The sequence below is a fragment of the Quercus suber genome, unplaced genomic scaffold (assembly GCF_002906115.3).
Source record: "Quercus suber isolate HL8 unplaced genomic scaffold, Cork oak 2.0 scaffold_18, whole genome shotgun sequence".
Taxonomy (NCBI): domain Eukaryota; kingdom Viridiplantae; phylum Streptophyta; class Magnoliopsida; order Fagales; family Fagaceae; genus Quercus; species Quercus suber.
Genome location: NW_027069483.1, coordinates 384,253 through 456,341, shown reverse-complemented (window position 1 = coordinate 456,341; position 72,089 = coordinate 384,253). Strand labels below are relative to the sequence as shown.

General features: G+C 34.7%; 4 protein-coding genes and 1 non-coding gene across 5 annotated transcripts; 3 read left to right on the top strand and 2 right to left on the bottom strand.

Moving 5' to 3' along the window:
- Positions 1 to 28,693: 28,693 nt before the first annotated feature.
- On the top strand, positions 28,694 to 30,770 carry LOC111985061 (uncharacterized). The gene has a single exon (XM_024016689.2). It carries the CDS (start codon positions 28,995 to 28,997, stop codon positions 30,609 to 30,611), a length of 1,617 nt encoding a protein of 538 aa, XP_023872457.1. The 5' UTR covers positions 28,694 to 28,994; the 3' UTR covers positions 30,612 to 30,770.
- Positions 30,771 to 46,620: 15,850 nt separating this feature from the next.
- Positions 46,621 to 48,842, bottom strand: LOC111987766 (beta-adaptin-like protein A). The gene is made up of 4 exons (XM_065760494.1): positions 48,567 to 48,842; positions 47,600 to 48,116; positions 47,315 to 47,438; positions 46,621 to 46,746 (listed from the first exon to the last, which is right to left on the bottom strand). The coding sequence occupies exons 1-3, from the start codon at positions 48,617 to 48,619 to the stop codon at positions 47,319 to 47,321; spliced, it is 690 nt and encodes a 229-aa protein (XP_065616566.1). The 5' UTR covers positions 48,620 to 48,842; the 3' UTR covers positions 46,621 to 46,746; positions 47,315 to 47,318.
- A 3,385-nt stretch (positions 48,843 to 52,227) lies between these two features.
- Positions 52,228 to 55,628, top strand: LOC111987768 (GTP-binding protein At2g22870). Its single transcript, XM_024019509.2, has 4 exons — positions 52,228 to 52,852; positions 53,661 to 53,730; positions 54,236 to 54,398; positions 54,878 to 55,628. The coding sequence occupies exons 1-4, from the start codon at positions 52,345 to 52,347 to the stop codon at positions 55,094 to 55,096; spliced, it is 960 nt and encodes a 319-aa protein (XP_023875277.1). The 5' UTR covers positions 52,228 to 52,344; the 3' UTR covers positions 55,097 to 55,628.
- A 1,672-nt stretch (positions 55,629 to 57,300) lies between these two features.
- LOC111987772 (large ribosomal subunit protein eL37z) lies at positions 57,301 to 59,311 on the bottom strand. Its single transcript, XM_065760484.1, has 4 exons — positions 59,180 to 59,311; positions 58,926 to 59,061; positions 57,612 to 57,713; positions 57,301 to 57,526 (listed from the first exon to the last, which is right to left on the bottom strand). The coding sequence occupies exons 1-4, from the start codon at positions 59,180 to 59,182 to the stop codon at positions 57,477 to 57,479; spliced, it is 291 nt and encodes a 96-aa protein (XP_065616556.1). The 5' UTR covers positions 59,183 to 59,311; the 3' UTR covers positions 57,301 to 57,476.
- Positions 59,312 to 60,525: 1,214 nt separating this feature from the next.
- On the top strand, positions 60,526 to 60,598 carry TRNAF-GAA (transfer RNA phenylalanine (anticodon GAA)). The gene has a single exon. It is a non-coding gene; the product is annotated as a tRNA-Phe (tRNA).
- The last annotated feature ends 11,491 nt before the right edge of the window (positions 60,599 to 72,089 follow it).

The window sequence follows — 72,089 nt, the reverse complement described above, 5'->3', positions numbered from 1 at the left end:
AATTCCAATCCATTTGTGGAGACTACTGCCTTATCTGTCAAGACCCAAAATTCAAGCTATGGAGGAATGTTATAGGTTGGTTGAATTTCCACCTAGTTACAAGCAGAGAGGAAGGCCTACAATGGCAAATCAGGTCTCAACTAATCAAGTTGCTTCTGTGATCAATACTATCCATCTGAAGTTTCCAGTTTTTCCTTCCCTTACAACAACAATATCAATGGTTCCTTCCCTTACAACAACAGTATGAGTGCTTTCCCCTTTACTTAAAAGCAATGTCATTAACTATTGTCTTTGTTGAGCTTTATTTGCCTCTACAAATGGCAAATTCTACTATGAATGCTTCTGCACATTCAAGTACATCTTACGATTCTTTTCAAGATTTAGATTGCCTAAACATGCAACATTTCATATTTGCTAATCCTGTTAAGAGGACCTGTGGTAATGAAACTTCGGTTTTAGACACTAGAGCTACATATCACATTATACGTTCCATCATTTGTTTACCTTAATTACTAGTTCAACTTCTACTTTTATTCAATTGCCAAATGGAAAAAGAGCCACAATTACCCATATAGGCACTATTCAAGTCACAACCACTCTAAAACTTGAAAATGTGCTTTGTATACCTTCCTTTTCTTTCAATCTTATTTCTGTTAGCAAATTGACCAAGACACTCTCTGGATGTTTTATCTTTCTTTCCACTTATTGCTTTATCCAGGACCTTACTTGTTGGGAAACGATTGGAGTGGGTAAATTGCATAATGATCTCTACTTGATGCAAGCTTCAACAAGTTGTAATTCCATTTTATATGTTTCTTCTGTTTTGAAGTCTATTTTTACTTCACTTGTCAATTCTGTATTAAGTACTCCTATTGTCTCTAAGCCATTTCTATGGCATCTTAGGCTAGGATGTGTCTGACAACAAGCTTCAAGCTTTACAATCTATCATTTCAGATGTACATGATTTCCATAGTAATAAAGATTGTGTTGTTTGTCCTATTACTAAAAAAAGAAGGCTTCCTTTTCCTTCCTTTAATAACTAGTCTCAACATGCTTTTAACCTTATCCATTATGATATATGGGAACCTCTTAATTAGTCTAGTCGAGAAGGTTTTAGATAAATTATTACTATTGTTGATGATGCCACTAGATCCACATGGCTATATCTTTTGTAATCTAAAACTGAATCTAAACCATTCCTTCAATCTTTTTATAACATGATTTACACTCAGTTTTATACAAAAATAAAGGCTATTAGAATTCATAATGCTCAAGAATTTTTTATGAAAGATTTCTATTATGCTCATGGTATTACTCATCAGCACTCATGTGCTGCCACTTCACAACAAAATTCTGTTATGGAGAGGAAACATTAGCATATTTTGAGTATAGCAAGAGCTCTTAAATTTCAATCTAATATTCCTTTATATTTGTGCGGTGACAGTGTTCTCACTACTGTGTATATCATAAATAGACTACCTACTTCAGTTTTACAAAACCAAACTCCTTTTGAAATGCTTTACAATCATGTTCCTTCTTATTCTCACCTCAAAGAGTTTGGCTGTTTTTGTTTTGCATCCACTTTGAGTCATGCTAGGTCCAAATTTGCTCCTAGATCCACTCCTTGTGTTTTTATTGGTTACCCTTTTAGAGTGACGAGCTATAAACTTCTAGATCTTGTTGCTAAAAGAACTTTCATTTCCAGTGGTTTTTCATGAAATCACATTTCCTTTAATCTCATCCTATTATACTAATCCTCATTCCACCCTTACTTTTCCTCAAGTTTTCCCTCCTGTTACTTCTAACACTAATCCATTTAATTCCCTTTTTCCTTCCCCATTGTAAACACCGTATTTTGTATCCCTTACGACTCGGGTCCTCGTTTCCCAATGATGCTGAAATTCTAAAACCCAAATTTGGTTTAGGGCCCAATTAGATGTTAAATTGACTTGAGAAATGTTAAAATGAAAAATATAACTTTTAATGAGCAAATTGATAGGCCAAAATCAAATTGACCCCTTGTGATAAATTAACCAATTAATTTAGCCAAGTGAATTAATTAAGCTAATTAACATACAAATGCGTGGTAGCTCAAACAAATCACCAATAAACTAATTATGCAATGAAAAATAAATAATACGGTGATTTGTTTACGAATGGAGAAAACCTAACGGCAAAAACCCCACCGGGTGATTTTCAAGTCACCACTTCCGAAATTTCACTATTATCACAACAAGCGGTTACAAGTAAAGGAATCCTAAGTACCTTACCAACCTACAGTTGAATCCTTACCTCAATACCCAATTGGACTTGTTCTGTAGTGACAATTTCCCCTTTTAATGCACGGCTCCCAAGTACGTGACTACGGATCCCAATACGTGACTTCATCATTAACTAGAGAGAGTTGTTGGCTGTAAAGTTCTTCAGTTCATCTACGATGAAGATCAAGAAGATGCTTGATCACAAAACCCAAAAGTGCACATACACAGCAACTTCTTCTGAAGAGATGAACTAGGGCAAAACTTTGTCTTCAGTCACAAATTGATTGAATAGAGTTTGCTCAATGCTTATGCAACTTGTGTACTCTTTGACGACCCTTAAAACAATTCTTTTATATGTCTAGGGTTAGGTGAAAAGAATGCCTAAATACATAAACACAGATCCCAAGAAATCATATCAGAAATTTTGATTTTATAAATCCCGACAGATAGAAGCTGTCAAGCATCTATCAAGATAGCTGTCGAGCTTTAGTAACTTTGCATTTTCAGCTTGTTTTCTTGGACAGACTTGAAGGCTTCAACACTTGATCTTAAAACATGGTTTCTTAAACTATTTCAACACATCATAGATCTATCCAAATACAAGTAAAGTGCGTTTTGTCAAAAGATTAACTAATTACATAAAATAATAACATATGTTCTTAATATGTGAACCACATATGTCTTAACACAAATAAGTTTATTTTTGGAAAAGTAAAGCCAAGAACGCCCTCGGCCTTTCCTTTCATCTCATCCAATTATACTAATCCTCATTCCACCCTTACTTTTCCTCATCTTTTCCCTCTTGTTACTTCTAACATTGATTCATTTGATTCCCTTTTACCTTCCCCATTGTAGACACCACATTTTGTACCATTTACAACTCGGGGCCCCGTTCCCCAATGATACTGAAATTCTAAAACCCAAAGTTGGTTTAGGGCCCAATCAGATGTTAAATTGACTTGAAAAATGTTAAAATGAAAAATATAACTTTTAATGAGCAAATAAATTTATTTTTGGAAAAGTAAAGCCAAGGAAGCCCTCGGCCTTTCCTTTCATCTCATCCAATTATACTAATCCTCGTTCCACCCTTACTTTTCCTCATCTTTTCCCCCCTATTACTTCGAACATGGATTCATTTGATTCCCTTTTACCTTCCCCATTGTAGACACCATATTTTGTACCCCTTACAACTCGAGGCCCCATTCCCCAATGATACTGAAATTCTAAGACCCAAAGTTGGTTTAAGGCCCAATTAGATGTTAAATTGACTTGAAAAATATTAAAATGAAAAATATAACTTTTAATGCGCAAATAAATCTATTTTTGGAAAAGTAAAGCCAAAGACGCCATTGGCCTGCGCATGCAGGAATCAGCCATGATGCATGCGCATGCATGCCCGATCCTACGCATGCATGTAGGGTTCTAGAAACATAAAAAATACAAGTTTTCTACATTAATGCTGAGGTTTGGAACGAATCCCATATCATTTAGGAGCCATTCCAAACCCCCATTTTTCACAACATAAATACCCATACATGATACATTTTCAAAACATAGAAATCCTAAGGGAAAATGCTAAAAGTCACTAGAAATAGTGAATCAAAGAGGGAGTTTTTCACAAAACATCCTCAAGTTAATTTTCTTTTGATTTGGGCATTTTCTTGCCTTAATCTTTGAGTTTAAGATTACTAATCACTATTGTTTTCAATTGTGAATAGATTTGACTTAGGAGAACGGTCAAAATTAAGTCTAGTAGCTTTTGTTTTGAGGTATTGAAGTCAAAATCAACCTTAGGAAACAATCAAAATCAAGCCTAGGAACTTTTGTTTATTTTTTGTGTTGCTAGGGTTTTTGTGGCCAAACCCACATGCGTATAATCCTGCCTGTGCATGCAGGCTTGTTCATGCGTGCACATGATCTTGCCCAAAAAGCCCTAACCCAAATTCTTCCAATTTTGTTTCTTATTTCACATTTAATGCTTCTGTTTTAAATCTTTTATATATATATATATATATAGTTTGGAGCTTCTGTTTCATATGCTTGTTGTTTGTTTGCTTTCCACATGTTTAACTAGGGTTTATTTTCATTTTCTTGCTTTAATGTTATAAACACGCATTCATGTGTTCATGCATTAATGCCATAGGTGCTGAGATGTAGCGAGTAAAGTGAGGTAAGTCATGCATTCACATGGACATGAATGATGTATGTTTAATGATAGATATGAACATGCTTATTTGGATGAGTTATGCTTAATCACATGTTTGCTTGGATCTTTCTATGCTTAGGTTTTTGCCTTGATTTAATGATTATGTGTTTTTGTTTTGGATGTGATGAGATGCTAGATGAATGTTAGGTTGATGTGAGATGTCATGTATGCTTAGACTTGGATATGAGATGTCGTGCTAGATGAATTCTAGGTTGATATGAGATGCCATGTATGCTTGGTTTGGGTTTTGGTATCCCATGATAGATGTATGCTTAGACTTGGGGTGTGATATGCCATGATAGATGTATGATTAGGTTTTTGGGATGATTGATACCATGCTGTATGCTTAGATTTGTGCTAGTATGTGTGTATGAGTTAGAATGCAGTATTGAGTATACCTTTAATAAGGTTAAGCTATAAGACACAATGAGAGGAAGCCAACGCTAGGGTTAGGCGGTTATGGGTGCCTAACACCTTCCCAAAACCGTACCTAAACTCCGAACTCATATCTCAGGTAGTAAGATAAAAAAGTCCTTCCTCGAGAGAACGCTATATATATGGTTCCTAAACCATTTCAAAAACTAGGTGGCGACTCCTCCCGTTGTGTCCACACCAATCTACTCATCATACCATACCTGTTGTTGATTCTCAGTCCACACCTCAATCTGCCATTTCTGCATAATCATCCACTACACCAATTTCTGCTCTGCAGAATCTGATGTTGTTCATGATGTTTCTATTGAACCTTAGCCTCAAACTACTTTTAAGAGGTCTCAGAGAGTTTCCATCCTCCGTCTTACTTACAATCTTACAAGTGTAGCTCTATAGTTTGTGCCAAATCTACTCATTCCAATTCATCCATCAAGTCAGGTACTCTTTATCCCTTATCTACCAAATGTGAGGAGATTTATAAGACCTTGACTAAATATAGTTCCATATGGGGTGAAATGGATATTGTCTTGAGTGAGTTAGATCCCTCCATCCATAGAAACTTTGTATCTAGGAACTGGGTGTCTTTGTGTGAGGTGTCTGATCCTCCTCCTATAGCTTTGATTAGAGAGTTTTACTCTAACCTCACTGTCTATTATGAGGTTACAGGTGGTCATTACTTGACTTCCTGGATTCTAGGCCAAGAGTTTACGATCACTAAACAAACTGTTTCTAAAGCTTTAGGACTGCCTTTAGTTCGAAAACCCATATACCAATACACTGAGTTTCCTTCTGTTGATGACATTATGTCACTTCTTTGTTGTAGACTTGTTTCTTGGGGTACTGAACCAAGAATCAATTCTTGTGAATTTACTGAGCTTAATTCTTTATATTTGAGGATTTCTTATCATATCATCTATCCTATATCTCATGTTCATATTGTTCCTATAGATAGATGTGTTTTTCTTTATGCTCTTGTTACTAATGGTTCTATGTGTTTTCCCTCTTTGTTTATCCAAACCATTGTTGATATTTCTAGGAGTAAGAGTAAATGTTAGAAATTGTTCTTTCACATGTACATTTATAGAATTTTGAGGTTTTTAGGATTGTCTGAGTTTCCACCCTTAGAGTTAGTTCACATCACTGCTCCTATAGAAGCCACCTTTCTTTGACAGCGATAGGCACAGATGAAGAAGGCTGAACCAAGCACTGGGATGTCAAAGAGATCACGAGGAGAAGCTTCTACTACAGCTCTTGCCTCTAGTATTATGCCTACTGCTGAGGAGACTTTTGTGGATCTGACTACAGCTGTGGATCCTTCAGGTGGTGCTGATGATGTAGACCCTACTATTACCCCTCATTTCTCACTCCGTGCCATGATGGAGTCTTTCAAGACTACTTAGGTAGCTCATGGACAGCTTCTGAATGAGTTGTTGACGGAGGTTACTTCCTTGAGAGCTAATTTTGCCGAGTATAGGAGTGCTTTTCCACCTCCTCCACCCTCTGATGATTGATCACCTAATTTTTTAACCTAATATATTAATCAAGTGATTACTTAGATTAATTATTCAGATCTAGGTTAAACACAAATAAATCATATCATGAAAGTAGTGGAAAATAAATAACACCATGATATGATGACCCAGGAAAACCGATGAAGTGAACCATTTCAAGGTAAAAACCTGAGGAGGATTTGACCTAGCTATTCTCAAGGTAAAGTAAATCCACTATAAGAGGATGGAAGTTTTTACAATCAAATTTAACCCTAAATCTATTGCTACCTCATGTAATAACTTACTGACACAACTACATGCAAGCTCCGAATCTACAGACTCCTTCTCTTCTTAGATTTAAACCAACATAAGCACCCTTGCTTGTGACCTTGAGATACCACTCAAAGGTTTCAGATCACCATCAGTAATGATCTTAATGCAGCAACTATGTTCTACCAACGCTTGATTGTAGATCTTGCTCTGACAAATTCTTGTGTAGTTGAAGGTATAAAACCTCTCAGATCTTACAAAGAGTAACACATAAGTCTTCCAAAATTCTGAAAAACGTATCTAGGGTTTCCCTTTTATATGTGGAGAAGTTGGAATGAAAACCTAAATGTTTTCGCAGGCTTGGGCCTGATTTAAAAATCTACAAAATTTCTGTTCATGTGATTTTCGATAGGTCGAGCAAGGTAGAAATTGTCTTCTTTTTTCTGCAGTCAGCTAGACTTGAACCTTAAAACCAACACTTTTAAGCATTGCCTAACACTTAGACTAGACATGTTTTCTTCTCGGTTTGCCAACACAATAAAAATAAGATTCTAAACATTTAAACCTAAATCTTTAGAACCTAACATGTTTACACGAGCTAAAACCATTTTGGTACAGTTAGTTTGTTTGTTTCTCCGGCATTAGTGTATATAACAAAGCAATTCATTGTAAAGATTAATTAATGAGAATTCCAGATATTTTCCAAACTCCTTCTAGATTTTTCTCTCATTTCTTGTTAAGATTCTGTTAACATGTCCCATCTAATCTAAGTTTTAAATTTCTTGTTAAGAAGTCTAAAATAAATAAACCATAAAAAGCCTAATCATATATCTAACTCTATATGAGGAAGAGAGATTTTGAATGATTTTATATTTATGAACTTTTTTTTTCTATAACTAAAAAAAATTCAAATTTATTAGTCATTTATGTAATATATCATAACTATGTACAGTCCATTACTAATGTAATATATATATATATATATATATATATGCTTTTTAAAACCAGAATTTAGAAAATTCTATAACTATGTACAGTCCATTACTAATGTAATATATATATATATATATATATGCTTTTTAAAACCAGAATTTAGAAAATTCAATTAGAATCAAAATTGGATTTTGCTTTTGTTAGCTTTCCAATTAATTTAAAATGTTTAGATTTTTGTTGTTGTTTTTTTCCTTAACTAATGAGCATATTTTTTATATTGTTTCTAATAAGATATTTTATACACAAAGATATTGAACATAATAAACTATAATTGAGTTGAACGATCTCATGCACGAACTATCGTCATTCAATTTAGGAGATACTATTTGACCAATTTATTATTTTATTTTGTGTTGTGTTTAGTAGATTTTCACATACAATAATTGTGAATTGATATTGTATATATAATATTTGATAGTGATTTTCAAGATTATATACATAATAATAATGTAATGAGAAATTTGGCGTAACTAATATCATGAAAATTGAAAGAAAAAACTATTTTAGTACCTCCATATATCTTAGTCGAACTATGTCCTAATGTTTAATAACCCAAACTAACATCAATAACACCACTACAATTCATCATTTTCGTGCGTAAGCACGAGTTACATACTAATTGCTTTTAAAGAGTAATGCATCACATCCATTAATTTAAATCAATGTAGATTTTTGTAGTCTCTTTTTAAATTTTTTGACTCAATTCTAGTTGTAATGTCTATACATGTATATGTAAAAACTTATTGGATAGTCTATATAAGTCTCACAAAGTGTATGAAATGTGGGAGAAAGAAGAGTTGGATCAATTGTGATGCTTTGTTTGATCGTAGCGATGCTTGTAGAGCAATCCACTGAGCTTAGTTTCAACTCTCAGGCTATTTAGGTTGCATGCTTCTTTGTGTCGATCCAGAAAATGTCACAGGATGTGATTTTAAATTTTAATTGCTTTAAAGAATGCCAGCCCTCTACTACAGACTTCCAATGCTTCTATAAGCTTCGTTGTGATATGATTTCATGCATCAATATTAGCACCAAAGAAAATCTCCATCACAATATCTTTTATTTCCAATAAATTAATCCTATTATAATTTTTTTTTCCTATAATAAAGATTATCATTCCTAATGTAATCTCTATTTAGTATACTAAACATACTCTAAATTAAACAAACATTTAGAGTGAGGGAGATATATCATATGATTTAATGAACTAGTACAATTTATATTTTAAGAACAATAGCTCATTGATTTAATTATTAAAGTCTTAAAGTAAGAAAAGAAACATAGCTCAAAAATTTAATTAGTAAGCTCTATTTATGAAGGAATAAACTTAAATAGAGCTCAAAACTTTTAACCTCTTCTTACATTTCCTTACTATCAAAACATTAGATTACATTATGGGAATTTTTGAAGCCAAAGTTGCTAAGTCATGCGAACTTTTTAATTTAGCTTATTACGAAAATAAATCAAAATATACAGTGCCAAAATTTAGAAATTGAGGTCCTCTATTATTCTGACAAGAATTCTACCGGAGTTTGGAAGTCCTTAGTCCTTACCATCCATGGTTATAAGAATGGTTCAATTTTTTTTAGTCATCTGTCATCAATTTTTAAACCAATATCGTCTAGCATTTTTCCTTTTTATTTTTTTGATTGTCTAAAACTATTGTAGACAAAGTAAAATTTGAACAATTTATTAAAATGAATTTTGAGGATTTTAACATTTCTATGGCCAAGTTACCGTGGGAAAGCTGGAGGCCTAAACCTAATACTAGGCATGCTTCTAAAAATTTAATACAAATACCTTAAGAACATCTATTAATCGAATTATATAAATCAATAGTCTGCAATCCGTGCAATACACAAGAAAGTATAATAGAATATAATTATTTTCTTAAAAAAAAAAAGATTTCCTCTCTCTTTTATTTTGTATCTAAATATGAAATTTGATATTATGATAGTTATTAATAGATATTTATTATATTTTTGTTCATATATGAAATATTATTAAATATGAAATTTGATCATTATGATAGTTATTAATGAGTATTTATGATGCTTGTGTTATTAATGAACATTTATGATATTTATTAATAATTATTTCTTATGGTTTTGTTTGTATATGAAACTATCTATTCTAATATGAGAAGCATTACGTTCATAACATTTTCACAACACTTTCAAAATAAATCATAGGTAGTAAGTTGTTATTAGTTATAATTTGACTCCACAACTTAAATTATTTTTTTGCCTACCAATAATAACCTGTCACTTAAGGTTAATTTGTTGTGAAAATGTTATGGACATAACATTTCTCATTCTAACGAGACCCAACTTATTATATGTTCTTCTATGAATTAAGTTGTTAATGAAGTCTACAAATATTAAGGGTATGTTTGGTAACTGTTTTTTCCCCTAATTTTCTATTTCCAAAAACAATTTTCTATTTTTGAGACTAAAAAACTTGTTTAGCAACCCAAAATGGACAGAAACAAAACTATTTTCAAAACTCAATTTGTGAAGGAAATTGAAAATATGCAAAACACTGTTTTCAATTCCTAATTTTCAATAATCAATGAAAACACGCATTTAATTTAATGAATTTGTCTCATTTAATGAGTTAACATTAGAGTCAAATCCTTAGTAATAACATATTTTAGTATTTTCTATTTTTTTTCTTCAAAAAACTATCTTTTTAATTTCAACCAACCAAACATATTTTTTTTATTTCAAAAATACAAGAAATTTTTTCTTTCTTTATATTCCCAAAAACAAGTTTTTTTTTTTTTAAAATAGAAAACAAAAATGGTTATCAAACAAAACCTAATCTTTTCTTTTCTTTTTTGGACAGATGGAGAGAAAGTAGATAAATCTGTTGATTCATGCTCAAAGGCTCAAAGCCATGTACCAAGAATTAAGTCCAATAAATTGCTTTATTTGCATGTAATTGACGCAAATATAATTTTAAGTAATGGCTGAATAAGTAATGCAGATATTTTTACAAATGAATGGGTTGAGCTATTGATCGTGAATCGTGATTGATAATGTCAATATTTCAGTTTACAGATTAACCCTATGCATGAGAGAGAGAGAGAGAGAGAGAGAGAGAGAGAGAGAGAATAAACCCTAAGCAATGTATGTCCCTTTCACACGCTCTCATGACATTAGTAGGAATGTGGGGAATTGGATTATGTATAATATGAATGCAAATCCTTTATACTACTTTTTGTGTACCACTCTATGTTCTACCAATCGCTACTTATTATGTGTATGATTATTTTCCATTTTAAACTTTAGTTATTTTATAAAGAAAGTAAAATCAAAATATAGCACGTAGTGATTGGTGGAACATAGGATGTTATATAAAAAATGGTACAAAGAATTTGTATTTGTATAATATTGGGTCAAATTATTATTGCATTAATCACCTATATCTATTTTTGAAAAACGTCTACTCAAAAACAAAAACAAAGAATAACCTTTTCTTCCCCCGAAGTATCTCTTATATAACAAACCTACTCTTCGTCCCATTTATCCCAAAACTTATCACCAAATTCATATTTGAATGACGAATAGCACTTAATAGGTAAATTTCAATGATCAATACTGTAGTTTGCCGGAAAAATACTATTACACATAGTACATATTAGAAGTGTGCACGGGTTGGGTTAGGCGGATGGAGGGCAATATTTTTAACCAACCTGCCAATGGTGGGTTGGGAAATTTTCAATCCACCGCTGACCTACCAAATCTATAAATCTAGTGGGTCGGTTGAAAATCTTAACGGTTTCAACTCGGCAACTTGAGAAAGCAGGGTGGGTAGGTAAATTCAATTGACTTGAATTTTATTTGAGATAGACTAATGAAATATTTCAATTAACTTGGATAATTGTTTGCTCCCTCAAATAAAAAAGTAAAGGAAAATTTGTAATTTTTATAAAAAATAATTGCAAATACTACATTATTTTTTATTAGAATGACTGAAATTTAATTACACTGAAAAGAAAAGCATCTCTGAAATTGAAATTAGACATGTGCATAGAGAAGAATAATAACAAAATTTTAAAGAGAGAAGCTAGAGTTTATTAGGGAAGAGAAATGTGAAAATGAAAAAATAAAAAGAAAGAGAAAGAGATGAGAGAAATAAAGTGGAAGCATATGTGAGGAAGTATATATATATATATATATATAGGTGGGTGGGTCGATTGTTGCGGGTTAGAAATATCTCAAACTATTATTCAACCCAACCAGCTAAATTATCTATATACCCAACCCAATCCACCTCACTTAATGGACCCGCATAGATTAAAAGGTTAGGTGATTTTTTTGCAAAGCTCTGGTACACATACTCAAAAAAAAATAAAAAATAAAAAATAAATAAAAAGAAAAGGTGATTACCCTAATTTTTCATTTTCTCTTTGTCATAGTTTTGTTTATTGTATAGAACCGCACCTGACAATAAAACTTTTTTTTCTTTTTTTCCAAAAAATCGTCCTTCAGTTTTCTCATACTGTACTGAGTTCAAAATTGCCAACTCATTCACCAGTCCCAACGTCGCCAACTATTGGTTGTTTCATGAGCATATTTTTACAAATAAATTGAATGTAAAGGTTTACAAAAATATGTGTGTGTATATATATATATATAGAAAACTAAAAAGAGGTACGTTTAGTAGGGCATAGTGGCAAAGCAGATTAGTCTAAGTTGTCTAAGCATAACAGTAGCTTAAAACCTCAGTGACAGTGACAACCACCCTGAATTTCAGCAAGTGGCTTAGAGAGATACAAATGAACCAACATTAGTTAAATCTTGTTGAATATTTATTGGAAGCCAAGATTATTTGTGTTGATTCAGCAGGTTTTTTATGCTCTCCATGAGTGAATGATTTTGCACAGCTTAATTTTTTATGTTCTAGTTGAATCTTCTTGTATAGTTGTATTACTTATAGACAAACAAGATAGTGGGTGCTTAGCGAGGCCGAAACATTTGTAGGCTCTCGTTATGGCCATCTTGTGTGCTGACTTGATCAATCGTATGGGCTTGAATTTGGTGGCATTTTCATTCAATCCCATGAGCTAATTTACATGGGCCTTGTCCATTATCTGGGATCGTCTATACTCTATATATGGGACTTGGGGCATTTCCTCAACAATGATATACAACTGCATCTGACAGATAATTTTGTTTTTCTTTCAAGTTAATAAGTCAAATATAGTGAAACTCAAAACAATGTCTTTTAGCTTTCTGATTCCCAACCCAATTCACCAAGTCCCACGTTGCAGCGACACCAATTATATTTTGTTATAGATGAGCATATTTTTACAAATAAACTGAATTTAACGGTTACAAAAATATGCGTAGAAAACTAAAATAAATAAACAAACTACTAACGAGTACCTTTAAGGGACTTGGTTTAATAAGGGACACTAGACTCAAGCCTGACCCTTTAATAAGATACACTAAGAGCCTATTTGGGATTCGCTTATTTTGCTGAAACTGAAAATTTTTTACTGAAAATACTGTAAATAAAGATAAAAATTAGTTGAAATAGTACAGTAGGACCCATGAATAGTATCAAAAAGTGCAGTGGAACCCATGAATAATAGTAAAAATAAGCTGAATAGTAAAATAAATTGACTTTTTAACCTAGAGCCAAATGCACGCTAAAGTTTACGCGACTTTAAAAAGTGTAATAAATATGAAACAAAATCTAAAAAGTTGTATCTAACAAAGATTTACAAGTTTACAACACAAAATAGTGCAAATCAACATTTATGTAACAAAGTACATATTAAAGCATTTTTCACTTTCCTTGCATGTTCATATTCAATAAATGAGTAGAGATTATAAGTCACATTTTTTTTTTTATTACAATACCCCAATACATAAGTCATTTGGTTAACCCTCTTGAACAATAACCTCCTTTCATGCTATAAGATTTATCATTCTTGTTCTAATCTTGTAACACTAGCAAGGACAACTATCAAACGCTTTATCGTAGCTGTAAAGTTGTGATCTACAACTACATTTTATGTTGGCTTTATTCCATGACAAAAAGTGTTGTAATTGCTTTAATTTTGTTCCTTGTATTTTATGGGATTTTATTGTATTGGGTTTAGTATAAAGTTGGTGAAGACTTAAGTTTAAATGAAGAATCAGTGAATTTTGCGAAAAGCTAACCCGCGAAAGAGCCATGTGAGGAGCACATGACTGGAAGCTGAAGAGTCGTGTCAAGCTGTCGTTTTCGAGAATGTCTCGCGGGTAAGGCCTTCCTGCGAGGTAGTCGCGAAACATTCTGCTTTGAGGATTTTAATGAGTGACTTTCTTACCCTTCACCCATACTATATATACCTTCATTACCCACAAATGTAAGAGAGGCCATTCAAAGAGAAAAACCCTAGATAGGTTTTCAACGACACACACACTCATCTTTTTGAGAGAGAGCTACTCATCCTTAGTGAGAAATCATTGTAGCCTCTTCTCCATCCCTCTCCCATTGTCATACCTTGAGAGGAAATTTGTACCGAAACACAACCCACACCTATTCAGAGTGTAGAGAGTGTTTTGGAGCTGCTGGGAAGTATTGGAAGAAGCCAAGGATGGCAGATGCAACATGGAGCTTGTTACGGGATCCGGAGAACTAAACAAGACATGGTTCCGAGAAGTCTTGTTGGAGTAGGAGCTTGGAGGGTTTAGGTACATCGGGTAGATTAGGCTTGGAGGGTCTCTTGCTAACTCATGTATCTCAACTAATTGTCTAGTAGATCGATTATCGCTTGGAGGGCAAGGGAGAGCTTTTTCCCCGAGTTCTTCGGTTTCCTCTTTGATAACATATCGGCGTGTTATCTTATGTTTGCATCTTTCTTCCCTACTCTTTTAGTTTCCATTTTGCTACTGTGTTGCTTTGATTATGGATTAGAGTTAGGGGTGTCCACGGGTTGGTCCAGGTTGGGTTTGTGCCCAACTTGGAACCAACCCGCTCAGGTCAGGTGAAACAAAAACAGACCCACAACCGACTGCCGGAGACGTCGGGTCGAGTCGGCTGAGCTCAGGGGAGCGAACGGTCGGGTCGGTTGAGTCTGATGATGAGCGATGACGAGCGGAGGAGAAGATCTCTCTTCGTCAATTTGAGTTGAAGGCCGACTGGATCTAATGGATTATCACCGGATTTGAGTAGATTAGAGCCCAATCTAACCAAGAATAGCCAGATTTGTGTAAATCTAAGTCAGATCTAACCCAATACCGCTGGATTTGAGCTAATCTGAGTGAAGGAGGAGAGTAGATCTTGAGTGAGGATAGCTGAATCGGAGCTGAGGAACACCGAATCTGAGCGAAGGAAGACCGAGGATGGCCGAATTGGGGCTGAAGAACACCAGAACGTCACCGGATCTCGAAGGATCTTGCCGGATTTGGTCAAAAATCGTAATATTTCACCGGAGAGGATGACTGTTTCGGTTCGGGTCGGGTGTCACAGGTTTTGAAACGTAAAACCGACAACCGACCCGCGTGGGGTCGGGTTAGAGAGTTCGGACCCCCATCCAATTGCCAAAGACATCAAATCAGGTGGCGGCGAGTCGAGCTCGGGTGAGTTGGGTGGGTGGCCGGGTGGGTTGGACAGCCCTAATTAGAGTAGCTTATTTGTTTATCTGCTTGGTTTTACACTATTCCGCACTTAGTATTAAGTTAGTGTAAAATCAATCGAGCCGTAACTTTAATTTAAGGGTCTAAACAGCTCTTGTGTTTTCAACACATTTTCGAGCTTTCAGTAGCTTTATTCATTGCAATATTCATTTCAAACTTTGATGCCAGCTTAGTAGATAATCATCTTTTAACATCTGCTTAACCCACTATACCAATATTGCTGGTCATCTACATTGCGAACCCGAAATTTTCATCATTGCCTTCTTTACCACCATTGCCAAAGCCCACAATTCCACCTATTCCCAGTATCCCAACTCTACCAAAACCGACATTGCCAAAACCCACAATTCCACCTATTCCCACTATCCCAAATCTCCCAAAGCCCACATTGATCATACCCATTTCGCCAAAGCCAACACTGTGCCACCTTTTCTATCATCGCTAATATTGTGAAAGCCCACTATTACACCTATTCTCACTATCCCAACACTTCCAAAACCAACAAGTTTGATTATACCCACTCTACCAAAGCCAACACTACCACCTTTAGCATTATTGCTATTCACGTAAAATAATCTGCAAGCGCACATAATCGTAACAAGTAGTAAAGTATTTTTAGAAAATGAATGTCGAACTCACAAGAATTAACTATGTTATTGAATACCGAAATTCACTAAATTAATTACTATATGGAAAATCGAAAATAAAAGGAACGTTCTACTATCTGAATTAAGTTAAACTATTTAATAAAAATAAATTTACGAATAAAAAGAATTAACCAAGCATAAAAATCTAAAAATGTAAAAATATGATAAGAATGGATCTAGAGCAGTTGATTTCACCTAACAAATCCCACACAATTTAGTCTTCCTAATTATTAAATTCTAATAATCTCGCATTGATGATTAAAAACTCCTTAGGTATTTAATATCTTCTCTCAAATAATATCAAAAATATCTTCAACTAACAATTCCATATCTATATGTGAATTTAATTAATTGGAGACTCATTATGTACTTTGAATTTTATGAAAAATCACATTAATCGCGGTAAAGCATCTCTACTTTCGCTCAACTAATGGTGTTTAATTCTAGAACTAAAATAACAAATCACCTCTCAGTCTCATTGTAATTCAATTGATCAAACAATAATTCATAAAGAAAAATAGTAAGCATTAAGAATAAGAATTAAACACTCCATCATGGAAATATTAAAAATAAAATAACTCAGAAAATAAATTGTGTGTTCATTGCTAGAATACATCACTGCTCTAGAAAATAAAATTTAGTTCATAATAAAATTGAAAAGAAAACAAATAAAACTTATGTATTTCATTTGAATTGGATGGTCAACATGAATCTCTCGCCTTTGTCCTCAGATCCTCCTCCTCAGAAAGACCCCAAAAAAATATTCTTTAATGCGGTCCCCCTTGAATTTGCCTAAAGAGTCTTTAAATAGGTCAAGGAATCCTATTACAAGTTGAATTCTCGTTTAGAGAAAATCCCAGATTTTTAGGCTTCACTTAACCGACGATTTTGGCCCATTTAACGTCAGAATTCGGGCTCTTGGTAAACTACAAAGTTGTAGCTCTTTAAGTTAACTTTGCAGCCCAACTTGAATCATCTCAATTAGACTTCTGAGCCAAAAGTTATGCCAAAAATACTAATTGATGTGTAGGCTGAAATCCTAATCCACTTTGGACTTAAATTTAATTGGGTCTTCAAGTCAACCGATTTACATCCACAAGATGTGGATAAATCTGAAATCTTCTCAATCCTTCAAAGCACATATGAATAGATAAATGTAAATAAAAAAAATCAAATCAAATCAAAAGAAATAAAGGAAAACTAACAATTTTAATAAATAAGAGGATAATAAAAATCATATAAAAATTACACTTATCAATTGCCAAAGCCCATAATTCCATCTATTCCCCTTATTCCAACATTGCCAAAGCATACCATTCCCTTAATCCCCAAAAGCCCCGCTACAATTCCCTCAATCCCAAATCCGTCAGCCAATTGCTAATCCTTGATTATTTTAGTGTATACTCCACAATAATTTGGTTGAATTACAAGGTTTGCAATACAAAAAATAAAAGAAATGACTATCATGTTGCATTTCAAATTGAGGGCCTTCTATTTTTCTAGGATCTTAGTTATGTGAGGATTTACATTTGGGTTTGATTTGTTGTTTATTATATATCATGTTCCTTGGAGTTTCATGTTTATGTTATCATCCTTAGAAATTTGTTGTTGCAATAAACTTTAAAATGTTATTGTAAGGTCACAATTTGGGTCCCTAGCCCAAAGGATGGATGAACCTAGGCCCAAAAAGCCCAATACTTGGAATTTGTAGAGAGTGGGTTGGAAAACTGGGCTTTAATAAGTTGGACAACAAGTATAGTGGATTCAGATCACAAGAAAATGAAAACAGATTGGTTTTATCTAAAGAAAATCGTCCTTAGCACAATTTGAGGAGATCAGTTCTTATATATTTCTCTCAAGTTTGATTACAAATTCAATTCTTGATTCTTACAATGTTTTTCTCTTAATTTCGATCCCTTTCTCTCAAGGTATCTCTTCCATTTTATACTATCTTCACCTTTTTTCTCCACCTTCCACGTGCAGATCAGATTGTTGGTGTTGATCCTTGTTCCATCAGCACCTTCCCGAAGTCTTTGGATAGTAGCTGTAAGGCTGAAAGTTACTGTTCAAGTATCACTTCCTCATTAATGTGGCCAAAGAAGTAGCTACAGAGTATTTAATGTGGTGGTAGTAGCTTTCCCTTTAGATATTTCTTAGCCTCCCTATATCCTGTTCCTTCTTGATACTAATCCTCATCAGTGGAATTGACCGGAACGTTGCTCTTGATGTCAAACCGTGCCTTCCGACCTCAGCCGAGGAGGCATTCCTTCTCGGATCACTTCCCTAGAACATAATGCCTAAATCCCTTCCTTTATTTATTAATGCTGACTTCTATCACACGTTTATCCATCCTTGGACTTATGAGGTGTCATCAGATTGGGTCCCCGACCCAATACATTCTACTGGGCCTAATATCCCTACAGTTATGATCACAAAACACTATTTCTTCTAATTTGTTATTATTATTCTTATTATCATTGTTTAAGAAATGAGAAAGATGGCTATTTGTCAAGGATGGCTTCAAAATGAGAGCTAGGTATTTTCAATCCAAAACCGCATAAATCTCACAAGATCCTAGAAACCACTAGAACAATCCACAAATTATAAGAAACCTTGTATATAAAGTAAGAAATTTAGAGAACAAAATAAGAGCCTTCATGAGAAAAAAATAAATGGGTCAAAGGGGACAATATTCTTATATTCATAAGCCAATTAAAAACAGTAATAATAGTCAAGAGTCTTGTAGTTCAATTGGTTGACACCTCCTAGTATTTTAAATGGAGATATTCAGAATTCAAATCTTCATTTTCCAACTATCGAACAAAAGAAGTAGGTGAAAGGGGACAATATTCTTATATTCATAAGCCAATTAAAAATAATAATAATAGTCAAGAGTCTTGTAGTTCAATTGGCTGACACCTCCTAGTTAAATTGAGAAATTCAGAATACAAATCTTCCCTTCCCAACTATCTAACAAAAGAAATGGGTCAAAGGGGACAATATTCTTATATTCATTAGCCAATTAAAAACAATAATAATAGTCAAGTGTCTTGTAATTCAATTGGTTGACACCTCCTTCCCAACTAACAAATAAGAAGAAGAAGAAGAACATATGGTTTGCATCCTATTATGATTGTTATAAAGGACAGAGAAAGAAAGAAAATAAAGACGAGAAAGGAATGACAACCCCTATAGTTGTTAGAGCAAAAAATATTTTAGAAAGAAAATTAAAATAAACTTAAACATGTTAAGCAGTGTCACTTCCCGAATGACAAAGTAAACAATTAAAGAAATCAAAATTTTCTTACCATTGAGACCTTCTGACCAATTCATAGAGGGTTACTTTGATTACTTTTGTAATTCATGCGTTTTAATTTATCTCATAAACCACAATATTTTAGAAAGAAAATTAAAATAAACTTAAACATGTTAAGCTGTGTCTCTTCCCGAATGACAAAGTAAACAATTACAGAAATCAAAATTTTCTTACCATTGAGACCTTCTGACCAATTCATTGAGGGTTACTTTGATTACTTTTGTAATTCATGCGTTTAAATTTATCTCATAAAAGACGGACAAAATTGCCCTTTGCCCTTTTCGGGCAAATTATATAACCTTATGTCCCAATTTTCAAACTAATTAAAGAAATACCAATTTTTAAAAATTCTATTTATTACAAATTGAGTTTTTTTTTTTAAAAAAAAAAAAATCTAGAGCCCTATAGTGGCGTTTTAAGGAGTCTATAGTGACATTTTAAGGACCTATAGTGGCTTTTGAGAAAATATTTTTGTTTTTTATTTTTATAAAACCCAAACTTTTGAATATTCATTTTTAAAAATTTTTTTAACGACCTAATTCAAGAAGATAAATTGTAACTAACACTTTTTATTATAAAGGTAAATAATTTTTTGAATAAAATTAAAAAGCAAATTAAGGAAAATATAAAATTACGTCATTTTGATTGGACTATGGCATCCTTTTTCATGAAATGGATGGACATATTAAATTGACAAAAAATGTGAAGTTACAAAATGAAAATAACATTGATCAAATTTTGGTGTAATTTGTATTTTTTTTTCCTTATTTTATATACCAAATATTGTATATATAAAAATCCAATCCAAAGGTTGTATGTATGTATATATGAGCACATGTATTAAGATCAACTTCAATCGCAATGGTCTATTTAAAATCATTATTCATACCTATTTAAGATAAGGTTATGTAGAGCTAGTAAAATTAGACTCAGGCTCAATAACTCGCCCTAAATCCAAACGTAATAAGGTATGGGTAATAGGAATAACACCCAGTTTTATTCCAATAAGCTTTTTACTTGGAGAAATGCTGGTGACACACACTTTTGCACAACTTTGTGCCACAACTCGCCACATGGCGAGTTGTGGTTGGTTAGAGTGTGTTTATGTGGGGACACACTCTAACCAACCACAACTCGCCATGTGACGAGTTGTGGCACAAAATTGTGCAAAAGTGTGTGTTACTAGCATTTCTTTTTTACGTGTACCCAATTTTAACCCGACCTAGTAGGATTAAACTCGTACCCGACCCAATCCACACATCAAGCCTTTATTATTAAAATTTTAATTTAATTTTTTATCAACTCTTTTTCATTATACATATATATGATGAAGTTATATTAAATTTTCTAAATTGTAGATGAAAATAGTAATGACATTACTTGTCAATTATTTACATTTTTCTTTACAAACATATTATATTATTTTGTACTATCAAGCAACTCAAAATTATAGAGCACCTTGGCCCAAACACCGTCCAAACTTGATGAACATGTCCTAACCAAAGGATTCCTGAGTATAGCCATGAAAAATCATAGTATCTACACTTAAGTTTGACCTTGATACTTGGGAAATCTTTCAATTTGTTAAGAATTTAGTGGTTCTTAAAAGAATTGATTGGAAATTAACTTGCGTTGAGGTACTCACCTTCGGAAGAATAAATAGATAGAAAATACATTGACTTTTTTTAAGGTAGTCATCCTCCAAGAGAAATATTAAGAGAGAGAGAGAGAGAGAGAGAGAGAAAAAGCCAAATGCAACAAATTGCTTTATTATTCAAGATATCCCAAATGGTGATTACATGTCACTATTTATTCAATTCAAGCTCGAATCTAATTGGCCACACACCTATGCCAAGAGCTCTAACTAACACTATCCAAATCCCACCATAATAATAACAATGACACTAGAATTACACATTTATTATAAGATTACAAAGATATTCCTACCATGGTTCCATTAAACAATGGGTAGTGTTCCCATCATCCAGAAAAAATTCAAAAATACAAAGGAAAGGATACATCTCCCCTCATGGGAATCTCAAAAAATAAGGAAGTTGCCTAAGTAGGTTGTGGATTTAAGTTCACAGCCTAAGAATTAGTGTGAGTGGATCAAACATAATAATTTNGGGAATACATGAAAAGTCGCAAAGTTTATACTATATTTCACATTACGCAGCAAGTTTTTAATTTTGTCAATTAGAGCCCTATGTTTATTAAATCATTTCAATTTAAATCTTCTACCCATCTTTGTTACTCATTTTCGTTATTTTGGATAACAGTAGAGCAGAGAAAAAAGAAACCCATAAATTAAACTCTACATTTCACTTGGTACTTATTTATAGGAGTAATATTGGGTCGGGTCAAGTTGGGTTTACTATGACCCGAAACTATACCTGATAGAAATCAGGTTTTGCTGCCTGAAACCTGACTTGACCCCAAAAATCAGGTCTGTAATCAGGTTGGTTTTTCGGGTCTCGGGTTGGACCTTTTTAAAAAAAAAAAAAAACGATAATGGCGAAATATCTGTATGCCTCATTTAAGCCATACAGTCTCAATCGTAATAAGCACTCAAATAACTAAAACATTTGAGCTATCATTTACAATAACCCAATAAGAAAGATTTGATTTTAACCAACTAATCAGCCATTATCATACAAAAAAACACACATTTATCAATTGGGTCCTTGAAAAATTGAGTTGATCTTTGTTGGGTAAGTGACTCTCAGCTGATCAGATTGTTTAAAAAGCTTTCCTTTGATGTGACCATATTGGTCCAATGGAAAAAAAAATTTAAGACTAACCCTTTATTTTGCTTGAGCAAATTCTTCTATGGACAAGCTCCACAAGTCACCAAGCAATAAAACAAAGAATAGAAGCTAACCAATTAGTCAAACTAGTTGGCGTGCCACAGAGAGAGAGAGAGAGAGTACCAAAGTATATGAGTTGCCAATCATCCAATATTGTCAAGAAAATCAATACTAAAAACCTGGATTCTAAGAAGCAAAAGAAAAACCCAAATCATTACAAAGTATATAAGTTATGCAGATTTATTTAATAAGATTTCTTCATAATAGTCCAGCAAATCAGGCAAAAATTACCCTTTGCCCTTCTCCAAAAAACAATAATCAGCATGTCATGACCTTCTGCTTAGGACCCAACATCTTTTACCTTCAAAACTGCAACACTAAACAAAGAACAAGCTAAGCTCTCCCTCAAATTTTATGTTTGAAAAAAGTTACGGCTTTTATGCAAAGTCAAGCATTCAACCAACTACCATATCATTCCTAACCAAAATTCAAAGAGCTTATGTACGCATGACAAAGATGCAATGCAAAATAATGATTCCCTTGAAAATGACATTACTAGGATGATTTTGATATCGTTTGTCACAACATGAAGAACATATTACACACTCATCCAATCCAATTTACATAATCTAGGTATCACAATAATCTAATAGTCTTAATTGAAAATTCCAAATTTCTACAAGATACTATTGTATCTTTGTCTGTCCCTTTTATGTTTGGAACGATAGCTTTATCAATATAAGCATGAGATGATGAGAAGAATAATTCTGAGAGCTACTCTCAATCCCAATAGCTAACCATATTCTACATACAATAAAACCACACTAGTCCAGATCTAGATTCTTATTCAAAAGGGAAAAAATCAAAAGCATAAGCATTTTTGAGTAAAACACCAAAGTTGTTTTAGTAAGCAGGTTGCTATCTAATTTTATAGATATTTGAAGGATCGTTTGGGAGGTTTTCCCTTTTAAAATTAAAGAAAACCAAAATGATTTCAGTTACCAAGGAGCTCTAGTTAAAATGGTGTTTCCTCTCCTTGCAAGAACATCGTAGAGTCAGATTGGGGATGCATGACACATTAAGTGTGTACAACTTAAAATTATACAAAATTATATAAACAATTTGTTAAAATGTAAAGCACATGCATAATTTATATAAGGTTGATCTAGTTCCACCACAAGGGAATCATTATTTACTATAGATTACTTTGAAAATGCATATTATACCACGTTCATTGTTCATCAAGCAAATGTAGCTCAGAATTTATTTGAAGCGCATAAATTCTAGCTGAAATCCTAAACTTACATAATCAATTATTTTCATAAAACTACACCTCAATATAGATTCAACCTATCCAACAATCACACAGCATTAATCTCATTTAAAAAATTATTTTGTGACCAGCAAATCCAATTGTTTATGAATGTATACATATGAAGTTAAACATAAGCAAATATGAAAAGTATGTAATAGCATAAATCTAACATAATAAGCCATCTGCTACGTTTGGTTGAGTGATTGTATACCATGAAGAAAACGACCACAAAAAGAAAAAGAGTGGCATGTTCCACGGGAAAGAAGTCCATGGTTGCACAAGGAGACATAATAGTAGAATGGGCTGATAATGAGAATGCACTTATGTCTAACTCCGCATAAGAGTGTATTAAACATATCAAAGAAAAAGATTGAAGAAAACAAAAATAATAAAAGATTCAATCAGTAACAATAACAGCAAGTAGTAAATGACACCCAATCAAAAAAAAAAAAAAAAACTCATCGATGTATGTAGGCAAATCAGTCAAGATTAGTAATAGTGCTTGATGGTGAAGGTGATGCTGCTAAAGGTGAAGCTAACTTCGCATCTAAAAAAACTTCAAAACATTTTAGAACAACAATATATATTAAATTTCATTTAATGCACTAACAAGATATATTAAATTTCAGTTAAAGCACAAGTTAATAAATTTTTAAGAACGTTACATTTTCCATACTTTTCAATTAGCTCAACATCATCCATGGCTTGTCGAAGCGAAATTTGCACTGAAGATTGAAGCCAATTTTGAGTACATATGAGAGATTGTACCATCTCAGGGGCAAGTGAACTACGAAATGAGTCTAACTCTGCATAAGAGTGTATTAAACATATCAAAGAAAAAGATTGAAGAAAACAAAAATAATAAAAAATTCAATCAGTAACAATAGCAGCAAGTAGTAAATGACACCCAATCAAAAAAAAAAAAAAAAACTCATCGATGTATGTAGGCAAATCAGTCAAGATTAGTAATAGTGCTTAATGGTGAAGGTAATGCTGCTAAAGGTGAAGCTAACTTCGCATCCAAAAAAACTTCAAAACATTTTAGAACAACAATATATATTAAATTTCATTTAATGCACTAACAAGATATATTAAATTTCAGTTAAAGCACAAGTTAATAAATTTTTAAGAACGTAACATTTTCCATACTTTTCAAATAGCTCAACATCATCCATGGCTTGTCGAAGCGAAATTTGCATTGAAGATTGAAGCCAATTTTGAGTACATATGAGAGATTATACCATCTCAGGGGCAAGTGAACTACAAAATGAGTCTAGTATACGTCCTCCCATACTAAATGCCGACTCAGAAGCCACAGTAGAAACAGGTACAGCCAACACATTTCATGCCAGTCGAGATAGTATACATATTTATTAGTATTATACTTCCACCAAGCCAGTATATTAAAAGTTTTGTCATTTTCCTCTTCACTATTCTTATCAAGTATTTTGCAACCTCATCTACACACCCAACAGATTGTTTTCCTTACCTAAAAGCCTTGTATTGAGAGGCAATAAATCTGTCTGGATCATTATCATCATCATCATCAACATCAACACCTTCCATTCTTGATATCTCACTCGCACTTTGTATAGACACATATGATGAATGAGTTGAATTATAATGCTCATACAAACGTTCCAATACACCTTTCACAAGGTCAGTGATATCCTTAGCAACATTCTCCCCATACAAATTTGATAAACAATAATTCAAATAATCCAACTTCTTTCGAGGATCAAGCACCACAACAACATACAAAAGCACATTTCTCTCCTTTGATGAATCCTCCCTGCTCCCCAAATACTTGTCAAACTTCTATTTCATTGTTTTTGCCATTGAGTACAAAAAATGGTCCTCGCTCTTAGAAAATAGATCTATCTTTCTTTTAATCATATATATCTCATCACAGAAAGCATTTGATGTCACATACAAGGAACCCGAAAACCTCTCTGTGGCATTATAAAAAAGTTTCAAAAACTTAACAAATTTTCTACAAGTCTCCCCCAATCATCCTCATTTGGAGGTCTCTTATCATAGTCCCCATCTCGAAAGTGTAGAATATAATCAAGATCTTCATATTCCATCCGTTTGAATGTATGTTCAAACTTTTCAGCATTTTCCAACATTTTATAGGTGGAGTCTCATCTAGTAGCCACATCCAAATATAGAATAGCCTTTGACTCTATTTTCACTTTCTCCACACACCTCTTGAAGGTTTGTAACTTATTTGGAGAAGTTTTCACATATCTAACCGTAGAACGCATCCTATCAATTGACTTATTATGATGTCTTAAGCCATCGGGCACAATAAGATTCAGGATGTAAGTACAACACCTCACGTGAACAAATTCATTCCCCAAAACAGTACCTTTCCACATATTAGTAACTTCTTTCAAGTAACTAATGGCTATGTCATTTGAGGAAGCATTATCCACCGTCAAGATGAAAATCCCCTCAATATTCCACTATTCTAAACAAGATTCAACCATTTTTCCAATGGTTTTCCCCTTATGGTTATCAACAATACAAAAATCAAAATTCTTTTATATAGCTTCCAATCATCATCTATAAAATGACAAGTAAGACACATGTAATTAAAATTTTGTATTGAAGTCCATGTGTCAGTGGTAAGGCAAAGCCTACGACCTCTCAAGGCATTTCTCAACTTATCATTCTCTTCAACATAAATTTGACTCACATCTTTAGCTACCGTGAAGTGAGATGGGATATTAAAATTAGATTGGAAGACATTACAAAACCTTTTGAATCCTTAATTCTCTACAAACCTAAATGGAAGCTCATCCAATATGATCATCTCAGCAAGAACTTTTCTACCCACAACATTTGTAAAAGTCTTAGACACTACATTTCCCTCCTCTACATTCTTGGACAATGGGTCTTGTCTATCATGCAATTCATTAAAAAGATATTCAGGACAAATGGGTGTATGGTTTTTTAAATTAGATGTCCCATAAATTTTGCTGTCAGCCATGTACTCCTTGATATAATATATACATCTTGCCTTAGTTTTACCTTCCTCATCTATATACTTCTCAAAGTGGTCCTAACCCGATGATGGTGATTTTCTCTTATTAGGATTAGAAGAAGATATCACCTGTTGTGGACGAGGAGGTCTCATAGCTCGTCTTGCAGTGGCAACATCAAGTTGTGTAGGCTCCATTGAATCTATGACCTAGTACCACACAAAACAAATCAATCATTAAACAATGCATTCACAAAAGAAAAACATAGAGATATGACATAATGCTCCAAACTTAGCCAACAAAAAATAAGGATTACCTATAATGCAAGTGGTCCAATCATTCATTTAAAGGCCATCAAGGAGATTATATTCATTTGTTTTTTCAAGAACAAATTAAGCAGAAATACCAAAACAAGATGATCAAAACCCAAAGCAGCTTCTTTTCAATAAGGTTCTTGAAAACCATGTGACCCACTTATTGAAACAATTCAATATGCAAAACCTTGACCTAAACAAAGCCTATTATCTACAAAATCATTTCTTTTCACTTCAGTTTTCAATCCAATCATCCTCACACAAAAGAGAAAAAAAAAATGTATAAAAGCGTAATCATTTGTTTATAGTTCTATTAGAGTAGTAGCAACTATTACAACCAAAGAAAAAAAAAACCCAAAAAAAAAAAAAAAAGATCCAAGAAAATCACATTTGCAATCCACACAACAATTTCATAAACAAATTACAGAAACATCAAACCGTAGATCAATCTTCAATATCAGCAAAAATAAAGAATACCCAATTCATTTAATCAAACACAAAACCAAAATGTACAAAAATCCCAAAAGAGAATAGAAGAAAAAACAATTAAACAGAGCCAAAAAAGAAGAAGAGTATTAGCGGGAAGTACATAACAACAACCAAAAAATAAAACCCAAAGGATATTGGATATTCACATCAAAAAAATAATTATACCTTAGAATCCAATCTGTTAAAGATTTTGCTGAAACCAAATTGCTTTCCTTTCTGAGATAAATAAACCAATGAAAAAAAACTCCCAAAATCAGAGACTATGACCAAGAAATTAAGAAGAAGAAAAAAAAAAAAAAAAACCCAACAAAGAGAATGATGAGTGGATGACTTACACTATTACAGACGTAGAGAGAACTCAGTGAAAGAGGCAGAGGAGCATAGCTCTTTAGTTAAAACCCTGGGAAAAAAAAAATCAAAATGGGTCCTTAAAAAAATGATTCAGGCCAAACCCACATCACAAAACGCAAGAAAATCAAACCCAAACAGGATATTCACATAGAAAAAACCCCAAAATCTGTAAGTATTAAAAACCCCAAAATCTGTAAGTATTAAAAACCCAACTAAATTAACAAAGAGAAGGATGACTTACATAGAGATAAAGCGAGCTAACTCAGCCGAGATAAAGCTTTAAACTGAGCAAATGGGGATGGCTTGTAAGGATGAGGTTTGAGGAATAAAGAGAGAGCTAAGGGAGGCGGAGAGAGACCAACAAAGAGTAGGGTTTTTTTCAAAAAAAAAAAAAAAAATTCAGGTTCAAAAGTAGAATATTTATATGACCTGACGCCGACCCGAACTCGAACCCAAACCCAAAAATAACCCAAAATTAAGACCCGAAACTCGACTTGAATATTCTCAGACCCACCCAAAACCTGTCAGGTCGGGTCGGTTGCGTTTCAGGTCGGTCGAGTCCATTGCTTAGTCCTACTTATTTAGAAATCAATTTGACAACTATTAACTAGAGAGAGTAGAGAGAGTAGAGAGAGAAAGTTTAAAGTGATAATGTGATTGTTAGAAAAACAAAACAAGTTACCAAGGCAAAACAAAAATATTTATAAATAATTTTTTTCTTTTTTATTTACTCCATTATTGCTCAAAACAATGGAAATGAATAACAAAAATTGACAACAATTTCAAATTAAATCGATTTTATAAGTATAAGACTTAAATTGACAAATTAATACCTTAAAACCTCTAATTTGAAACAAAGTATAAATCATGGACATTTTAACGTAAGTTCCCTCTCTCCCTCTCCTTTTTTGTTACCATTGTGGAATATAATTTTGGCAAAACTTAAAGATAATTCCTTATCCATAACCCTTAGACTTGCCAACTAAGCACATGATTGAATTTATTAGAAAATCCAAAAAATTTCAGAAAAATTTATCATAGTACTACGTTTGTTTAGCAAAAGTCAAAGCTCAAGAAGACCGACCTCTCTCCCTCTCTCTCTCTCTCTCTTACTTTCCAATCACCAATAAAAGTACTCAGAACTTCTATAAAGCCTTAAAAGCCCTTCCAATTTCTAACACAGACAACACACTTGTTGCAGCAGCAAATCTACAACTACGAAATTACGTTTACCCACATCAGTTCTACAAAATGACCAAAACACCCTCCTATCTAACGGGCAAATCCGCTCATTCCCTACCAAACTTAAGCCCTTTTCCATCCATCTAAAAGTTCACCTCACACTCCCCAATTCCTCTCTCACTCATTTCCACTCACTGTCCAAAACCAAACCAAAAAAGAAGAAGAGAGTTTCGAATTTTAGAGAGAGAGAGAGAGAGAGAGTGAGAGAGAAGGGAGAAAGTTTGGTTTAGAGAGAGAATGGACGGTAGTCCTTATAGAGCAGAGGCGGAGCGGTGGCTAAGCATAGCAGAGAGGCTCTTAACGGCGCGTGACCTACACGCGGCTAAAAGCTTCGCGATCAGAGCGCGTGACACTGAGCCCAGGTTCAGGATCGAGTTGGCTGAGCAAATTATTGCCGTGGCCGACACGGTCTTAGCCGGCGAGTCACGGATCGCTAATGGTCTGTACGATTGCTACGGGATACTTCAACTCGCTCGCTTGACTCAGAACCTTGAGCTCATCGCCGCTCGGTATCGGCAGCTCGCTTTGCTGCTCAACCCTGACAGGAACCGCCTTGCCTTCGCCGATCATGCTTTTAGGCTCGTCTCCGAGGCTTGGTCTGTGCTTTCGAACTCGTCGAAGAAAGCTGAGTACGATCACGCGCTCATTATCATCTCTCACTCCGCCGCGTCGGCCTCCGGCTCGACTCAGCAACTCCATTTCCAACCTCAGCCGCAACATCCGCCGCCTCCGCCGCCGCTTCAGCCGCAAGCGGTGAGAAGAAGCCCTAGAACGAAAGACGGACGGTTGATAGTTGACGAAGAAAGACCGATTTTCCACAATGTCCCCGAGTCAACTCGGCATAGTGAACCGACTCGGGCGCAACCTCCTCCGCCTCCGCCGCCACGTCAGCCTTCTCCTTCCCCACCTCCGCCTCCGCCTCAGCCTCAGGCTCCGGCTCGGGCCGAGTCGGAGACGGAATCGGAATCGGGGAGTTTCTGGACGGCGTGTCCGTACTGTTACTTGCTCTTCGAGTACCCTAGGGTTTACGAAGAGTGTAGCCTTCGGTGCCAGAACTGTAAGAGAGCTTTCCAAGCGGTGGTGATACCGTCACCGCCTGTGACGAGTGACATTGATAAAGATAAAGAGAATTACTACTACTGTTGGGGTTTTTTCCCGTTGGGTTTCTCTGATAAAGGCACAGGCGGGTCAGGTAAGTGGTCACCGATTACTCCTATGTTCACTTGTTCTTTAGAAGAAGCGACTGGGATTAAGACCCCAGCGAAACGGAAGCAGCCTAGTAAGACTGGGCCATGGGTTTATTACGACGACCAGGAAGATTTCGTCGCAATATCTGATTCGAGTGATGATAATCAGGATGATGATGATGACGACGATGATGAGTGGCAGACTAGTAGGAGGAAGAGGAGATCAAAAAGAAGAGCCTCGGCTGCGGCCGCGAGGGCCATTAGGACTTCGAAAAAAGTGCAGCACGAGAGAGTAAAGAAGGCGAGTGGTGGTGGGGAGGTTTCGAATAATGTGAGTGTCACAGCGGATGGTGGTAGTGGAGGTGGTGGTGGAGGTGGTGGTGGTGGTGGTGGTGGCGGTGGTGGCGGCGGTGGGTTGAAGGGGGAGTCGAGTAAAGGGAAGAAGACTGTCGTAGTGGGTAGTGGTACGAGGAGGAGGGCGGGGGCCACAGAGTTGGGAAAGTTGGATTTGAATGTGGAGTTTAGTAATGAGGTGGAGGAGCCGGCTGCAGCCGGGGCTAGTGAAGGGAATGGGGCGGGGCATGGAGTGGAGGATAACATTGAAGGGATTGGATTTTTCGAGGGTCTCGATGAGTTTTTGAGTAGCTTGCCTATTCTTAAAGGTTAAGGCGTACTAGGTACTCGGTGAAGTAAGACTCGATCCTTTCCTTGTTGTTGTTGTTAATGTTAATGTTAATGTTGCTGCTGTTGTAGCTTCTTGTTGTTGTTGTGCTTTATTATGCTATGTAAAAGTATATTATGTAGATGTTCTCTGCATTTTGTTCAATGCTCCTCGCTTAAGTTAGTATTTTATATAATCTGCACCAATTTGCTGGTAGTTTAGTCGTTTAACTGATGAAAAGAGGATTGATTTCTCCTATGGAAGACTAAATTATTTAGTTTTTAGTTTAAATTTGGCTGCATGCTTAAACATATAAGGATCTGGTTTCGATTGCTTTCTCCAAAAGTTATACATGCTCCCAAAGTTGTTGCCATTTAATATGAGTGATACTAGGATACTATATATATATATATATATTTTTTTTTTTATGTTAGCCTTACAAATTGATGTGTCAAGTTTCAAACACAAGACAAAAAGAAATTAAGAAATTTATTTATCATGTTGTTGATATGGCACCAATCGCAATCATTGCTATTGTCATATCAATTTGGGAGCATTTTGTAGTAACTAATAGCACTTTTTTCATTTTCTTATATAAAGATGGGTTTTCCTAATGGGATGTCCATATGTTGAGTTGAATTTAATGCTTTTGTTGTTTGATAAAAGAGTACACTTGTGGATATGCATCTATCGGTTTTCTTTTGTGTTCTGTATCACTTTCTTAATATATACTGGGATAGGTAGAGAGGATTGAATGCTCCTTAATGGCTGTTCTTAGCATACCCATTAGGAAATCCTTATGTGGTTCATTTTGATGGAAATATTTGGTAGAAAGATTTGGATTTCAGTTTTTAGTTTAAATGATTTGAATAAAGAATAAAGCTAAAAAAATTTCTATTAATGAAATTCTTGAATAGATTTAACCATGGAATTGAAATGATTAGGTATAATAATTTATTCCAAATTCATAACATATGTATGGAGTAAAATTGTCAATGCTCAAAGTCATCAACCATTATGTGTTATTAAATTTCCTTTTAGGAAATTTACATTGGAATTGTCTTTTAAATCCTTAAATTTAAATTCTTTGCATAAGGAAATATAATTTATTACGAAACCTAATGTCCAGACAAATTTAATAAAGTACACAGTCAATGAGCTCTAGCTCAAATGGTATTTCCTTGTTTCTCAAAAAAAAAAAAAAAAAATGTTATTTCCTTCTTCCATAAGAATATGGGCAGAGGGTGAGCTTGTCAGTCAAAACTCACTAAGTGCATGTGTAACTTAACAAATAAAAGGAAAGGTTGTCACAGGAAGACAAAAGGCACAGTTTTTCAATTATGGGGTTGATATTAATATCAATTCCACATGAATTTTGCTAGTATTAATTGTTCTTTACTATGAAATGATTGAAGACATAAAGCCAGAAGCTAGGTGGGTATTCCCTAGAACTTGGTCCTGATTATTAATGCTTTTGTGTAGAAGAGTAGCTTGGACCTGGTACAACTAATTTCTTAAGTTCAGTAAACAGGATTGTTTTGTGTGCTTGAGGCTGTGAGAGAGATTGTAGAATTTACAACAAAGTAATATCTGTTGGATAATGACATTCAAGCGGAGGTCACTGGTTCGCATCTCCCACTCCCACCCTCCCTGCCCTCCCACGCCTCCTAGGGCTGAGACTCACTCATCAAAACAAAAACAAAAAAAAACCCTAAACACCAGAGTACTCTGTTTTGTTATGTACAATTGCAAGAATTGGAATAGGCGGTACAAAATTGTGACTCAAAAGGTATCATATCTTAAGCTAGTGGAACAGAAGCTATTCTTTCTTGGAGGAATTTCTAATGACATGCAAAGCCGTCATGAATTAGACTCCTAATTAAACCTTATGCTTTGAGTTTATTTCACTTTTGCAGTTCACTTGCCGTTCTCCAGAGCCTGTACACCATCATCCTGAAGAAAAATTTCATTTAATCCTGATTCAGGCATATTTCAAAAATCTGACACATCATCCCATTTGCTTGTGTTCTGATTTGGTTATCTTGCAGGCTTTATGTTCTTGAAAAGTGAAATGTTCAGCAAGCAGAGAAGCAAATATTAGTCATCAAAGGATCTTGTGAATCCTATTCTCCCCCCAGATTAGGTGACAATTGGAGTTCTTATATTCATTTTCTTGAGGCATTTTTTGTTTTATTTTGCTTATCAATAATAAAATTTAGAGCTGGTGCTGGTCATATATATAATGGTTTATTTATTTTTATATTTATTTTAAGTTCCTTGTTTTGATGGTATATCCTAATGTTTCAAGCTGGAATAACGTGTAGAAGCCATTTGATCATTCTTTAAGTTTTGGCTCTATTGGCTTTTGATATCTTGAGAAACAGTGTAAAAATGTAAAGGTGCTTTGGTGGGATTGAGGTCACTAAAAGGTGATTGTTAGAAGGGTGTTCCCCTTGCTTCAAAGTAGGCTTCTTATTATGTGCACTATGCGGAACAAAATATGCAGTCATAACTCCTCCTATATCCAACTTTTCTTTTTTCCCCCCTATTTGAGTCTTCCTCTCTCAGGGGGGGGGGAATTTTCTTTTGCTTTTCCTTTCTTTTATGCAGTTGCTCAACAATGTTGTAGTGACTTCATTGTACCACTTAATTCTGCTTGATCAACCTAATTGTAAAAAGGGTGGAACTCTCATAATATGTTTGATTGTTTAGATCATCCTCTTTGATATATTTTAAGATGAGGGAAAATTTTGGAAAATTGGTTTAAAAGAGGGGATGGCAGGCTGGGGATAGAATCACGCTCAAAACAGAAAACAAATGAAATGAAAGGTTACTCTATTGGTTTGTTTTTAAAGCTGTTTCTCATTATTTGTCATCTCATACAGGGTGGTCATTTTAGAATGGATATCTGTATAGAACTTACCAAAGGTGCTTTCTGTCTTTTGAATGTTATGGATCAGCTCTGTCATATAGAATGCATTTTTGGTTTGGACGGCAGGGATATGAATTCTGCATGCCACATTCTTTGTACTGTGGTATGAGAGGCATTGGCTTGTATAATTACTCTATTGTAAAATGTTATGAGCTTGTTTTGGAATGTGAGTTGACTGTATTAATTTAGAGCAATAAATTTATTTGATGAAAATTTTCATCGAAATGCTCTGGTTTGTTATTTTGAAAACACGGTTGTAAGAGTTAATGGTGTAAAAGAATACAATTTATTAAACCAGTTTTCTATTTTGTGCATAATTTTTTGTAATTCTTTTAGTTACGTAGTGCTCATCATCGTGAGGATGAAGTGATCTATTCTATTACTTGTCAAAAAAAAAAAAAAGATTTCTTTTGACAAACTTAATATTTGTAGGACCAAATTGAATGTTACCCAATAGTTGGAGGACTAAATTCGTACTTTAACAAAAAATATCTGTGTGCTGAAGTATACCATGGTTTTTTTGCGCATATCTAAGTGTCAATCAAAGCTGTATGAGTGCTCTCAGGCGAATACGGGCCAAATGCATTGAGGTTGATATCTTTAAGGGCATGAAGTAGGTCTGGCAATGGTGTTGTTATCAATAATACATGTTTAAGTTGTGTTCAACAATCACCTCAATGATTTTGACCCGGTTAATTGATGTAATTTTCTGGATTCATTATTGTTACTGGCAACACTGCCAAATATTTCTCTTACTTTGGTCGGCTCAAATGTACTTAATTTTTTGATGGCTTCTGTATGTTATTTTACTCTAATCGGTGGTTCCATTTTCTGTTTCATGTAGAAGCAGACTAGCTGTATATAAATTCTCTCTGATTAGAAGCAGACTAGCTGTATATAAATTTTCTATCTGATTAGAAGCCCTAAAGTTGTGAACCGGTTCTAAGCCAACTGAGGAACTGGTTGTGCAATAAGATATTCTCTCTCTCTCTCTCTCTCACAAAATACTTAGGACCTTTAGTATTGAACTCTTCACCTCCATGATTCTTTTTTATTAAGACTAATGATTGGATTCAAGAATATAATTGGAGAACTTTTTGTTGATACCCTATTTTACAACTTGCTTTTAACCTCACATAAAGGATAGATGGTAATTTCACCTTGAAAATAGGCATATTAATTTTGGCCATTAGATCTTTAATCTTATTTCATCAAAATGATTTTGATGTTATGATTAAATTGACTGGTCATAAATCTTAATCGGACTATCAGATTGAAAGTTATTATCAAATCAAGTTTTAATGACTGAGATGTACTATCACAAATTAAGTCGACTATATGTGATTATAAACAATTGATTCTAATTGGTTATAATTATAATCAATTTAAGATTAATGATGTGTCATAATTTGATTGGCTGGGATTACATCTTATAGTAAGGTTGCACAAACTTAATTAATTAAATAGTCAAACATTAATTATTTCATGAGTAATTTGTGTAATTGTCTTTTTAATTAGGGTAAATTTGGAATTAATTAAGTCTGAAATGAAAGTAATTAAAGCCTATTAATATTAATTGGAAACTAATTTGGAACATTTTAATGTTAATTGTGTTGAAACTATTTTCTAACAAATAACCTATGTTCACAATTTTGTTGATATCCCTCAAAATATTTTGAATTTGTGAGGAAGGTTAATTTTTCCAGAAACTAGACATTCGAGGCTTTAATTTGAGCACAAGAATGAGACAATTTTGATTAGAATTGAGTAAAATATGATTTTTTTTAAACTTGGCCTTGCAGGCTGTTACAATAACTACAGGAAAAATCGAATTTTGCTTGCTCATCACTCCCACCAATCCATACATTTAACGCACCAGCTTTTCCCAAAGTTTGAAATAGGGGCTAGGTTCATGATTCATTTTGATCATTTGTCAACCCTCATTAAATGATATTCCATTCATATTTTTTTCACTACAACTATATAACCCCCCTTTTCCATCTCCTCCATTCCAAAGCACACAAAACCCTCCTCTCTTCTCTTCTCATCTCTTGAGTTTTAGTGAAGTAGAGTAATCATGTCATATGTTGGTCTTTCTAAGACATAAGGTATTGAGTGAGATTCACTCTCCCTCTCCTAGTTCTTCTTTTCTACTCCACTCTTAGAACCTCCATCAAGAGTCTACTCATCCATCATATGAATCTTGCATGCAGGTATAATCTCTTTCCCTAACTTGTTTTTATATTATTATGATGAGATTAGGATTAAAGCACGCTAGTGCTTATTTAAATTCTTTGAATATGTTTGACTGTTTTTAAATGTTCATATGAGTTCTTCACATGTTCTTGGTTGTTCATCACATGTTTATGCATAACACTAGTTTTGATCTTAAATCACCATCAAAAATATGAAAAACATGTTTGTTTCATAATTCTCTCAAATCCTTGAATCTAGGATATTACTATCCACACACATTCATTAGAATCTATTTTTCAATCCAAATGTAATGCTTAATAAATTGAATTATGATTTATCACATGCACACACATTAAATTTAACATACAAATTGATTAATAACATATTGGATGATATGATATGAATGTTGGTCATCATAGTTTAGAAGACCGATTTCACCAGGATATGAGTGTCTAACACCTTCTTATCTTGTAACATAGCCTCTGAACTTAGATCAAGGATTGATAGATCAATGTTTATCTATGTAATTTTCAATTTCTAAATTGTAACTACGAAACAAAACCATTTACTTTATCTTAAATTGTATCTAGGGCCAAAGCCATGTAATTTCATATGATCAATGTAAATTCATTTACAAATCAATAAAATTAGGAATTTTTCAATTTTGATTTATTATTTATTTCAATAATTAAATAAGTAACGACTCCTTGTAAAACCCTTAATCTAAAAGGAAAAATATAATCAGTCAAACCTCTATTTTGAGAGACAATAACGCGACTTCATTTATTCATGTAGGTTTGGCCAAACACCAAAAAAGGGCCGGGGGCACGGTCTCTCACAGTTTTGAGCTTGAAATTGTTGATTATCAAATTTTATGTTACTTGATACATAAGTAATAAGCACTACAAGTTTCATTTCCCTTTATTGACTTGGCCTTTGTATTCACTCCACATTGTTGTAGGTGTGAAAGAAAGCAATTTCTATAGAAAGTTCTAGACAGAATATATGAGAAACTAAGAGCATCCACATCCGGAAATCTCATCCTATCCTATTTTACCACCCCAAAAAGCAACTTTATCAATTATAACATAACATTTTTCAATACACCCAGCATCCCAAAACTCTATTTTTTTTCCCAATTTATTTAAATATTCTTTTTTATTATTTTTTTACTATTTCTCTCTCTCTCTGTTCCTTTTCGTCTCTCTCCCTCAACCTCAGGCACAAAACAGACAAGGAAAAAAAAAAAAAACCCAGCCGATCCCATCCCACCCCACTGATCCAAACCCGTTCGCCGATCAAACAACGCCTCCACCCTAACTCCGATCCAAACCCAGCCCTCACTCCGATCCAAAAAAATCACCAGCAAAACCAGCCCTCTCCATCCCTCACGCCGATCCCAAACCCACCCCACTGATCCAAACCCGTTCGCCGATCAACAACGCCTCCACCCTAACTCCGATCCAAATCCAGCCCTCACTCCGATCCAAAAAAATCACCAGCAAAACCAGCCCTCTCCATCCCTCACGCCGATCCCAAACCCACCCCACTGATCCAAACCCGTTCGCCGATCAAACAACGCCTCCACCCTAACTCCGATCCAAACCCAGCCCTCACTCCGATCCAAAAAAATCACCAGCAAAACCAGTCCTCACGCCGATCCAAACCCACCCCGCCGATCAAACAACCCCCCCTAAATCCGATCCAAACCCAGCCCTCACCAGCAAACCCAGCCCTCACGCCGATCCAAACGCAACCCTCACGCCGATCCACGCCCAACCAACCACCATGCCCAGATCAACCCATAACCCTCACGCCCAGATCAACACAGAAACCCACAAATCCATAGCAACCTCATCGAATTCCATAACAAACCCATCAGAATCCATAGCAAATGAAGCAGAAAGTAGAACGAAGCAACAGAAATTCTGAAGAGAGCAATAAAAGGGATGAGAAAGGATCGGAGAGAGTATTGGAGAGAGTATGTCTGAAGAGAGGACAGAGCAGAGGAGAAAGAGAGAACGAAGAGAGAGAAAAGATGAGAAATAATGACTGATGAGAGAGAAATGCCGGGTTAAAAACATTAAAAAAATTTTTTTTTTTTTACAACCCAGCTACAGTGCCATCTTACATTTGAGATGGCACTGTAGCAAAATCCCAAATTTTTTTTAGCATTTGAGATATGGCCTCTCCATTGCTGATGGATTTTGGGGCTTAAATGCCAAATGTTCTTAACATTTGGCATTTAGAAACCCAAATGGGGATGCTCTAATAGAATTGTTGTGTATTGATTAACTGAATAGGTTACAAGAAGATTAGGATATTTATACAAAAGATTTACAAATAACTACCTCTAACAGATAACATCGATTACTCCAGCTTCTAACAAAATTCCTAATGACCAATAGATTAGGAACACGTGTCCCATTATTTAACTAATTAAGTCACTAACATAATCTTATTAGCTACATACAGTTTTGTGTCTTGATACCTAAACTACTAGTCGTTTTGGTCTTCTTTTTAACAGATTGAACTTTCTCTTCTGCAGCTATTTTTACAACCCTCCTCAAACGAAAGGGAGGGAGTCCCATGAGTTTGAATGAAAGATCATGAAACCGAGGAGAAGGAAGACATTTAGTGAAAATGTATGCTAATTGATCTGTAGTACAAATGTATTTAATAACCATGTCTCTATTAAGAATCTTCTCTCTAACAAAGTGGTAATCAACCTCTATGTGCTTAGTTCTTGCATGGAAAATCAGATTAGAAGCTAAAGCAAGTGCTAAAACATTATCACACCATAATTTAGGAGGATGATACAAATAAACCCCAAAATCCTTAAGTAACATCCTCAACTAATACAACTCAACAATAGTGATAGCCAGAGACCTTTATTTAGCTTCTGTAAAGGATCTATAAACAATTGGTTGCTTCTTAGTAGACCAAGTAACAGGAGAACCACCCAAGAAAACCACCATGCTAGTAGTGGACCTTCTATCAATTGGATCCCTAGCCCAATCTGCATCACAGTAGGTTGAGAGAGCAAGAGGACTAGGTTGGAAATGTCTACTCAGGTGTAAGGAACCCCTCAAATATCTTAAGATTCGTTTGGCAACAACAAGAAGATGTTGAGTAAGTTTACTCATGAATTGACATGCTTGTTAAACAGCATAAGATAAGCCTAGTCTGGTAAAGGTCAAATACTACAATGCCCCAACAAGACTCCTATAGATAGTGGGATCAGACAACAAAGGACTAGTAGGTGGCACATGGTGTTGATCAGAAGCACATGGATTGGAACAGGGCTTACAATCTAGCATATGAAACTTAGATAACAAGTCCTTGGCATACTTGACTGGTGCACAAAAATACCATTAGTGGTGTACTCTATTTGAAGGCCCAGAAAATAATTCAAGGGACGCAAAAGAATTACCAAGCTGTTTAATGATCTCAGCAACAAAGGCAAGATGGTTGCCAGTGATGATAATATCATCCACATACAGAAGTAAGTAAACTATATGAGCAGAGTGTATGAGAATTAAAAAGGTACTGTCAGCACAAGAAGCATGAAATTCCAAATGGAACAATTGAGTAGTAAAACTATCAAACCATGCTCTAGGGGCCTGATTAAGTCCATAGATAGCTTTGTGTAACAAACACAAATGATCAGGTCTAATATGATCCCTATACCCAGGTGGCTGACTCATATACACCTCTTCTTGCAAAATGCCATGAAGAAAAGCATTTGAGATATCCAATTGCCTCAAAAACCAACCATTATGAATTGCCAAAGCCAAGATAATCCTCACAGTAGTGGGTTTAACCATAAGGTTGAAGGTTTCAGCATAATCTAAGCCATACTACTACAAATAGCCTATGGCTACTAACCTAGCTTTGTACCTAGCAATGCTGCTATCACTATGCTGTTAAATCTTGAACACCCACTTGCAACCCATTACATTCTTATTAGGAGGTAAGGGAACAAGAGAACAAGTGTGTTGTTGTTGTAAACTAGAGAACTTTGAGTCCATTGGTTCAATCCTTTGAGGAAACTTAGATGTCACAGAGTAAGATGGGGGCTTAGTACAGGTGTAATCAAACTAAACAACATAGGCCTTAGGCTTGAAAATACCATTCTTGGATCTGGTAAGCATAGTGTGTCTATTTGTGGGAGAACAAATGGACACAGGAACAATAGTAGTAGAAAAAGTAGATGGAACATTAGGAGAAATAGCTTGGTCAGAAGCAGTAGAAGGAACATCAATGACCAAAGTAGGTGTATCAATTGAAGAAAAGGAAGTAGAGGGAGAAGGAGGAAAGGGCATAGGGGAAGTAGGCAACAAAGTTGACAAGCAAATATCAAAAGAGTGAGAAGATGAAGGTGAAGATGAAACAAATGACACAGAAACAGGTTCAGGAACAGGATAGGTAGGAAAAACAGATTCATTGAATAAACAATAACAAAAAATATAAATTTTCTTTGTTTGAACATCTAAGCAGATATATCCCTTAGACTGAGAGGGATAACCAAGAAAAATACATTGTTTGGACTTAGGTTCAAGCTTATGAGAATTGTAAGGCTTTAAAAGAGGAAAGCAAGCACAACCAAAAGTTCTCAAAGCCTAAAGAGGGGGCTTTTGATGATACAACTTTTGCCATGGAGAAAGAAAGTTCAAAACAGAAGATGAGATTCTAAAAATAAGAAATACAGCAGTACTAAATGCATAAAACCAATAAGAAAGAGGGAGATCAGACTGATGAAGCATAGCCAAACCACTCTCCATAATCTGTCTATGCTTCCTTTTAGCAATGCCACTTTGTTGAGGAGTATAAGGACAAGAAACCTGATATTGAATCCCATTTTCCCAAAAAAAAAAAAAAACTTGACATGATGATTCACAAATTCACCACCCCTATCAGACCTTAAGGTCTTAATTTTGGTAGTAAATTGATTCTCAACCAAAGACTTAAAATGCACAAACACTTTGAACATGTTAGATTTATGTTTCAACAAAAATAACCAAGTAAAACGAGTAAAATCATCAACAAAAATCATATAAAACTTGTGTTCAAGTACAGTCACAACAAGAGCAAGGCCCTATACATCAGAATGTATCAATTGCAATGGATATTCAAAATTTGATAAATGTTTTGGAAAAGGAAGTTTGTACATTTTAGCACTTATACAAGAAGTACACTATGAACAAATGTCAATAGCAGTTCAGAAACAGCAGAAGGCAAGACCTTAGAACAAGGGTGACCAAGTCTGTTATGCCAAAGTAAAGCCTAAGCCGACACAACAACAACACAATTGGAACTGACATTAGAGGTGTATGAAGAAGAAAGAGAAGCAAGGGGAGGAATGAGATAAACACCATCTTTAATCAACCTTTTGTAAAGGACCTTCCCTGTAGGCAAATCCTTAATTAAGAACTGATGACCATCAAAATAACAAAATACAATATTTGAAGACACAATTTTTGCATAGAGAGCAAATTAGAAGCAATTTGAGGGACTTTAAGTATGTTATTTAGGTTAAAATTGTGGAAATGAGTGACTAACTTACCATTACCAATGTGAGGGACAGGTAATTCTTGCCCATTGCCCACTATTATAGTCTCACCAGCTGTGGGTTGTTGATGAAGAGAGAGCTGAGATAGATCTGGTGTAATATGATTAGAAGCACTAGTATCTATGAGCCAATTTGGCTTCTAATTAGCACCAGTAGCAGCAGCCATGGAAGCAAGCTTGGCTAGAGCATGCCTCCCTTGATAAAGAAAGTTCATACAGTGGTAACAATCCAAAGTAGTGTGGCCATTCTTACCACAAATCTGACAAGCAACTCTCTGTTCTTGTGAATGTGGAGAATTATTCTTGGACTGTGATGGAGATGAAAATTGACCATTACCATTAAATTGACCATTGCCGTTGTAAAATTGGCCACCACTAGGAAATTGACCATTGTGACCACTAGAAAATTGACAATTGTGACCACCAGAAAATTGACCACCACCACCATTGTTACCTCCTCTACCTTTACCACAACCTCGATGATTACCATTTCTACTTTTGCCTTTATTGAAGCTTTAAGTGAAATGGTTTACTACCATGGCTAGTGAGGAAGAATCCCTAAGATCAAATCTTTTCTATTTGATCATTCTTCAGCATTCAACAATGTATTCAACTCTTCAAGAGTAAGTATATCATTTCTGGTTCTAATTTCAGGGCTGAAAGGATCATATTTAGATGCTAAAGCTTCAAGAGCCAAGTGAATAAGCTCCTCTTCATCAACACAAACAGCTACAACTCCAAGCTTATCTCTAATTTCCTTGATCCTTTGGAAGAAAGAATCCATAGACTTTGAGCTCTTCTTGAGACTCATCAACTCATTTCTCAAGCTAAGAATATGAGATCGAGAAATGGAAGCAAAACGCTTCTCAAGTACTTTCCAAACTCCTTTACCAAACTTCTGACCTATAGTGAGAGCCAAGATCAATGGAGAGAGAGTTGAAGTGATGAAAGTAAACAGTGCTTGTTCACGGTTCCTCCATTGAAGAAACTCAAGATTAGCTTTAGTTGTAAAATTACCCGAGCTATCCTTTAGAAAAGGATTTGGAGCATGATCATTATCTTCAATGAAATTGATCATTGAATAAGTTTCCAAGATCGCCTCTATTTGGTGCCTCTATACCAAATAGTTGCTATAGTCTAGTTTGACAGTCATCATGCTTGCCATGTTTGACAAGAGTAGTAAAGAAGGATTAACACCATGAGTAACCACAACACATGTGGTAAAGCTTATTGTTGCAAATGAAGATGAACTTGTAGAAAATGCCATTAATAGAGCTCCGATACCATGTGAAGAAAGCAATTTCTAAAGAAAGTTCTAGAGATTTACAACTAACTACCTCTAACAAATTAGCACCAATTACTCCATCTTCTAACAAAATTCCTAATGACCAATTGATTAGGAACGCGTGTCCCATTATGTAACTAACCGAGTCACTAACAGAATCTTATAAGCTACATATAGTTTTGTGTCTTGATACCTAAACTACAAGTCATTTTGGTCTTCTTTTTAACAAATTGAACTTTCTCTTCTGCAACTATCTTTACAGTGGGAAGTAGAGGTTTAATTGAAGAGTTTTAATAAAAGCTCTTTTAATATAGAGCTCTAATTGAAAAGTTCTTTATTCTTTCGAAATTATTACAAAAGAGCTTTAAGAGGCTTCCAATTTCTGAGGCTATCATGGTTTTTTTTTTTCTCTCCCAAAATGAGCTTTTAGAACTCTTAAAGCTACTCTTCTATTCGATTTCATATATATCAAATCATTTAGTTCAATGATGAGGACCTTTTTTTTTTTTTTTTTTTTTGGTAATTGTCAATATATTATATGTTATTTGGGTAAGTTATTTAAGGAATTATTTACCTAATTATTTCTGAAATATTGCTCTTCTCTTTCTAGGCCATGTGCTGAGTACATAGTATTTTGATTCGATTGTCTTGTTCCACTATAGTGTGATGGTATTTCTCATTCTTTGTCTTTTCTCTCTAAAGAGAAGAGCTCATTCGACAAACACATTGACAGGAGACATGATAATCACAATTAATGGACTACACAAGGGGACGTCATCTGGTGCGAGGGTAAAGGTATCGACCAAACTTTAAGTCTTGTGAGCGGTCAATTCTTCCAAAAGATTGTGGAAAATTGTTTTGGCCAATGTATGATCAAACTGATTTCTTGGATTCTTGTGGAATTTAAGAGTGTCAAGGAATTGCTTCAAGAAAGAAAAGAATAGAAGAAAAGATAGAAGGAGAAGAAGAAAAGAAAGAGATAAAAAAGAGTGTCGAGGAATTGACTAATTTGAAAATGAGACAATGAGAGTGAAGGATGTTTGTGATTGATTTTCTTATGCCTGTCCCATCATGTATTATCAATTTACAAATATTAATACGACCCTTCTCTTAAGTCAATAAGCTCTCTAACTCTTTCTTAAAAAAAAAAAAAAAAAACTGTATAACTAATTGTAACAAACTAAATTCACTTACTAAGGTTTTGTTTGAATATCGCTTATTTTGCTGAAAACTGAAAACAATAAAAAGATTACTGTTCACATGTGGATTACTGTTCATTTTTCATGAACAGTGCACCAAGAGCTGGTCAAAAAAAAAAAAAAAAAGATAGAAACGCAGACGCCATATAAGTTTTTAGCTATCCAAAGTCCAAACATATACTAAGAGTCTAAGACTGCATTTGGTAACTCTACTTGAGAAATGCATTTTGAATATATTTGACAAAAGGTTTTTTTTATTTTTTTTTTATTTTTTTATTTTATTTTTAATTGTGTTTGATATTATGGTGTAACTTTTATTAAAAAGTAATATTATTTAATGAAATTGTGATTGGTTTAAGTGTAGAATGCTTTTTTTTTTTTTTTTATTAAACCAAATTTTAATAGGATGGTTATAGTAATCTATTTTCGTAAATTTTACACCAAAAAATTTAAATGTATTTAAATTCACACCCATTACATAACACAACATCAAGGTTATTTTGGATTTTAGGGATATTTTAATTATATTAAAAGCTTTGAAGGTATTTTGGTCCTTGGAGAGGCTTCAAGGATATCTTGTCATTTTGTAGGTTTTGAAAAATGAATAGATAAACAAATAACATACAAACAAATATACTGGTGCTCCATCTGTATGTTAATATGCGAAGTTGGCAACTAATAAAAATCTAGACCGAAGTCGAAAAAAAAAAGACAGATATAGCACAAAGTCACATGTTGTAGTGTTCACATCACATCTCAAAGTGGAAAGTACTACATCATGCTACTGCTAGAGCTTAGCTAATGATTAAATGAAATCAACTTAACACAACCCTCCCTCCCTTTGTTTTGAACTTTGGTTTCTTAGTCTTTCTTGGAGACAAAAAAAAATGTCTCTTGATCTATCCAACCAACTCACCCACCTTCTTCTCCCTATGAATCCTCCCAAACCATTCGCTGCTCCCTTCATTCCACACTCTCACAATCCCAGTCCCAACCCTTCCTAACTCTCCAATGGAAACTCCTTCAACAACCTCTTTTACACAGAACTTCAATTCCTTAATGGATTTTCCCAAAACTTCATTCATGACATTTACAGTAAGTACTCTTGCTTGCTCTCTCTTTCACTCTCTTTTCTCATAAAATTTGGACTGTTAGTTTAAGATCAAAATTTCTTTCCTTATTTCGCATCATTTTCCCGGCAAATTGTACTTTCTCAAGACAATTCGTTTCAATCATGTTGTAGAAAATATTCCCTGGTTTCTTAAAGTGGGTGCTTTTTGGGTCACCCGTATACAGTTTGCAGCATATTTGTGTGCAAAGAATGCATTCCACATTGATTTTTGCATTACCAACTTAATTTTGTGTTTTCTTCCCATTTTTCGTGTGACATTTCTGGCGATGTAAAGTAATGCAGGAAAAATTAGCTTTACCAAGTTGTAAAGAATTCTCTCTAATTTAAGAAAGTATGTGTTTTTGTTTGAGACCGAGTCTCTTGCCCAACCTTTCAGATGGTTTGGCATAATCTACGTGAATGGCTGGAATAGCATTGGTGCCTCTATATTAGGCACCTATCTTGCCTAATAAAACCGGTCTTCTATACTTTGGTAGCCAATGATTATATTAGATAATTAAAAAAATTTATAAGATCCAATACCATGTGATTAAAGATTGAAATAAATATTTATAAAGCTTGATGAAAACCCTATGCTAGGCATGGAAAACATCAAAGCAATTGTGAATATTTGTGTGCTATGTGATAAATCTTAATCTAAGAGCATGTAATCATGTTATTTGAATTGAAACTCTAGAAACATGTTTGATATGAAAAGTTAATGACAACTTAGATCTAACATGCTAATAATCAAGAACATGTGAAGAACTCGAAATAAAACATGCTTGAATCTAAAAGAACTAGGGCATAATTAAAGAGAGGTTTAGAAACTTTACTTGCATGCATTAGCACTCCCAGATACTCCAAGCAAGAAAGATTCTCTAGAATGTGATTCGCTAATAGGAAGTTAATAACTTGAGACCAAGAGGGCCAGGCTACCCCCTAATGAACTGGGACCAAGAGGACCAGAACACCAAAGAAGCCTTCCGACTACTAACTCTAGAGAATAGGATCAAAGAGAAGTGAAGAAATTTTGGAGTGGTTTGAACTAATGCTAGAGGAAGGTATTTATACTGAATGCTGGGGGGTGGGGGTCAGAAACGAGTCTCTAGGCAATGTGAGACTCAAGGAAATTCATATTTTCTAAGTAAAAATGTATGGCACTAGATTAAATTGGGTGGAAAACAAGCCAGAACAAAAAATGAATGAAATCTAGAGTTTCTTGTCCAAGTGTCGATCGACACTAGCTCTAGGAACCCTCCAAATTTTTTCTTTCCCATTTCAATGGTGGTCTGATTTTTTCTAAATTTTGACATATTTTTCAATCTTCCTTGGTCCTCAAACATAGCAAATCAATTCCATATATCAAATTAATTAATTATTTATTTAATCATTTAATTTTTTTACCAATTTTGCTTGAAATCAATTAATGCTTTGTCTCCGAATTGAATTAGGTGCATGCAATCTCATCAAAGACCATATTCTTAGCATTTTATTTTGTTTTTATGGTTGTGTTTATGCAAATAGTAATTTATTCTACATTTTGTGTGTTTTTTTGCTAAAGTTTCCCACGTATTGTTAGAATTAGTGCCTTTAATTCCTATTGTATGATGCTATGTATGACATTATGTATGACTTAATATTGTGATTAATAAAATTGTTTTATTATTATCTAAAATAATGGTAACATGAATATTTGGACATTATCCATGTATANACCATTTGCATGCTGAAGTCTATCTTCAAGGAGATTCATGATGTCAAATATCTCATTGTTATCTGAGGGTACATATTTAGCAGCCAAATCAAGTAGAAGACATTGGGCCCATTCACTGAATTCCCTAATCCTGCATATCAAAACATGAAGATGTCAGCTTTTTTATTTTTTATTTTCATAAAAATATTCTAGTAAGGGATGATAAATTGTGGTTTTTCTACACGTGCTACAAGGAATTTCACCATTCAAACTTTTTTTTTTTATCAACCATTAACCAAAACAATCTACAGTATCTATGGTACAAAATGACATTCACTCTGTAACTTCAAATGATTCTTTTGTATATATAAGTAATACTTCAATGTTATCATCCAATGCATGCAACAAGGCCCTTCTTCTCTACCCTGTCAGATTACAATCCAGCAGTACTAGGGAATATCATAATGGCCACATAGCAGTAAATTGATTAAAAACACTGTAATCAAAGTTTCATCATCCATGTGTAATATTGTAATTACCACAATCTGCTTCAATCAAATAAGCAATTCTTGTTCATGTATTCTTTCACAAGAACAATCCACTAGATACATTTATCAAACTTATAGAGCTCATGTAATAGCCATGGTTATTAATAAAAGAAAAACACAACAGAACCAATAATTCACAGATTTATTGTAAATGCCTAGGCTAGAACATACCGATTCAAAAAGTAGTATACAACCGCTTGCTAAGCAAAGCTTCTCTCTCCCTGGATGCTTCCTCAGAGGTACTTGCTTCTGCACTCCAAATCTCTTGTAGGGCAGTTAAGCAATTTGCAACGACCTGATGAAACAATAATTTGAAAACTCACTAGGTCAGCGAACATACAAACATTTCCCTTATTTAAAGTAAAGCATAAAAAGTCATTTTAACATTGCCAAAACACTTGGATTGAGGAAATAACAAAAGGAAAATGTACAAAATGATAGGCATAGAAAAGTAACCTGAGTGTCTGAGTCATTAAGCATCAAATGCTTCAGCGTTTGAGGAAAATCTGCATCAACACATGTTGAAGCCGATATATGATACAATTTCAAAACCCCCATGACTGCCACAATCCTCACATAACTACTATTGTCCTTCAACCCCGATCCCAAGGGCCCCACCAAATACTCCACAAGATTAGCCACTCGTAGCGAACACAAGCTCCTCAATGCAAGCCCTCGAATCATAGGGTCTGCGTCCTTGCAATCTCTCTGAAGGAAATTGATCGTCAAGAGTGCAAGATCAGGATTGACTTTTGCATAATTCCCGACATAGAGATAACACATCTTCTTCAAAACAATGTCTGATGTTGCTGAGCACATCACCATCTCCCCAAAAACAGCCGACACATCAACGCCAATCGTCATGTACGAGATCACTTTCTTGAACAGATCTCGCTTCGAATCATCAACCCCAGGTGCCCGGCTTCCAGCAAGCTGCCGGAGCTGTGATTTTAAGTCTGAGACTTCGCCTTTTCTGGCCGAGGATCAGATTCCGAGTAAGGTTTCAAAGTCACGAAATATGAAAACAAAAGCCTATGCAATTCTAGGTTTCTAAAATTTCAACATTATAAGCAATAATAAACCAACTAAACCAAATGCAAATGCTTTTCTCAGTAATTCAGAATCAAGTTTTCGACAGTGTGAAAACCAATAGAGCACCAAACACGAAAACAATCAAAGATTATTGGCAATGCAATTACTTATTTGCTAATGCATTATATCACTCAAATTAACATTAAAATTGAGTTTGAATATATGGAAATTAAAACAAAGCAATTATATGTTTTCATATCTGAAGCAACAACGATAACTAAAACTAAACCAAAACCTAAAAAATCAAAAAAAGAATTTCTGTTTTTTTAATTCTAATTTGCTTTCCAGAATTATCAAGAACCAAACAGCTCAGGGTTCTAGAGAGAGTTACCCGGAAGGTTGAGAGGGAGAGGAAGAGCGATGAGATTGCGCGGGAGGAGCCATGGTGGAGCGATCGGAATTGAGCTAAGCTGAGTTGTGGTACGGTTCTGAACCGTACAGTAAGTGAGATCTATGGAGAGGTCTCTTTGAGTTAGGTGCAGATAGAGAGATCGATCTGATCGAGGAACGAAGAGTGATTGCTAGGCAGGGACCAAAGTTAAGAGCCTGGAATCTGTGAAAATTGAGTTTTTGGAAAATATTTTCTTTTCTTTTTCTTTTTTTTCTATTAACCGAGATTTTTTTTTTTTTTTTTTTGAGAAATTCTATTAACCGAGATAAACGTGACATAAAATATTATAAATTAATAAGATTTTTTTTTTTTTAAGATATGTATAATTGTATATTGTAGAACTAGAAAGAGAGGTTTCCAACTGCACACGAGTCAATTATTTTTTTTTTTTTTAATAGTCAATTACTTGAACATCCATCAATTTTAATTTTGTGTTTATTTTTTTTTATTTCTTTGTTTTGTAAATTTTTTTAATTATTTTAAGTTAAAAAATCAGGTATTATTTTAACAAAAAATATGGATGGAGAAAATGTTAATGCAAATAAAATGTACCTTTAAAAGATAACTTCAAATTATGAAACTTCATGGCATAATTTGCACTTTAACTATTTTTATTTGATTCATTAAATTTGATGCAGTTTTCAAAGTGATCTTCTATCTATATGTTTGATTAGAATAATGAAAAAGTGGGAAAATAAAAAGTATTTTTTATTTTTCTACCATGTGATTAATAGTAAGGATGAAAATGTGAAAGAATAAATAGTGATTAAAAGAAAAGTGGGGGTAAATTTGTACTTTTCTTTTGTCTTTACTTACTAATTTGGAAGGGAAAAAATAGTTAAAATTAGGTTAAAAACTTCATCCACTTTGTTTTCTTTCCTCTCTTATTTTACTCTAACCAAATAATAGAAAATCATATTTTTATCTGCCTTTTTTCCAAGTTTTGTTTTTTATATGTAAGTGTTTGTAACACCCAACCCAAAACAAAGCAAAAATACTCCTTCAAATGATCTGAACATTAATTTAATTATTATGATTCAAAATTAAAGGGTATATTTCGCATTTTTTTTCTAAAGAAGGAAAAAATAAAGGGAAAGAAAATACTCATTATCCATGATCACTTGAGAAAATGGGTAGCATGTTTTTTTTTGTCACATCAAGATTGCTTCTAATAATAAGGCTGAATTGTGAGCTATTAGATAAGGTTTAATTACTACTTGGACATGGGTATTAAATTTTTAAATGTTAATGTTGATTCCATTTTTGTTCTTACATGACTAACTTCTTCTTGGGAACTTGACTCCGAAAATGTTTCCTATAATTTCTTATTGTAGGATGCTCCTCAATAGGGAATTGGTGGTCCATCTACACCACATATACCGTGAAGCAAACTCTGTAGCAGATGGTCTCAAAAATAGGGGAGGACGCATGCTAGCTTTTTAGAAGTGTTTACTGATTGTCTATCTTTTGTGTTATATAAATATGTATGAGACTTTTTTGTAGGGATGGCAATTTAGATCCGACCAGCAGATACCTGGCCCGACCCGACCCTAATGGGGCGGATTTTACCCGACCTAATAAAGAATAGGGTTAGGTATGGGCTTTTAAAAAAAAACCCGAAGCGAGTCCGAGTTTTATTAAAAAAACCTGAAACCCGACCCGAAACTCGACCCGGATAAGGCCCAATTACAATGAAATTACTAAAAAACCCCCCTCTATATATATATAGCTATAAACACAGTAAAACACTACTCCCTCATTTTTCAGCTCACGCCTCCGGCCTCATCACCCTCCTCACTCCCTCATTTCAGTTCACACCTCCTCAGTCCTCACCCTCGTCCCTCATTGCCTCACACAGCAAACGGCCAACCTCACACTTCACGCAGTCACGCTCCGTCTTGCGCTCCTCTTGTCACCCCCCTCACGGACTCACTCTCAGCCACCCTCACGGCCTCACTCTCACTCTCCAGGCACAGCTGATTGTACCAGATCCTTCAAAGCCCAGCCGATCTTCTGATTTTGTTTTCTATTTGTGATTTGTGTTTTTTTTTTTAGTAAAAAATATGTATTAACAGAGAAGAGCCAAAAAAACAAACTGATTTGTGTTTCTGTTTATGTTTGGGATTGTGAATTTGTGATTTGTATTTTTTATTTATTTGATGGTGAAAAATCTGTATTAACAAAGAAGAGAAAAAAAAAAACTGATTTGTGTTTCTGTTTATGTTTGGGATTGTGAATATGTGATTTGTATTTTTTATTTTTTTGATGGTGAAAAATCTGTATTAACAAAGAAGAGGAAAAAAAAAAAAAACTGATTTGTTTCCTCTTTTTTTAACACAAAAAAAAAAAAAAAAAAAAAATAAAAAAAAAAAACTGATTTGTTTCCTCTTTTTTTAAAAAAAAAAAAAAAAAAAAAAAAAGAGGAAAAATCTGACACTAAGGCATAATGCATATACTTATACTCAAGATCTTACACAAGCGGGTGTAAGACATTTCCCTTTTTTCTTTTCTTTTTTTCCTTCATATTTTAAGCTGGTTGGGCCTATTTTTGGCATCTGAGCCTTAAAAAAAATTGATTGTGATTAGGCCATGATTTGGTTCGAGAATTAGGCCCAAATTTGGCCTAGTTGGACGGGGCCCACGAAGCCAGGCGGGGGCGGGTCCGGGCCCCAGGAAAAAAACCCGTTAAGTAAACGAGTCGGGTTTGGGCCGCAGGTCGGGTCCGGGTATGGAAAAACCTGGCCCGAACTTGACCCGTTGCCATTCCTACTTTTTTGTGTATAGGGATCCACGTGAGTGCCTTTTAGTTCCTGTAACTGGACACTACCTTTCACAGGTGTCTCTTGGACAAATTTGATGTACTAGCTGATGGTGATGAACAACAAGTAGTCTTCGTCCATAATGGTCGTCCAAGACCAGTGACGTCTAAGATAGTCTTTTTAGAAAGGAGAAAGGAGAAAGGAGAAATGTGCACCACGAATATAAAATAAAGACGTCCAAGCATGTCACCAGTTATCCAAAGAGATTATGGTCATCTACACCATGAGAAGGTATGGATGATCAATAAACATTTAGTAAATTTCTGAATATTTTCCACAATCCCTCATCTCAGAACATAGAGTGAATTTCTTGAAATTCACTCCACTCTTCCCACTAAGTGCATATATCTCCCACGATGTTAGTGGCACCTAACAAGTAAACTCACTTCAAACTCTTTATAAAAGGGATTAAGCCTCACAAAACCAAAGTATGCTCTACTATTCATTCACTAATTATACTTGAGTTCTATAGAGAAAACTGATTTAATCGTCAGAATGCCCTTAGCCGGTTCACCCCGGTCACCTTCAATAGTCTTTTTCTTTCTTTTCAAGTCATCCAATTGCTATTGTAGTTCGAAGCATTCAACCTATTGATTTTCAAGCATCATCACTATTTTTTTTTTTTAATTATAAATAAACCTCCCTTCTTACCCAAAAATAAAAAAAAAACTCACAACGACATGTCGTTTCTCAAGAAACACAAGAATTAAAGAACTCGGGTGTTTTTTAGTTGGTGGATAAAAAAACGGCGCGTTTTCAACTAAAATCCCAAGATTTATCTCCCCCACTTGTGCTAGGCTTTTCCAACACCAAGGAACAAAGCAGAGCTTTTATGGTCTGCTCGCTTAGCCACACAGAAATATCAAGAAAAAAGGGTACAAAATTTTAGATAGAACGAAATGGTAATACTTCATCAGCTACCAAGATTACACTCCTCAATCTTCCTCACAAAAACGCCATTTCTCTACAACCACTTCAATCTTCTCCCTAAACCCAAACTACCCACAAAAAACACATCCACCCTTTTCTCTGCGCTCAACTCCACGCTCTCAACCACATCCGAACCCATCCCATTACCAACTCACAATCTCGATATCCCAGAAGAGACCCATGTCCCAATTTCAATCGAAAAGCTCTTTATTCCACCAGATACCGATGTCTCTTCTGACACTGCCGCTTCGTTGAGTACGAGAATCTTGAAGGGTTCCAATATTGTACTGAGTAAGTACGCTAGGGACGCTCAGGTTTCGCAAGCTGACTTCGTTAAAAGCAGTGTCGACACTCAGGCTTGCCCCTCTGATGGGCTTCCTGAGTTTGCTCTTGTTGGTCGCTCCAATGTCGGCAAATCCTCGCTTCTTAACTCCATTGTTCGACGAAAAAAACTCGCCCTTACGTCGAAGAAACCTGGTTTGTTGTTACACTTTAAATTTGAGAAATGTTTTTTTTGCAAGTTTGCAACTATTTTTTTTCTTTCTTTGTAGTTTACTATGTGAATTTGATGGTTCAAGTATCGAGTTAGATAAACTGGTAAACTCTCTTGTTGTCAAATATGGGATTTGGGTTCAAATCCTGCTTTGCTTATACCAAAAACTAATTGGTGTCTTGGCTATGTGAATTTATTGCATTTTGAAAGTAATTGTGGTGAGACTGTGAGAGTGTCTAGGCAATGCTTATGGTAACAAATGCTTAAGTGAGTTGTAATGTGAGTCAGGTTAAAATGGTTAGGGTAGACTAGATATCATTGTGCTTACATTGAGAGAGTGAATATTGTATGTTACTGGGAACTAGGACTATCATTGATGAAGTTTGCTTGTCTACTTCAGTGAATGACAGAAACTGCAAAGAAAGCAATAGTGTTGTTGAGTTCTACTGTCTGAGATGAATAATTCAAGTGGCAAAGTGGCACTCCCTTCCCTTGTCAACACATTCACTAATTTAATCTTGCCTTGCAAACGGACCTACTTCTCATTATCTCAAAAATGTTCGAATTCTAGTTACCTTTTATGTTCTGTTGCTGTTACTCTTCGCCGATGTGTAATGAAATTAAGACTTTTGCGTATCTGATGGTTTACGTTGGATTTATATGTTATAAAGGATGTCTTGACAAAAACACTAACCAACTTTAAACTAGAGCTTTCAATTATATTCTGATGTGCTCTTTAGTACTTGAAAAGGAGCTCCAAGTTGACTATTCATTTCCTTTTTTGCCTTCTAGGGAAGACACAATGCATCAACCATTTTAGGATCAATGATAGCTGGTACCTGGTGGATCTGCCTGGATATGGGTATGTCTGAAAGCTATGAGTACTTGCTTCTTCTATGGTTCCTTTGTTCATTTTGTAATATGTGAAAATGGTGAAGTTGAGGACTAAGACATCAATTGATTGATAGGATATGAGCTGTGCTTTTTAGGGAATTAAAAAACTTCCAGGTCTTCAAAAAGTAGCATTTCTTCTAGGTCTTGGTTCTGGTGGGTTAATTTGTTTTACTTTTACTTTATTGCCTGGGAGAGCATTGTCTGATATATTTTAGATAGAAATTTAAAAAACATTTTGATCTGCTTTTAATTTTCTAACATGGTATCAGACTTGCAACAAATTTTATCATGCCTTCAGGTTTTGCAAGTATTTCTGTGTTTGGAGTTTGGACTACAAATTTTATTTTATTTTATTTTGTTTTTTTTTTTGGGGTCAAGAGAACCCATCTATCAGCACGAGGTTGATTCTGCTGTTTATAACCTAATCATTTAAACTCTATGTCACAACATTGTCCGTTGTGAATGCTGAATAGGTATGCAGCAGCACCACATGAACTTCGCATAGATTGGGAAAAATTTACCAAAGACTACTTCCTGAACCGATCAACACTGGTTTCTGTGTTCCTTCTCATAGATGCTAGCATTCCTGCCAAGAAAATTGATCTTGAGTATGCTAGTTGGCTGGGTGAGAATCAGGTACTCTCATTTTCTGTAATCTTTAACAGGAAAAACAAAGATATGTTTATGTGAAATGATTAAAACAACCAGGACTAGATCTTTAAACTATTCAATAATTTCGAACCATTAATCCTGTCTTTACTGACTTATTTCCCGCGTTTATTGGTGTCTATCAATAGTAATGATTTATGTTTTCAATCTGTCAGCTCCCCTTCTTTTGACTGTTTACAGCCGGTTAAAATGGTTGTACCCACTGCACAAAACTCCCACTTGTTTTAACTTGATGGGTACTAAGTATATTGGCAACAACAATATGTTTTTGGCTTGAGTTTAAGAAGGGCTCAACAAACACTTCTCCGTGACTGCTGCTGCTTTTCATGTTGGGCATAACTATTTAATTGTGCAAGGAAGGGAATAGGAAGATGAACAAGAATGTAATATTGTAGCTATTCATTCAACAAGGAAAGATGTATGACGGCTTATATATGTTCTTGCAGGTTCCCATGACATTGGTCTTCACCAAATGTGACAAGCGGAAGAAGAGAAAGAATGGGGGGAAAAGACCAGAAGAAAATGTGAATGATTTTCAGGAGTTGATACGTGGCTTCTTCCAGACTGCACCACCATGGATTATGACTAGCAGTGTTACCAATCAGGGTCGTGATGAAATACTACTCCATATGGCTCAGCTACGCAACTACTGGCTCAAGCACTAAGTGATGCATTATCAAGTTTCTTGTTCCCATAATTTCGCAGATGCACATGTTCCTGACTAAGAAAAGAGGAAAGTGCTTCATCTTGATGTACAAGATTGTTAATTGCTGATTTCTATCATCGTGAAGTCCCCGTGAAGCGGTGGTAAGGCCCTGAACTAATCAACAGATATGCGAAAAAGGAGAGTACTCAGAAAGGCAGAGCCAGATTTTCTACAATAGGAGCCTGCAAGTCCTACATTACAATTCAATTCTATGAAATTGTTTCTCTTTTTCTTTTTGGTAAGATCAATGATTCAATTTCCTCAGCTTTACACTTAGAAAGGCAGTACTACATAGGTGAGGAACTTTTTTCATGTGGAGGTGAAAATATGGTTCTTGATTGTATGTTCTACAACTTCATATAGTAAATCTACTCAAACCTTTATTTATTTTGGTAAGGTTTTGCTAATAGAGAAATGCTATGTCTGTAACATTTTCCTAAGTGGTAGGTTGTTATTGGTTGTTATAAATGAGCAAGTAATTTTTTTTTTTTTTTGAAGTGTAATGGGCAAGTAATTTTAAGTTGTAAATTCAAATTAAAACCAATAACTACTTGTCACATATGATTTGTTGTGAAAATATTGTGAAAATGTTGGAAATGTAGCACCTTTCTTTGCTAATATGGATATGGTTGTCTTGTCTCAATTTATTTTTTGGCCCAAAGTTTCCAATGTTCTTGGAGTCTTTGGCACTCTCATTGTTGCACGTCAAAACACGATATTATTATCAACAAAACATAGATGTGTGATTTTTGGCCCTCCTCTACTTGTCAGAATTCTATGTTTGCTTCTTTCCATCTGTGCCTTCCTCAAGAGAGTTGTGAAGTCTTCTACACAGAACAAGAATCAAGAAGCCGATTGGGACAGCCAAAACCCAACCCCACCTTGCCCCATTGTTGAATCGGCTAATTTTGCCCCATCCTCTGCCTTGCTCCTTCCATCAGGTTGAGGAAAATCTGCCATATTAGAGGCAGGTCTATCCGGGTCTTGTGAAACAAGACTCGGTTGACAGAGGAACAGCATGAGTAAAGACACAAGAAATGAAGGGGGTTTTCCTTTCCTTAAATCAAAAACATTTTCCATCTTGTTTATTAGGTATTTTCTGTTAATTTTGAAAAATCTATTTCGTTAACCAAACCCTTTTTCAAAACAAAGCAAACAGGGCATCAAGCAAACTAAGCTTTAAATTCTTTCTCACTGCATCTTTTGTTTTGGGGCAAATGGTGATGCCTGAAATTCTGTCTTCTTTTGAAGACAAATGTACAAATTCAAATTAAGATATCAGCTTCCAGTTTTAATGCTATCATTTTAGGCATAACAAAGTTGTGATATCATGAATGGAATGCTTCAAGCATAATACACTCCAGAGTTCAGTACGAAGAACATCAATACACACATTCACACAACAGTGAGGTACCAGAAGGTCCATACAGTCTCCAGAATAATCCAACCTCCATTATGTATTTGTAACAATGCGATGCACAAAACATGTCCATAACAATTAAAATGCAATCGCTGTTTGGCCTATAAGCACAGAACTTGGTTTTCAAGTTGGCTTAGCTCTATAAACACATCATCGACTTTCTAAGCTAGTTGAAATCCTTTGTTCTACCTAGAGATATTCACTACCAGCAAAGCAAATCAATCTTTTCTTAAAACCCACGTGTCTGACAAAGATTAATAAGAAATTAAACCAAAATGTGAAAACATTTACACCAAAAATATATAAATTAAAAAGATATATCAAACCACGAAAAAAAGAAAAAAAAAACCCTATGCTAAATGCCTGAGTTCATCTAACATGGTTAGTCAATAATCCACATTTGGAGACCAGAATGCTTATTATTGCGCAGTGGTTGAAATATTGAGAATTGTACTTGATAAAGAGAGTGAAAGCTGAAATATTGAGATTTATACTTGGTAAAGAAAGTGAAAGCTTGCATCCCGTATAGGCCCAGAACCATCAATTCTCTCTTTTTAATCCATTAACTGTCTCATGGAACCATAATGGAATGAATTTCACAACATGCCATGAAAGCAACAGTCATCACAATCCAATCAATGACGAAAAACATAAAATTGAGACAAAATATTAAACATCAAACAAGAAATAATCACATCTGACACAAGCATTGAAAAACTAAAAATGAAGAGAACAGAGAGACAGATTGAAAATAGTGACCATTGATTATCAAATTCAAGCCGAGATAATTATAAGTCTCCAACATCGCAAGCAACTCATGACTTGTAACAATAAGTAACTCTCTTTAAACAATGATCCAAAAATTGTTTGAGAATTCAAGAATATCAAACAAAACTGAATAACATTGCTCTCATGAACTTTAAGAGGATGCAGCGGCTGTTCCCTTGTTCCTGGGGGTTGCTTGAGTGCCTAAATAAACAAAAAAAGATGATCAATCATTCAGCCAAAAAATATTGATACAATTCATGCATACAGTAGATAAACAAACATTTACCTTCTCTAAAATTAGTCTTGAACCTGCGTGGCACGTTACGGAGATACCTCATACGGCCAGTTCCAGTTGTCTTTCGGCGGATAGCCTTCACACTCCAGTTATCTGAAACCAAACCCAGACAACAGCTCACATCAAGATACATGTATCTCAAGAGTATTATAAACACCTTAATTAACTTCAATGCTTAAAAAACCTAAGGTGCAGTATGGTAAGCATCTAAGCTAAAACCCTCTGTCCTCAAAACTTAGTACAAAATACTTTAAAAAGCAACAACAGGCAATCAAAATGCCAACCAACCAAGCTAAAAGTTTCAGGAGATTGTGCATGGCAAAGTGAAGAACAAAAGTTTGAAACACCCATCAGCAAAAACCAACAGAGACGAAAGTCAAAATGCACCAAAACAGATTACCAAATCCATCAGCTTACAAATCATCAGATAACCGACACCAAAGAAGAAATGAAAATTTTCTTAGAGCTAACATAATGCTTATTCTTCTTGTAAATTCATTAAGAAAACACTCAAACTTCACAAATCAAAGTAGTAGCTTTATGCTCCATTTTCACTTGTGGTGTATTTGGATGGCAGGATTTGGGCACATGGATTTGGATTTGGGGGACTAAAATCCAAATAGCTTGTTTGGATAGTTTACAAATGCGTCAAGGATTTAGATTTGACAAATCTGCCAAGAATTTTAAACCTTAAAATCCTTTGAATTTGAAATAACTTCTAAACCCGTAGAATTTTAGAAATCCATATGAATGACATACTTAAATATTTATGGATTTGGAATTAAGGCATTTCAAATTCATCACTCTAAAATTCAAATTCAAGTATCTAAACACAACCTTGAGGTTTAATGTCAAATAACTAAACCTAACACACAAAGTGTCACACCAATCATTTGTTCTAGTAGATTCTCCAACCAACCAAACAAAGCATATAATAAAAAAAACAACAAGAACAAAACTCAACTACGCAAAACAATACATGTCAATTAAGGAAGTAACATAAACTATGACTTCAATAGAATAGAATGCAGGAAAAGAATACTTGTGGCCGACCCTAACTAATCTGTGGAGAATCCATAGCCGACCCCAAAAAAATGAGACTAAACCTTTGTTGTTGTATATTGTAACAAAAAAATTGTTCCTGAATATCGAAAATGAAAAGGCAAAATATTTCAAAATTTTCAGTTTCTTTTTCGAATTTGAGAAAAACCCAATTCACCAAACAAGTCAATAATGAATAAATCTAGCTTCCTTTATATATTAAACATAGAAAATAAAAGAAACCCAGAAAATCAGATCACAGACATTTTCTGACACGGGCAGCTGGATAGGCACAAGCTGAGCAGCGACTCTTCTGGAGATGGAAGCTTCTGCGCCCACATCGCACACACAGCGTGTGGGTCTTGTTCCTCCTCTTACCAAAACTCCCTGTTCCTTTTCCCTATTCATTCATTTCAATATTAAAAAATCATTTTACATACACATGTTAATATCAAACAAAACAAACAGACCCTTGTAAAAGCTAGAGAGATTGAGATTGAGAGAAAGAGAGAGAGTACCATTTCTTTTGTTGCAGAGAGAGAAGCCCTGAGCTAGGTTTTTGAGGAAGGAAGAGTTTCTTTGTGGCTTTTGAGAGTTTTGATATTAATATAGCGATGTGAATTAGGGTTTTGCTTTTTTTTTTTTTTTTTTGGTATTGGACTGTTGGATCGTTGACTTGTTGGTCCGGGTTCTAATCCATGTTAACAGGCCCAAATGGGCCTTGTGAATTTTGACTACTTTATATATCTATGGTCAATGGGCCTTTTGGTCAGAGGCAAATAGATAACAACAAAAGACCTTCTATATATACATGAGCTATCTGAACCTATGTGACTCTTGCTATGAGGAATCTGCAATCAGAAAACAATAAAGAAAATTTTATATTAGCACTGTTAGCACTATCAGCATTGTTTAACATCTCCACAATAACCTTGGCATCAAGCTCCACTTCCAAGCACCCAATTCCCAACTAAACAGCAAGCTTTAAACCATCTCTCAGTTTCCATAACTCAGCCATTACACTTGTTGTGTGTCCAATAGACCTCGAATATCTCCTAATCCATCTCCCTTCACTATCTCTAATTAGCCCTCCACCGCATGCCTTGCCTGGATTTCCTAGTGAAGCTCCATCAGTGTTGAGCTTATACCAGCCCGGGAGAGGCTTGGACCATTTAACCAGAATAGCAATCCTAGGCGCTATTTGCTTGGCCTTACTCACACAATAAAAAAATTCCTTGGCTTGACTCAAGCACACCTTATCAAGTCTTGGGTTTGGGACAGAATTTTCAAACACAACATGGTTTCTATTTTTCCACAAAGGTCGTTTGTTTTAAGTAGGACAATGTTTTTCTCTAAGCCTTTGCGACGAAGGTATAAAGTTGCTCTAAAGAAATATACTATAGATGTCTTAGATTTTTATTTTTTGAATGGAAAATGTCCCACCACAGTTTTTATATGTAATCCATGCTGATATAGCTGGCTTCTCTTAATAACAGCTTTATGTCCTTCCTCTCAAAAAAAAAAAATTCCCAATATATTTTAATTTCCTGACTAATTAAAAGTTTATTTGGTTTAGCTTATTTTGTTTTTTTCGAGGGGTGCAATGATTCAGAAAAAAGAAAAAAAAGACAAGGATTGTAACGGGGCTAGGATTGTAATGGGCACGTTAGAGAAAATTGATAGTATTACATATCATTATCAGGCATCAGCTATCTGGAGTCTGTCTTAACTCTTGACCCACTAGGCACTAAGCAGTAATGACTTATGACTTAGGAGCTCTCTTCACGAAAAAGAAACAATATAAGAATGACTATGATGAATATTTGTCTACTATTAATTAATATGGGAAACCATAGTCATACAAGCGGGGATAGCTCAGTTGGGAGAGCGTCAGACTGAAGATCTGAAGGTCGCGTGTTCGATCCACGCTCACCGCATTTTTTCTCTTTTTTTTTTTTTTTGCTATCTATCTCCCTCATTCGCATGTCTGCTAGAACTTACAAGATGGTCGCCATAAACAACGTTTTTCTCTCTGCAAAATTACATATCTTTTTCTTTCCCTCGCTCTTTTTGTCTGCTGAAGTTACATTATATTTTCGTTTTGTTCCTCGATCGGACCTCTTTTTATATAAAATTTCACCTACCCTCTCTTTACCTTTTGTCTTTGTGTTGTGTGGTCTCAAGTGAGGTGATGCGGCAATGCTACTTGTGTGAAGGTCTAAATGCAGCAATTTGCAATTAGATGAGTTTATTTTGTTTGTTGGTTAAGAATATAGTTGTACCTTGAAAAAAAGTTATGTAACTTAAAAAGCTAGCTGTACATTAATTCTCTTTTGAGATGAAAATAAATAGGTTCAAACAAAGCATAGAGAAATCTTGAAGATAGACAAGTATAAAGAAAGACAGAAAGAAAGAATATACACAGCATGTGTGAGAAAAGAGAGAGCAAGGTCGAAGATGCTCATAATTTTACTTGCCACACGTTATTGCAATTGAATTCATAAAAAAAAGTCTATTCGCATGGGGTCTCCCATTGATATAATCTTCTTATAAAGCTTATGATAATTGATAAATTCGTCGTGTTCAGCATTATGCTTGTGGCATGCGAGGCATGTGTGAACATATTTTGACCATAAAAGAGTAGGGAGTAGGCATATGCTTGAATTAAGAGTGGAAGGCGTCACATCTCCATGAATGCTATGTAAGTGCACCAAATAATGGAGTATATTCTAGTCTTCTAGATACAATTATTGTACTCAAAATTTGAACTCATAAAGAAAGTGGGTTGCTCTAATTAATGGTACGACTTTTTGTTATACTTGGATTTAGATTGTAAAAGTAATGTGTGGTTTTCTGTTGACTCCTAATTTGGATGTATATTGCATCATAGGTGATGAATCAAGAAAAGTCACCAATGAGTCGCACGGTGCTCCTTTCGCTTCGTATATTAACCTGCACGAAACAAAAGAGAAAACCTATCGAAGGACACCGGTGTGGTGCCGGCCAAACACCCTCCGAAGGTTAAGTCAGAAAATATTCTCACAACTCTAGAGTGCTAGAGAAGGGTTAATTATGCGTACCTTGGCTTGTGAGGGTATTGGGGCTTTTATAGTGGCTTGAAGTTGACATCCCTTTCTTGGCGCGGAAGTCTTTTCCTTATAGGACTCTCCTTGTAGAATCCTAAACGTGATGAACAAATCTCCTTCCTGATCTTCTGGCCGGTTATTTAGTGCTGCATTCTTCTGGCGCAGCTGTTCCTCCAAGTCGAGGTTCTGTTTGGTGAGACGCTCCACGGCGGTACTGAGGGTCCGAACTTGTCTCTCGAGGGCAGTCGTGGGTGGTTCTTCTCCTTGCACGTCATTAGTAGTTGCCATTGAGTGAGTTAGTACCATGCAACCTTTTAGTCCGGAAAACGATAGTATGGCTTAATTACTCGATTTCCCACAGACGGCGCCAACTGATGAATCAAGAAAAGTCACCAATGAGTCGCACGGTGCTCCTTTCGCTTCGTATATTAACCTGCACGAAACAAAAGAGAAAACCTATCGAAGGACACCGGTGTGGTGCCGGCCAAACACCCTCCGAAGGTTAAGTCAGAAAATATTCTCACAACTCTAGAGTGCTAGAGAAGGGTTAATTATGCGTACCTTGGCTTGTGAGGGTATTGAGGCTTTTATAGTGGCTTGAAGTTGACGCGGAAGTCTTTTCCTTAAAGGACTCTCCTTGTAGAATCCTAAACGTGATGAACAAATCTCCTCCTTATACGGAAGATCTTCACCAAATATATAAGATTTCTGGAGTCCTACTAGCGCAAGGACTCTATTCGGGCCCTTATGAGAGTGGGTCAAAATATCCCCCATTAGGGGCTCAACAGGCCCATGGACAACTAGCCCACCATCCTTCACTCCGTCCATATCCGGCCCGTTCACATCAGGTCCGTCCATAGGAGGCCCGTGCAAATGATGGACCCGTTTATTCGGGCGTAAGCGGACCATATTCGGTCCGTTCAGTCACATAAGACATTCCAAGGTATTTTGTCCCTTTCAATAGGATATATGACTTATTAGATTATTCTTCACTTCTTTCTCTTCGGTCTCATTAGTGTAATTTGGATAAGCAAAAAAATAATAGAAAAAAAATAACTTTACATGACAACTCTATTTTTCACATTAACGTCTATGTTAGTGGTGTATTCTCATATCCAAGTGTTAAGATGAGACTAGATAGCAATCAAGAGAGCCATTCATTTGATAAACATGGTGACATTTACAGGACATGCTTTGGAGTGTTCATAGAGGACTTCTTATTTTATTCTGGTGCATCATAGGATATATGACTTGGATTATTCTTCACTTCTTTCTTCTGTTTGGTGTTATTAGTGTGATTTGGACAAGCAAAACAATAATTGAAAAAAAAACTTTACATGACAACTCCATTTTTTGCCTTAACGTCTAAGTTAGTGGTGTATTCTTGTACCCAAGTGTTAAGATGAGACCAGATAGCAATTAAGAGAGCCATTCATTTGACAAATACGGTGACATTTACAAGACATGCTTTGGTGTGCTCACAGAGGACTTCTTATTTTATTCGGGTGCATCATAGGATATATGACTTGGACTATTCTACACTTCTTTCTTCTCTTCAGTCTAATTAGTGTGATTTGGACAAACAAAACAATAATTTTAAAAATAACCTTACATGACAACTCTATTTTTTGCCTTAATGTCTAAGTTAGTGATGTATTCTCATTCCCAAGTGTTAAGAAGGACCGGATAGCAATCAAGAGAGCCATTCATTTGATAAATGGGGTGATATTTACAGGACATGTTTTGGAGTGCTCATAGAGGACTTATTATTTCTTCAGGTGCATCATAGAATACATGACTTAGATTATTCTTCACTTCTTTCTTCTCTTCGGTCTCATTAGTGTAATTTGGACAAGCAAAACAATAATAGAAAAAAAATAACTTTACATTACAACTCCATTTTTCGCCTTAACATCTATGTTAGTTGTGTATCCTCGTATTAAAGTGTTAAGATGGGACCGGATTGCAATCAAGAGAGCCATTTATTTGACAAATGTGGTGACATTTACAAGATATGCTTTGGAGTACTTATAGAGGACTTCTTATTTTCTTCAGGTGCATCACAGGATATATGACTTGGATTATTCTTCACTTCTTTCTTCTCTTTGGTCTCATTACTTAAAGCTCTACCTCTTACAGAAATTTCAAATGGGCTATTAATCCTATCTATTTAAGAGTCTAAATTCTACCAAACCAATGCACATATTACACATTAAGAGAGTTTCAAATTATATATTGATAGCGTAGCATTAAACTACAAGTTAGCTCAACTAGTAAAATTTTTGATAGTTGAAATAAGAGATTTGGGGTTCAATCCTTACTTACACAAAAAATTGATTGTTGTCTTGGTTTGATGATAAAGAGTAAGTAGACGTCATAAGTTGAAATTCTATAAATAAATAAATAAAAAACCCTACAAGTGTAAGGTACCAAAAAAGGGAGGGAGAAAAAAGGAATAAAAAAAAAAATACACTATAGTATAAAATCTCACCAATATAAGGTAAATTGTTTTTTGTCCTAATAAAGACAGATAATACTTTCCATGAACAAAAAGAAAATCTTGAAGAATATGACATATATTAGTGAAAGAGACCCTTCAAGATCTCTAATGATTTAGTTGATTGTAACTTCAAGTTCTTGGAGCAATCTCCGAAGTAAGACAGGAGACTAGGAGAGGGAGAGTTTAGAACACCCGCGCAGTGTTTTACCCCCTGGCCTTCAATTCTCAAGTCAAATTGCACTCCTTTGCTTTTAGTGGAATCATAGAATTTGTTCCATTTAAAGTCGTAAGGACCGTTGCCCTCTGACCATTAAATTTAGTTTGTAACTTGAACAAGTGCCGCTAAATCCAAAGGCATTCAAAATTGTTTTGCAATTGAGTGAATTTGGGACTATGAAAGTACTTCAAAAAAAAAAAAGTAAATAAATAAATAAATAAATCGCAAAATCCATTACTTTAGCCAAAACTGCCAAATGCCCAATTGCTCAAGATTGACCCAAAGGCCAATTCAAGGCTATTGAAAGGCCCATCACTATTGAGTGTTTATTTTCATGATCCATCAAATTTAGCACGTTTTGAGGGCTCTTCAGATTGACCCAATTGATTTATTCTTTCACTCTGTGGTTCAAGCCTCCACCAGATCCAGGGGAGTAGGGAGTGTAGTCTTGAAGCTCACCCTTGCATATCCTATTTACTCTATGTTGTGCTTAGCAACATGTGTATAAAAGCCATAGCATTAGTCTTGGTGGAGGCAAATTGCTAAAATGCTAAATTTACTAACCAAATATAACAAAATGCTCAAAAAGTCAAATTTTTTAGTTGCTAAGTTAGAGTGCATAGCCATCTTTGCATGTGCACTGTAGCTCAGATGCTAAAAAAATTAAAATTTATTAAAAGATATATTATTTTATTGTGTTGTTGGTGGTGGTTGTTGTTTATTGTAGTAGATATATTATTTTATTATGTTGAATGCTAAAATAAAACCAGCTACCATTGGGATCACCAATTGCAAGACAAACACCTTTCCCTAAATTATGTCTAAACGTGGGGTCAATGAGAATTTCACACCTCAACACTTGTATTTCAATCTAAAAAGCCAAGAGTTTCATGCATAAAAAGGAAGTAGACATTTTGTAGAAAGGAGGTAGCAAAAACCAAAGTTCACACCACTCCAAAGGAACTTAATCTCATACCCATTTGCCTTAGAGATGTTCAATACTCTTATCCTCCAATTCAGCAAGTCCTACGTTGAGTCTACTTTATTTAGTAACACAACCTAAGTGTCATTTCTCTTGCTTCATCACCATTCTTTAGAGTACTATGAAAATCTCCCAAAACACAAAAAACTATCTTTGGCACTTTTTCTTGTAACAACTCAGGTACACCTCCTCTCTCTACCACTCACTCATATTATTATTTACATTTTTATTATTATTTAATAATCATATTATTCTTTACTATATGCTTCTATATGGATTATTATATCTCTCCTACATTGCATTTTTGTTTGTAAGCACGGTTGGTTTTAGCTTGAAGATGCAACAATGGTAAGCGCAAGTCCATCATGAGTTGCTAGATTTCATACACCAAACCTTGAAGTCACACAAGTAATGCATTATCACATAAGCTAAGGCTGTCAAACACCCTATTTGTCAATTTGTGCAAATTACTTCTCTTAAACTATTGCCTTTCTTATATTATTACTTTTTTCATTCGATTAATATATTCTCCTGAAATATTTAAACCACTTCAACACTTTAAGTTTGTCACAAATATTTTGCTATAACTCTTTTATGCAATTTCCCCTACATTGCTTAGCCATGATTATCATTTACTAGTAAAAATTGTATTTTTACTTAGGCCTCGTTTGGTTAGGGTAATTCTAGGGGAATGGAGAGAAAAGTGGATATTTTTGTTAGCTTTTGGTTGAAGTGATTTTAGGAGAGAAAATGTTTTCTCCCTAAGTCTGCATTTGACACAAATTAAAAAGCCAAATTTTTTTTTTACTATTTAGTTTTTTTGCTACTATTCATGAGCCCACTGTCCTTTTTGGTACTATTTATGAGTTTCACTATACTATTTTGATTCACTTTTGTCTTTATCTACAGTATATTCAATAAAAAATTTCAGTTTCAGCAAACTAAGCAAATTTTAAATAGACCTAAATGTGTAAAAAAATTGGAGATAGAATGGACTGTAAACTGGTTTGGGTGTTTTGACAAAAATATCCACCATACAACGTTTTGTTATCATTTAGTTTTTGTCTTTTCCTCTTCTGTTTTTGTCTTTTTTTGTTGCTTCTCATTCCTCTCTCTTCTTCTTTTTTTTTTTTCTTTTTTTTTTTCATATGTATTTTTTATTTTCTTTTTTCCCTCATCAGTGTTGGGGTTCTTGTACTCTTTTTTTTAAATGAAGTTTTTATCCATGTATAACCTTTTAATAAAAGTATAATTTGTTACTTTTATTTATTTATTTATTTATTTATTTATTTAATAGGAGTATAAGAGGAAATTTATACAAACTATATTTTTCTTCATCTTATTTCTCTTCTTAATTAAACAAAAAAAAATTTCGTTCCTCCATTTTTTCACTCTCCAAACCAAACATTATGATAAAAACTAAAATCTCTTTTATTCCTTACTTTTTTATCAGATCCATATTTTTTATCCTCCTGCCTTTTTCACTCCACATTAAAAAAATTCCAATCTCGACCCCTCAAAAACATGTGTCTAAACTCCAAAAACTCATACTCACTAAGCAAAGCTTGACGTGAGGCAATGAGGTAATCCCAACAACCTTTAATTTTCTATGGACTTCACTTATGGGAAATCCATTTTCACGACAGACATTCCCGGGTCCGGGTATGTCTGATGGCTGATTAGATTAGATCATCACCCGTCATTGATTTGAACTGTCTGATGGGTAACCATATTTTTGACTAATAACTACCTACCATCCGATCTGATGTTGACTTCTGCCTTAAAGGATTGGAATGGTCCATTCGCAATGTATGTATCGATCAAACCCGCTAGAATAATCAATAAATTGGACCACAATCAATTAAGGCTTTTTAAGCCCATCAAAATTTGATGGTCCTGATTAGAGTGACCATGTGCACCATGCATATGTATATCATGAAATCCCCTCATGAGCTTGTGGATGATAAACATCCCAGCAGGACCACTTAATTATACGTGGTCATGCTAAGTGCAAGACTTAAAAGATGCCTTAAAGTTGATATACCTAAATTAAACACTTATAATTTGGGGTGCACTTAAAAATTAAAATTATTTTATTATTTCGTTTATTTTTACTACTATTTATGGGTCACATTGTACTTTTTGGCACTATTTATGAGTCTCGCTGTACTATTTCAACTAATTTTTACCTTTATCTATAATACTTTAGCAATAATTTTTTAGTTTTAATAAAAATAAGCGGTATCCAAATACACTCTTAAGGTTAGTGTTTAACCACCAAAAGAAGGAAAATAAAAAGCTTCAATTATGCATTCAAATTTGTTGGAATATTCACATGAAGTCCCACATGGAATGCTAATGACAAAACTGGCATGGTCAGTGTTTAATATAACATTATTAGTAATACCTCTTATCTTTGAATAAGATATTTCGGGTTTGAATCATGTTTACACCAAAAAACTTATTAGTATCTCAACTTGATAATAAAAAAGTGAATATCATATTTTGAAATTCTATCGTGTGTGTACTAGACTCATCACATGCGTTTTGCGCGTGCAATAATGCTTTTTTTTTTTTTAAATTTATTTCTTGGTTTAGTGTTATATTATTTAAAAGTGATATATAAAAAATTGTTTTTTTAATATTAAAAAAAAGAGGTAAAATAATGGGGAATAATATTTAAAAATGAGAAAGAGATAGTGTCCTAAATTTTAGGCTGAATGGAGAAGATAAATGAAAAAACCTAAATTTTCACCCAAAAAAAAAAAAAAAAAAACCTAAAACTTAAGAACATTAAATTACTATTTTAACCCATTTGTGTTTTGTAATTTAAAATTATTTAACTAAATGATAGAGATATTTTAGAAAGTTTAAGAATTTGTGTGATGGTATTTTAATATGCAAAAAGTTGAAAACCAAACCCAGAATCCTGTTATTAATAGTATAGATATAGGTAGTGTCCTTATATGTAGTATTAACTACTTAATTGGAATCTCAATTTTTTTAAGAAACAGTAATACTTATTAGAACACACAAATACAAAAGTAATATATAGAGTTTTTTAAATTGGTTAAGAAAAATGGATGTCTATTATTCACTAATCACAAAATTTACCTATCTTAAATAATAAATAGCCAAGGAAAAAAAAGGTATAAGATTAAAATGCACTCAATTGGATTTTTATTGATGTGAAATTTTTTAGCTATAAGTTTCATTCCAATTTTTTTTTTTTGAAAATTAAATTTCATTCTAGTTTCAAACAAATTCACCAATTTGAATTAAGTGCAGACTGTAGAGAATATTTGCATTCACAAGGAGATAAAGAGACTCATTTTTATTTTAAATTGATAGAGGTGGATTGAATCAATTATTAGTTTCATATGTTTGAGCATGGTGAGAGAGTGTAATTAAGTGTGTTTAACAGTTAGTTTGTTTCTAAAAAAATATATATATATATATATATATATATTATTAGTGTTAGATTTTAATTATTAGTTTCATATGTTTGAGCATGGTGAGAGAGTGTAATTAAGTGTGTTTAACAGTTAGTTTGTTTCTAAAAAAATATATATATATATATATATATATATTATTAGTGTTAGATTTTTACCATGTGTCCACATTGTATTGGCTCAAGTGCATTGAAATTAAGCCTTACCCCTTACAAATGTATCCCAAGATGATCGTGTAACTCTTACATTTTCTATCAATGTTATAAAGACTTGTAAACTCTTCCCACCCTCACAATTTTTGTCTCTTAAGCTAATTGCAAACCAACAGTCATGTTGAGAAAGTTCTAAAAATTTATTTTCGCCTTATTATATTTTTGACTTTATTTGTTACTGAGGTGGGGACAGATGTGAGTTCTGAAAAAATATCTTGCCTTGCTCAAGAAATAAGACAGGTATATAAGGCTATCATAGAGCAGAAACACATCTCGCCTCATCCCTATGGTGGCTTTAAACTTTGTGATGCATAAAGTAATCCAAAATCATAAAAACTAGGAAATTATTTCAATAATAGAATTTCAAAATGCGTAAGACTAAATTTTTATATATAAAAAAAATGTAATTTACTTTTTTTTTATTAAATAAATAATGAAATTCTTTTAAAATTGATTGAAAATTTTGGTGTTTTGTATTAACCGGAGTAGTAATCTAAATTTATTTTTTGACTTAGAGAACAAATTATGTTAGTAGTTTTAATGTAGGGAAATGCTAACGAGTGCTCTTAGGGCACTGCTTAATAATCAATTTTAGGAAAGTTTTGATACAACTTTTATAGAAAATGAAAAAAAAAAAAACTGTCAACACACACTTTATAATACACCCAACATCAAAATTTCTATTTTAACATACACCACATTAAAATAATATAAACAAACCAATAAAATAAATATAATAAACCACAACGCACTACCTATATCAACCATAACAACCCACTGCCACCGTCAACCACAACCCACAAACACCCACTGCAACCCACTATCACCATAAACCGCAACCCACAAAAACCCATCACAACCCACTGCCACCATCACCCATCGTCTCCACCAAACAACCCTCGAAACCCATAACCCACAAAATCCAGAACCCACCAAACAACAACCTCCACCACCCACCAAACCCATGAATCCAAAATTTTGAGTATTCAACGTAGTTTTAAGAACCCAACAACCACTAGAGGAAAATGAAACATTGTGTTTGAGAAAAAAGAAAATTTCTAGACCCACAGCCACAAGAACCCAACAACCGGCCTCGGCCATTGCCAACCACCACCACCAGAGGAAAAAAAGCCCACAATCAACCCACCACAACCCAACCAAAATCCACCCATAGCCCAACCGACACCCATCCACGAGATTAACTGAGCCATAGCCCACCAAAACCCATACAGGCGGCCCAGCCACCAACAAAGGACGAACACTGGCAAAGTAGTGGTGGTGGGGACGTGGAATTGATGGTGGTGTCGGCCTTGGCTGCGTGAGAGAGATAGTGAGATTGAGGCAAAGTTGTCTCTGTGCTTGTTTCTGCGTGAGTGAGAGATAGTGCGATGAGGGATAGGGTGATTCACATGTGTGGGAGATGTTGAATGTGTGTGATTAAAATATAATTTGTTGCAAATAACTCTCAGCTACTACTGTAGCAATGAGTCAAAATACTATACCAATAATTTTAAACAACAACCTTAGAGCATCCACAGCAATGGAGCTAAAAATTTAGTTATTTAGTTCTACCAAAAGTTATTTTATCTATTTTACCTACACATATACTACAACAGTTGATCTATTTTAGCTTTTAATACAATAAAATAATATAAACATCACAATAAAATAATATATCTACTACAATAAAATAATCATTTTCACTACAATAAAAACACCACAAACCGATCCACCACCATGGCCAATCAAAAACACCGCCCATAACCACCCAACAACAACTAGCAAGCCAAGAACAACCACCCACAAACACTGCCAAAAATCCAAATTAGCCAAAAATTACCACACAAATCACCACCAACACAGCCACACCACCACTGACCCACGAAATCCGACCACAGCCACGAAATCCAACCACGAAATCCGCGACGCTCTTGAGTTCGATAAAGGCGGTGCCTGTGGAGCTTGGATTGGTGGTGAGATGGAGGACTGGGCAAGATGGGTCGACGACATGGGACGGCGACGTGGGACGTCGATGAAGATGAACCTAGAACAGATCAACAATGAAGATGAACCCAGAACAGATCGGCAAAGCAGAGAGTAGATGAGGGAGAGAAAAAAAAATGAGAAGGAAAAAGGAAGAAAGAAGAGAAGTTGGAGAGAGAAAAATAAAGAAAGAGAAAATATTTTTTAAATGAAAGAGGAGAGAGAAATTTAATAATTTTTTTTTTTTGGCTCTCAGCTACAGTGCACATCTATCTATAGATGCGCATTGTAGCAATGAAGCTAAAAAAAATAGCTATAGCTCCACTATTGGATGGTGGTTTTTTGTGTTTTGGTGAATCTAAAATAGCTATATAGTTATTTAGATTTACTGTTGCAAGTGCTCTTACTGTATAGGTGTTTTTAGTGTTTGGGTTGCTAAAATGACTATTTAGTCATTTTAGCAACCTCATTGTGAGTGCTCTTAAGTGTTTGACCTATTATAAAAAAATTTAAATGATTGTGTATGTGACTAAGACTATGATGTATTTAGCCTTCCTTTTTGTTTTTTGTATTTTGTATTTTTTTTTTTGCAATAGATTATGATTCTCGATTACAATCATTAAATTCTAGATTTAGTGAGTATGTAGTGAAATTGCTTACTCTTACCTTAGTTTTGGATCTTCGAAGAGGTAGATGAATCTTTTAAAATTTATAATATTTTTCCAATAATAAATACGTTTTGATTGTATCACTTCAGATATCATGGAAAACTACTATTGAAAATGGAACGTCACTATTATGGGAATGTGGGGCCCGTGGGCTTGGTAGCCTTGGCCCATCGGATAGTAGGCCCAAGGACAACGCCGAGGAGGACTGACCAGCCAAGGCTAAGTTAGGCAAAACCTCTGTTGTGACCCACGCCGAGGACCTGTTCGTCCTCGGCATTCTAAGGATAACTTTCGGGAGGGGACAAGCTCAGAGCAAGCTGTCACATTC

Excerpts from the sequence above, each read along its gene's own strand:
- LOC111985061 (XM_024016689.2), top strand. The coding sequence starts at position 28,995 with ATGGACGGTAGTCCTTATAGAGCAGAGGCGGAGCGGTGGCTAAGCATA.
- LOC111987766 (XM_065760494.1), bottom strand. The coding sequence starts at position 48,619 with ATGGCTCCTCCCGCGCAATCTCATCGCTCTTCCTCTCCCTCTCAACCT. Across the intron at positions 48,117-48,566 it reads TCTCCCTCTCAACCTTCCGG|AAAAGGCGAAGTCTCAGACT; the intron begins GTAACTCTCTCT and ends ATCCTCGGCCAG. Across the intron at positions 47,439-47,599 it reads TTAATGACTCAGACACTCAG|GTCGTTGCAAATTGCTTAAC; the intron begins GTTACTTTTCTA and ends TTGTTTCATCAG.
- LOC111987768 (XM_024019509.2), top strand. The coding sequence starts at position 52,345 with ATGGTAATACTTCATCAGCTACCAAGATTACACTCCTCAATCTTCCTC. Across the intron at positions 52,853-53,660 it reads CCTTACGTCGAAGAAACCTG|GGAAGACACAATGCATCAAC; the intron begins GTTTGTTGTTAC and ends TTTGCCTTCTAG. Across the intron at positions 54,399-54,877 it reads GTTGGCTGGGTGAGAATCAG|GTTCCCATGACATTGGTCTT; the intron begins GTACTCTCATTT and ends ATGTTCTTGCAG.
- LOC111987772 (XM_065760484.1), bottom strand. Across the intron at positions 57,714-58,925 it reads AGCTGCCCGTGTCAGAAAAT|ATAACTGGAGTGTGAAGGCT; the intron begins GTCTGTGATCTG and ends GTTTGGTTTCAG. Across the intron at positions 57,527-57,611 it reads CAAGACTAATTTTAGAGAAG|GCACTCAAGCAACCCCCAGG; the intron begins GTAAATGTTTGT and ends TTGTTTATTTAG.